Source organism: Zootoca vivipara, chromosome 14, assembly GCF_963506605.1.
Source record: "Zootoca vivipara chromosome 14, rZooViv1.1, whole genome shotgun sequence".
NCBI lineage: Eukaryota > Metazoa > Chordata > Lepidosauria > Squamata > Lacertidae > Zootoca > Zootoca vivipara.
In genome coordinates this window covers 9,197,627-9,257,505 of record NC_083289.1, presented here as the reverse complement: position 1 = coordinate 9,257,505, position 59,879 = coordinate 9,197,627, and the positions used below count along the sequence as shown (strand labels likewise).

At 45.4% G+C, this 59,879-nt stretch overlaps 1 protein-coding gene across 2 annotated transcripts; it reads right to left on the bottom strand.

The window, feature by feature from the left end:
- Window positions 1–1,136: 1,136 nt before the first annotated feature.
- Window positions 1,137–44,144, bottom strand: CD276 (CD276 molecule). 2 transcript variants are annotated; one of them, XM_060282997.1, is made up of 9 exons: window positions 43,987–44,144; window positions 30,381–30,486; window positions 29,481–29,606; window positions 23,460–23,810; window positions 20,486–20,785; window positions 9,605–9,745; window positions 8,610–8,648; window positions 5,450–5,485; window positions 1,137–4,297 (listed from the first exon to the last, which is right to left on the bottom strand). In XM_060282997.1, exons 3-9 carry the CDS (start codon window positions 29,527–29,529, stop codon window positions 4,275–4,277), a joined length of 939 nt encoding a protein of 312 aa, XP_060138980.1. In that variant the 5' UTR covers window positions 29,530–29,606; window positions 30,381–30,486; window positions 43,987–44,144; the 3' UTR covers window positions 1,137–4,274. The 2 variants fall into 2 exon arrangements, with proteins under 2 accessions (XP_060138980.1, XP_034987330.1); XM_035131439.2 differs by lacking the exon at window positions 30,381–30,486.
- Window positions 44,145–59,879: the final 15,735 nt, after the last annotated feature.

Genomic DNA, 59,879 nt, shown 5'->3' with positions numbered 1-59,879 from the left:
CTTTTAAATGCAGCCTTGTTCTTAGTTTGCACTGGGAGTTGCTGTAAATAAAACCAACTTTGCAGGCAGCCTCTTTGACCCCCCCCCTCTCTCACACCTCTTCTCTCTGCACCTTCAGAGTCCACCTATGAGCACCAGTGCCTTTGCCTCGCCCGGGATGAGGTCAAGGGGATCCTGGAGGGCGTTCAGTAGGAGCTGCGGCAGGCAGTCAACCACCGCCAGCTGCAAGGCTATCAACAGCGCCTGAAAGTCCAATCCCCATGCAAGAGCAGCCACCCACTGGCCAGGGAGTTCCAGGTAGGGCCTCCTCTTCGCCCTCCCCTCCAATCCCTGGCCTTGTCCTGCTCTCCTCCTCTTTGAAATGCTGCCTTTTTCTGCCCCTCTGTGCAGCACCTTGACCTCACGGAGCACCAGATAATTCAGGAGGGGCGTCTGCAGCTGCGGGTCAGCGATAAGAAGACTGTGGGTAAGTGGAAGAAACAACCTCTCCTGCCAAGACACACCCACGTGGCACAGGCTGTGTGGGCTAGTTTGTTTAGAACCAGATCTTGTTTGGAGGTTCTAGCAGGGGGGCGCAGCTATCGTATACCCTTGACCGAAGAACGGTACACTCCTTGTTTCTGACTATCAGTCGAATAAAGTATATTGGATGTATTGTGTTGAAACTGCATCACCACCCATGGTTACAAATCTTCCTGTTATGAGATCACTTGCTGAAACGACAACAGCCTCCTTACTGTACCTGCCTCTGATGGTAAGGATTACACCTGCCTTTGGATCATGCACTCGTTGAGGTGAAGAGGATGGGCAAGAACCCCACAGAAATATTTGGACAGGAAAATAATTGAACCCCCCCCCAACCTTTTCAGATACAGTGGTACCTCGGGTTATGAACTTAATTCGTTCCAGGGGTCCATTCTTAACCTGAAACTGTTCTTAACCTGAGACACCACTTTAGCTAATGGGGCCTCCCGCTGCCGCCACACCACCGCCACACGATTTCTGTTCTCATCCTGAGGTAAAGTTCACAACCTGAGGTACTACTTCCAGGCTAGCGGAGTTTGTAACCCGAAGTGTTTGTAACCCGAGGTACCACTGTATCTCACACCTCTATCATTCACAGAGGAGACATTCCCCCCAAAGAACCAAATGTTTATTAGATCTCTCCAAAGGCACTAAGGAATCCAAATCCTAACATTTTAAATAGCTAATTAATTTAAAAAGTTAAAATGTACTTTTTTATTTATTTAAAAACACAGCAAGTTTCTAAGCCCTTTTGAATGAGAGAGAATCCTCGGAAAATATTAGACTTAGAAAGCAAGAAGTGTGATAATTTGGCATCTAGCCGACCACAGTTCAACAGAGACTGCACACCCTCCCTGCCTCAGCCCTTATCCCAAACTTTCTAATACCTACTCTACTTCTGAAGTGTTCAGTGTCTCCCAGCTGTACTCCTCAACTTCTTTGGTCAGCGGTAAGCAACATGGTGCCTTCTAGGTGTTGCCGTGCTACAACTCCCATCATTCTTGAGCGCACTGGCTGGGGCCGATGGGAACTGTAGTCCCAAACACTTGGAAAGCACCATGGCAGCTACCCTGGTTTTGGGGGTTGGGATAAAAAGGAGCAAGGCAACCCTGCCCTCCCCATTAAACCAGATCTCTGCAGATTTGCAAATAACATGCTAAATAATGTAGACTATGTTGGGTGGAAATCTCATCAGAAATGCAAGAAAACCAAGTTTACTCTTTGGTTCATCTTATGGGGTGGAGGGAGCCATCTGACCAGCAGATTACCCCTCACTAGTACCAGGACTAGCCATCCATTTTCAGTCCAGTATTTTTATATATTAAAAAAAACACCAAAGAGACAGAACTGAATGCTCTCTTTTTGCCTCTCTTGGGGAAAAAACAAAAAACAAAATTAACTCCAGTGAACCAGGTGGTTAACTGGGAGGAAAGCACAAGGCAAAATAAGGCTACCCTGGTGCATACAAAACACCATACCCTGTTGTGTTGCAATGCTCAAACCAAAAGCAGAATCTTAAAACATGGCTCCAAAAGTCTTCCATTGTCAACAGTGACTGGAAATTGTGTCTCTCTCAAAAGAGGAGGAAGCAGCAGCCCAACTGCTGGGCCAAAGCAGTTGATCTGCCATATAGTTTTCCCCCTTGTTTGCATCTAATATTAAGAGATCCCTGCAAATTCCACTCGCCCCCCACAGTTGTGGATTTGCTCCCAGACATGGCAAACAGCAGCTGGAGGTTGCGGTGGGCTCTCAAATCATATGAGCATCTTCAGGAACCTTACAATATGCTGTTTTGCCCCAGGCACAGGAAACATCAACGGAACAGAAGCACGCTCAATTCTGAAACATTCCCGTTCCGCAGAATAAAGGCTTTGGGTTTGAGTTGGGAGATGTAAAGGGGAGAAGATTTCTGAAATGCTATGCGGACTTGGCTGAGAGTAAGCCCCATTCAGCTAGTGGGGCCATCGTTTGAGTAAAGGCACCGCCAGCGCCAGATTCCTATTTCAGCTCAGGAAAGAGGCTACCCATTTTGCCTGTGGTTGTTTTCCAGCTGTGGAAGGAAGGGCGAGAGGGAGAAGAGACCAATACCTGAAGGCAAGCTTCACAAAGATAATACTAGAAACTTGAGGCCATCATTCAGCTAATATTGGAAAATTCAGGACAGGCAAAAGGAGGGGCTTCGACACAGCACACTATGGAATTTGTTCCCGTGAAACAGAGGGATGGCCACCAACTTGGAAGGCTTTAAGAGACAATTGGATAAATTCCATGGAGAAGCCTCTCAAGGGCTACTGGCCTGTGATAGCTATGCTTCTACCTGCAGTGCCACAAGGACTTAGCCTCTGAGAAACAACTGCTGTGGGGGGAGAGAGTTCTGTGATTGCCCTTTGGTTGGCCCTGAGGTGGGCCTATGGCTTCATCCAGCAGGACTTAGTGCTGAATCTTATCCCCTTCTTCCAAGAGACCTCAAACAGCAATTCACTTTACATGGTTTTTCTTTTCAAAAAAAGATAATGCCTTCTCGTGCATCTCTTAGTTATGCTCAGTCAGGAAAATAGGAGGCTCTCCCACACTGAGTCAGATTATTGGTCCACCTGGCCCAGCACTGCTGATTCCAAACAGGATCCAAATCTCTCCAGGATCTACAGTAGAGATCTTCCCTAGCAGTGCTTCCTGACAACACTCTTCCAGGTGGAGCCATCAAGGATTGCGGCTGTGACTTTCTGTTTGCCAAGCATGTCCATTACACCCCTGAGTTACACCCCTGAGTTAGGTTAAAAAGCAGGGTTAGGGAACCTCAGGCCTGGGAACTGAATGTGGCCCTGCGGCCATTTTTATTTGGCCCCCCAGGACTCTCCACATTACACCCCTAGTGTCCCTGCTTCGCATCTAACTGGTGTGCTTTTGCCTGGCTGAAGTGTGCCCTGGAATTCTCTGACATTGCCTCTCCCTTCCCTGGATGAAGGCCAAGGAGGTGCACGTGAAGCTAGCCTACAAAGTTAAATTTTACATTCATTGCCCTTCCCACTTTTGCTCCTAGCAGGGCCATGTGGGCCTTGAAAGAATGGAACGCAGCCCTCAGGTTGAAAGGGGCTCCCTGCCCGTTATATAGATACTGATGTAGTCAGTGGTCATTTCCCAGCCTCCAGCAAACATAAGAGAGAGCACAACGCAACCCCTGTCGTGCTGATCTAAAATTGGACAGGTGGCATGCCTACAAGCAAATCCAACTGAAAACTGACCCTCAAAACAGCTTTGAGTGCCATGATCTCCTCTGTTAAGAGTGGCAAGTTGATCTGTGAGTTCTCCCCTTTTCTTTACAGTACGCGTGGTTTGTCCAAATTACTCTCATTCAAGCAGGAAGTCGTTCCTTTTCCCTTTTGTATCAGTTGACAGGATCATTGGTGGTTGAACTCTTGGAGCATCCCAGTAAGGCTATGGAATGGGATCTCGGAGCATCCCAGTCCTGGGAGCTTGGCAGTGGGAGGACGTCATCAGTAAGCGACGATCCGCTTCTAATGGGATGAAGAGAGTCTCATGGGGACAGGGTTCAGGGTTGTATCTTTGTGGAGAGGGGGGGGGGAGAAGGCAATTGGTCGTGGCCAAAATCGGCAAACTGCAGCAGGCGCCAGGTGAAAGGTCTCTGTGCATCTGTCACATTTTTGGTGGTCCATCGATGGAGAGCCAGGATCAGAGCTTGCCAATGTGAGCCTCGTGGTAGCACAACTGCACCTCCCTTCCAATTCTGCTCAGTCAATTTCTTCTCCAATGTCTGGAAAGAAAAGGAGGGGATGAAATGAAACCATGCCAAAAATGGGTGAGTAACCAAACTGAAAAAAGAAGGGAGATGTATGCATTATCTCCTGCAGGCCCGTTAAAAGGTGAAGCAGTTATGGGGGCATGTTCAGAAGCCCATCGCTGATGCGTTATGTAGTGATAAGGGAGAGGAAAACATTTGGACTAGGCAATGTCAGGTCGACGGGGGGCTAGAATGACCCCCCCAGGCATAAGACAGGAACATTTCCAGCCTGTCTCTCCCATCAGCCTGCAGCTCCAGGGAGTTCTGAACCACCTTCCCTGACAATTTATAGTGACTCATGCCTTGGAGACCTTGAGCACACATTCAGAGTCCAGCAGAGATAAACGCAGTCAGAGCTAGGCTGAGGTTGTGAGCACTAAACTACTTTATTAAGCATAAGGCAGAACAAAAGAAAACATGTCTCCTCTCTCTGGTCTTCCTCGGAGAGAAGTCAGAAGTGAAAACAAAAACAAACGGAAACAGAGTACAGTAAACATCCGCTCCGGTGATTCCAACACTTTGTGCTGGAATGCATAACACAGACATGGGATGAACCAATCCCACATATCTGCACAGTGAGAGGAATAGAAACCCAGAGAGATCAGGGGAGGAAGGAGGAAGGTTCCACCCAACTCTAATGCTGCATTTGCAGGTTTCAGGCAGCCCCCCCCCCCCGGCAAATCACACACACACAAAGTCGGTTCTGCAACAGGGCTCCACCGTGTGGACACTTTCTCTCTTTTTATCCAAAATATGTTCTCACTCTTGAGTTGGCTTTGCAATGACAACTGAAGCCAATTCATAGAATCATAGAATCATAGAGTTGGAAGAGACCACAAGGGCTGTCCAGTCCAACCCCATGCCAAGCAGGAAACACCATCAAAGCATTCGAATTCAGACGCAGGGCAATGCCTCCTGCCCTCGCTCTGGCATCAAGTGAGGGCAATCACCACCGCCATCAGAGAAGGAGGTCAACGATTTGGGGGTTATTAGCTCTGCCAAGGTGCACGTATCGTGCTTGACCTGTGGCAGTGACAATCTGCACATTGACTGCAAAGTGCTGCTTTTCACTTCAAAGCAGCTCAACACACGGGTAGCAACCACTGAGAGCAGACTTTCCTTTACCTTCTTTGTTTTCCGTGTTCTTCAGAGGCTGCAAAGCTGTCAGGGGAAAGAGAAAGAGAGAGCACAGCACATGAGATTATTAGGCCCTAGGGCGTAACGCTGAGCAAATGTACTGAACAGAGTAGCATGAATCGTGGAGAATATGACTTTCGGTCTACAACTCTTGTGGAGCCCAAACGTGTGTGTCTTACCCCACTCCAGAGAGACAGCAGAATCGCTCCATCCCCAGACCCAACTCAGAAAGGCTGCTTTATAGAGCTGGAAAAGGTTCAGAAAAGTGCAGGATAGAGGGGCACAAAACTATCCGTGGGGTGGAGAAAGTGGAAAGGGGTCTCCAGACACCTCGCAGGCCAGTGCAGTCTTCCGCTAGGCTGCACCGGTTTGGTCTGCATGGCATTGAAAGATGCAGATGACATCATGCGACATCACATACACATCACATACACAGATGACATCATGTGACATCGCACACACGCCGGCCCCCTCCCCCAATCTTGGGGGCAACGCAGCGCCTGTGGTTCGAGGCAATGAATTACGCGGTGCACAGGAGTAGAAGGAGAAGCTAAGGTTTCAAAATGGAATCCAGTAGGAACATACAAAGCTGCCTCCCACTAGGGCAGACTGTGTGCCCCTTTGGCCCACTGCTTCCTACTCTGGCTGGCAGCAGCTCCCAGGCAGAAGTCTTTCCCACCGCTTGCTACCTTCGAACTGCAGAATTTACCTGTGTGCTCCACCACAGAGCTATAGAGCCTCAATTTGCATCCTTGTGCTCCGCTGCCTAATGGGGGTGTGAAGAACGACGAGAGTACTTCTCAAAAGGAGGGCGACAATTCTGCAAACCTCACTGCCTGCTTCCCTCCCCCCCTCCGAATACCGCAGTCACACAGGTAGACGACGACGCCTGAAGCCTCCGCACTCTCAAGGAAAGATTAGAAACCCGGCAACCTATGTGCAATGTGTCTATTGCTGTGCTCAGAAGCAGATAAAGGGAATCACCAGGCTTATAATTAATCCATTTGATTATAGCCGAGTGCAGCTATCACACTTTATTAAAATGATAATCCAGTTTATCAGAGGCCTGCGTGGCTGAGAGCTTGCTGCAGCACATCAGGGAATTCTCTGCTCCAAGTCAATATTGGTGGGTGGGAGGGACATAAGAAACTGACTTGGACAGAGTCAGAACCCTGGTCCATCTAGCTCAGTATCTGCTGGCAGAAGCTCTCCAGGGTTCAGACACAGTTCCCCCCCCCCACTCAAGCTTATTTATTGTGCATTTATAGGACTTCTAAGTTTTCCTTCACAAGGGTGGGCTACAATCATATAAAGAGACCCTATTAAAATCTGTTAAATAACGTCAGAAGAATAGAGTGCATCCTAATATAGGCCCCATCTGCACCACATATTTGAAGCAGTACCTCTAAGCAGTCCTGGTTCCCCCCACAAAGACTCCTGGGAACTGTAGTTTGCAAAAGGTGTTGAGAGTTGTTACGCAACCCCTATTCCCAGAGCTACAATCCTCAGAATTCCCTGGGAACAGGGATTGATGGTTACACTTCTGGGAGTTGTAGTTCTGTGGGGGGAATAGGGGTGTCTTAAAAACTGGTCGTACTCTTGACAAGCCGGTTCCCATGATTCTTTGGGAGAACACACAGCTCTTTAAAGTGGCACGATGCTGCTTTAAATGTATTGTGCAGATGAGTTCGTAAGGCAAAATAAGGAGGTGTACTTGGAGATGTTGGGGATTGAACCTGGGACCTCCTGCATGCAAAGCCTGAGCTCTACCACTGAGCCACAGCCCTTCCTCGTGGCACCCAAGTTAGGCATGCATCCATGGTGGTGATGCTCTCAAAGCACTCCATGTTGGAAGAAAGATGTATGTGTCGAACCATTCTGGCTACATATGCAACAGCACCCCTAGCCTAAACACTGAAGTTAGAAGGAAAAATATTGATGTATAGATGGTACTTAACACCAGTTAAACTAGCTAAAATGTATAGAACGAGTAGTAAAGTTTGCTGGAAATGTAAAGATAATGATTTTTATCATATGTGGTGGACATGCGGAAAAGTAAAAAGATTTTGGGAAATGATATATAATGAGCTCAAAAAAAATTTTTAGGTATACTTTTCCTTAAAAACCAGAAGCTTTTCTATTGGGACTGATGGGAGATGAAATAGCAAAAAGAGACCAGAGACTATTTATGTATGCTACAACTGCGGCTAGGACTTTATTAGCTCAAAAATGGAAATCACAGGAGATACCGACGATTGAGAAGTGGCAGGCGAAAATGATAGACTATGCAGAATTAGCAACGTTGACTTGCGGGATCCGTGACCAGGGAGATTCAAAGTATCAAAGAGAATGGAGTAAATTCATTGACTATATCGAGAAGAACTGTAGAAGTTTAAAGACACTTGCAGGACTAAAATAAATCCTATGAAATGATGTACAATGTGGGTAAAAGGGAACTGCGAGATAAGATTGAACAATAAAGCCGAATGGCGGGAGGGAGGGAAGTCATAGCTCGGCAGAGCGATGTGTAAGAGGAGGAGATAAGAGGTTTTGTATTCCTTTTGTTTCTGTGTTGTTTGTTTATTTGGAAAATTGAATAAAAATATTTTTGGGGGGGAAAAGAAGTTAGAAGGAAAAATATGGTGCTGCTCCAGCTTCAAATTGAACAGAACTCCTAGCCTGAACAGCGGGAATAATATTGACCCAATCTAGTACTACAGTGGTACCTTGGTTCTCAAACTTAATCCCTTCCGGAAGTCCATTCCAAAACCAAAGCATTCCAAAACCAAGGCGCGCTTTCCCATAGAAAGTAATGCAAAATGGATTAATCCGTTCCATACTTTTCACTCAAAACAGAGCAAATTCGGCTTCCGAAAAATGTTCGCAAACCAGAACACTTACTTCTGGGTTTGCAGTGTTTGGGTTCCAAGTTGTTTGAGTACCAAGGCGTTTGAGAAGCAAGATACCACTTTATTATTTTTTAGACTTTTCAGCCCAGAACATACAATCAGAAACAGGCTGCTCCCCCCCCCCCATGCACAGTTTCACACTGGCCAGGATGCATAAATTGGCAAGCTACAGTTGTTAGCACATGACCCACCCAGAGTTCTTGCCCTGGGGCTTCAGAAAGATACGAAATCCGACTAACCTGTCTTGGATCCTTCTCCTTCATCCTGTTCCTCTCTTGCTGGAGGGAACAAAATGCAAAAAGGAAGGTTAAAAAATAAAAACCAAACACTGCCATCCAGTGGTTAAATATCCCCATTATCAGGCCAGGTGGAGCTGTGTAGTACTGGGCTCACTGATACTACGGTATTAAGATACAGATCAAGGAGGGAGAACATATGGTCTTCCTGCTGTTGTGGGACTCCAACTCCCATCAGCCCCTGCCAATGATCAGGGTAATGGCAGGGCTTTTTTTCCCAGCCGGAACTTGCCAGAACACAGTTCTGGCACCTCTCAGGTGGGCATCATTGCCATTATAAGAGAACAAGGGAAGCGTTCATTGTTAGTTCCAGCACCAATTCCCCCCCCCCCCAAAAAAAATAGCACTGGAGTTGTAGTCTAGTAACACCAGGCAGGAGAAAGCTGGTCCACACTACAGAAACATTGAGAGGTTGTTTTTTTTTAATAAGCAAACAAGCCACTTTTAGCAACAAGAATTAGCAGCGATGGTACAACTCAGAAACTAACACAACAGAGCCTTTCCAAACTCCTTTCTCGCTGTACTAAAAACTTGCTTTAAATTGCCACTTTCCTCCTCAATTTCATCCCCTGCTCGCTCTTATTAAACATCTGCCACTTTTAAAAACCACCATTTCCCCCTCTCGGTGTCCTTCCATCCCTGCTATACTCAAACCTCTGCTGTTGTTTAAAACATCCTCTTCTTTTCTCCTTTCAGCATCTTTCCCAACTTGCTCTACTCAGACTTCTGCATCTTCCATTCCTCCGCTGTCTCATAAAGGATGTGGCACCCTCAAATATCCCATAGTACTTTACTCGAACCTCTGCCATTGTTTTAAACCAAAATTTCAGTGTCTCTTCCTTCTTGGTCCCATGCCACGCTGTCACTTGTGCTCCCCTCCCCTGCCCTGACTTCATGCAAACAAGACATTCTTTCACTTTGATTATATGTATGTATACCAGCTCTCTCTCTCTCTTCTTTGCAGCTCTGGCGAATTTTCTTCTGGCACACATATGCCAGGGCAACCAGGAGGATGACAAGGCAGATGGCCAATCCTACTGTCACCCAGAGAGCCACAGCAGGAAACAGGTGGTGTTGACCTGGAAAGGAGAAAACAGGGTAAAGAAGATGGTAAAGTCTCTGTCAATGCCATTGATGGGAAGTGTCTCTGAAGGGAACCAGGTAAATCCACTGGGGTACCACAAGGTCATCTGCACACATACCAGATCTCACTTTATACAAGGAGATCCTAACAGGCGTCCCATTTAAGATGTATGGAAATATTCCATTATTGCATCCATCAAAACTTATTTACACTGTTGAATTTATCTTAATGCTGCCAACGTTTTCAAGTGTACACAACTAAGTTAGAGCCGCAAGTTGTGCATCAGTTTAAGCTGCCATTCTTCTTTGGTTGGGACCTTGCTCGTTTTCCACTTTGGGGCTAACAAAACATGGGCCGCTGTGGTGGCATACACAAATAACCCTTTTTGACACTTGGGAATTTCCATCTGAATTATCCCCAACAAAAAGGACTCTGTTGTTGTTGTTTTGAAAAGTGCTTTTAAACATTTTTTTTCAATTCATTATAAATTATTTCCTAATACTCTTGCGGCCTTTTACAGTGCACCACATATGAAAGAACATTCCCTCAATCTCATTGCATCTCCAGCAACTTATCTGATTCTGTCTTAAACATCTTAGCAAGCCTACTCGGAGTTAAATACCACCTGTAAATCATTTTCAAGTAGTTCTCCTTCAAGGAATAACATGCTGTAAACTTCAGATCGCTTTTCCAGAGTTTTTCCAAGATATTAAAATCTATACAGTGGTACCTCGGGTTAAGAACTTAATTCGTTCCAGAGGTCCATTCTTAACCTGAAACTGTTCTTAACCTGAGGTACCACTTTAGCTAATGGGGCCTCCCGCTGCCGCCGTAGCACAATTTCTGTTCTCATCCTGAAGCAAAGTTCTTAACCCAAGGTACTATTTCTGGGTTAGCGGAGTCTGTAACCTGAAGCATCTGTAACCCAAGATACCACTGTATTAACTGCTTTGCTGCTTTCAAAGGGAAGCTCCAGTATGCAGCTGATATGCTGATTTGATATCCCCAGATTTGGGCTCCGTCCAATGCTCATGACAGAAAGTCCTGCCTATTTTTCCACAGCTCTCCAATATCACCATCAAAACCACGTATGCACTAAGTTGCATGCTAAATAGGCAGCAGGACAAGAACGGCTGCTTCCTTAATTACAGCTTTTAAGAAAATGTACTTGACAATGTTCTGCATTGGCCTACAAGGTAATGATCGCCACCAATCTGCTTCACCAGAAACTGTGAGCTCCTTTGTGGAAAACCTAGCAAGACGGGCAGCATATCAATAAATTATTGTCATTCTGTTGGGATGTCCCCCTGTTTTTTTATATATATATAATAATAATAATTTTTATTCAATTTTTCCACATTAACAAATAAAACAAACAAAACAACATTTTTAACACAATTCATCTTAAATTCACCCATCTCAATTTGCTTCTCGCGGTTTTCTTATTTACTCCTGTCTCGCAGTTTACCATTGTCCTTACTTCAGTCAATTCGTAGGATTTATTTCAGTCCTGCGAGTGTTTTTAAACTTCTACAGTTTTTCTCCATATAGTCCACAAATTTACTCCAGTCTTTTCGGAACTTTGTCTCTCCCTGGTTTCGGATCCTGTATGTCAGTTTTGCTGATTCAGCATAGTCTATCAGTTTCATCTGCCACTCATCAATCGTTGGTATTTCCTGGTTTTTCCATTTTTGGGCCAACAAAGTCCTAGCCGCGGTTGTCGCATACATAAACAGTATTTGATCTTCTTTCGCAATCTCTCCTCCCATAATTCCTAACAAGAATGCCTCTGGTTTTTTGGGAAAGGTATATTTAAAAATCTTTTTCAGTTCATTATATATCATTTCCCAAAATCTTTTAACTCTATCGCATGTCCACCACATATGATAAAATTCACCATCTTTTTCTTTGCATTTCCAGCAAATTTTACTACTCATTCTATACATCTTAGCCAGTTTTACTGGTGTTAAATACCATCTATACATCATCTTCAGAACATTCTCTTTCAAAGCAGTACATGCTGTAAACTTCAGTGTTTGATTCCACAATTTCAACCACGCGTCATATTCAATATTGTGCCCAACATCTTTTGCGGGATGTCCCCCTGTTTTCTGCCACCCTCATTTTCAAACACAGCCATCGCCTGAGAAGCCCACAAATCCTGCCAGGTATTTCAACTTAGCAAGATGAAACTACCGTACTTTTCCGTCTATAAGACGCTGCCATGTTTGTGGGGATTCAAATTTAATAAACTGGGGGGAGAGGGCACAGAGTTGTTCAGCTTTTTTTGTGGAATATCACCCAGCGTCAATAAGTCCGCCTCCCGTCTGTCCCATCATTGGCAGAAGCTGCCAATCGCCCGCCCAACTGCAGGAGTGTCAGCCAATCAACACCACCCATTGACGCAGCAACCAATAACACGCACAACAGCTGCTGACAGCCTTGGCAGCAACCAATCAAACGTCCAGCCTACGCACTACCCATGTATAGGACGATCCCCCATTTTTAGCATGATTTTTAAAGAAAAAAAACGTAAGTCTTATACACTGAAAAGTACAGTATATTGAAACTAACTGAGCAAGTTGAAGACTATAGAAGTCACTGTCCGGCCTGATAATTCTGGTGTCACTCTGGTGTAGGTCAGGGTAGCAAGCATTTGGAGGATTGGGGGAAGAGGATATTGCAGCCCTATAGCTGCCAAGCCTCCCGTATTCCCTGGGAAACCCCCGTTTTTCCAGCCGTTTCCCGCTGGCAGCCCGGATTTAAAAAAAACCCGTAAATCCCCCAGATTCTTACCAGCCCGGGGAGGCTCCTTCTGTGCATGTCTGGAGTCTCTGGACATGTGCAGAAGCAATTTCTGGCGCTGCTGCCATTTTGGAAATGGGCAGTGCATGCGTAGAAGCAACTTCTGGTGTTGCTCTGCCCAGTTCCAAAATGGCCGCAGCACGACTTCCGGCACTGCGGCCATTTTGGAAATGGGCAGAGCATGTGTAGAAGCAACTTCTGGTGCTGCTGTGCCCAGTTCCAAAATGGCCGCAGCGCAACTTCCGGTGCCGTGCTGCTGCCGATCCCGGATTTTTCAATCTGTGAGTTGGCGCCTATGTGCAGCCCTGGTTCTATTTTTCTCACTTTGCCAATTCATCCCCAGGTAGTGGGGTGGCGGGCGCTGTCCAGCCTGCAATCACCCCACATTTAACAATGATATTTGCACCAGGTCCTGGGACCTGGGAAACATTCTTGCCCAACCATCAACATTCACCATGGGCTCTCTCACCCAGCCTAACCCACCTTACAGGGTTGTTGAGAGGGGTGGGTGGGAAAGAACTATAACTCACCTTGAGGTTCTTGGGAGAAAGGTGGGGGTAGAATCATAGAATCGTAGAGTTGGAAGGGACCCCAAGGGTCATCTAGTCCAACCCCCTGCAACGCAGGAAACTCAGCTAAAGCATCCATGACAGGTGGCCATCCAACCTCTGCTTAAAAACCTCCAGGGAAGGAGAGTCCACAGTCTCCCGAAGGAGACCATTCCGCTGTCAAACAGCTCTTACCGCCAGAAAGTTCTTCCTGGTGTTTAGTCAGAATCTCCTTTCTCGTAACTTAAAGCCATTGGTTTGAGTCCTACCCTCCAGAGCAGGAGAAATCAAGCAAATTCAAATGGCGCAAATGGAAGAGAGAAGCTTTGCACACAGATGGCGATGTCCAGAATTTTGAAGAATGTGCTTCTTAAGTTTCATTAAAGGGCTGCTGGGGTGGGAGAAGCACAATCAGCTGGAGAAGTGGAGAATAAAGGGACACCGCCCTGCAAAACTGGAGTCAGTCGTGTACTTTTGCACAATTGCAGGAGCCAAAATCCCCCGCCCAATAATAAGAGCTGACGGAATGACAACGGTCCGCTCAGATTGTGGGAGTCAGGGGCCAAGCGATGTGAGCGGGTGCTTCCAATCGCTGCCTTTCTACGGGGCCAGCGGATACACCAGGGGAGGCGAGGAAACAGCAGGTTGAAATTACCCCATAAAACACTTCATTAACCTTTAAATAATTATGCTAATAAATTCAAATAGATGCTGATTGTCACACTTTGCTAGGGAAGGGAGTCTCGGCTAAAGGCACTTTAAAACAGGACCAATCTCCTGCAAAGACAGCAATTCCGTGTATGCCAAGAAGAGGGCGAGGGAAAAAGGATTGGAACTGTGCAAACTCATATGCATCCATATTTCCACCGAGTGCAGCCGTCCTGTTTTGGGTCCTCCAGACTCTCCCCAGGCTATACCGCTCCAGCCCTGCTTTGCATCCTCCTGGAATGTTCTTGCCTGGCTGGAACATGTCCTGGAACTATGATGTTGCCTCTTGCTTGTCAGGATGGGGAGAGACAGAGAGCAGTGCACAAGTAGAAGCCAGCCTGTTTTAGAGATGTTGAATTTAGATGCATGTCTCTGCCCACTTTTGCCTCTCACACCACTGGCACACTCAGAAGGAAGCGTGGCCTTCATGATAAAAAAATAAAAGGTTTGCCACCTCTCTCCTATTCAAAAGTGCAGATTAGCCCTACCCACTGGTGTCCACAAATAAGGGGTGGGTGCTAGGGAGAAGGCTAGTGAACACATCTGGTGTTCAGGGCATGGCTACTCATTGATCTTGCACCAAGCATTGGTCTTGCACCAAGGTATACCTTTCAAATAGGGCTGAAGATTTCTGGTGTCCATCGATAGATACAAGGGCAAAATACAATCCATCCATCTCACGTGCACATATATTGTTCTGAGAGTATCCTGGTGTTTTGGTGTGTTTGCCAAGGTATATTTGGCACTTTTGTAAAATAAAATTAAAGGCAAAAAAGAAGAAGGAAATGCCTTTAAACATGTGCAGAGTGCTATTCCTTTTTCACCAGCAGCCCTTAGGGCAGGCCGTGGTTCAGATATGAGGGTTTTCAGCCCAACCATCTCCTGGTTCAGATATTTAGAAGGCAGCTAAACTAAAAACCACAGTAAAACTATTTTTTTAAAAAAACAACAACACAGAGATTAAACAAATCTGTGATGCTGCTAAATTTATGTAAAATGTATTCCCATCGCAGAATTGGAGTTTTCAGGTTGCAGAATGTGAGAGGTGCAGAATTTCATATAGAGCTCCAGCACAAATGCAAACAGACGCATACACATACACACACAATTGCACCTTTGCGATGCAGGGCTACCATAAGCATCTCTTCAACAGGCATGGCTGCCATACTGTTTAGGCTGCACCCAAGGTGTTTTGCCAGGTGTAGCGAGGCCCAGCCATTCTCCATCGCCATTCAAGTGGCACCATGCATTTAGCCAAAAGGTTTATGTTCCTTGAGGGACCCTCCTTCACAAGCCAGCAATTGCTGTGCCAAGGATAATTAAACACTAATTAATGTTACCTGCAAGTGAACAAGGTTACAAAGAGCTTCAGGGTGTCTATAAAAGTTGAGGTGGCGTGACGACAACTGGAAGCCACATGGAAGAACCAGGGAAAAGTCATGTGAACAGGATTTCACAGGGAGATCGAACTTCCGTCAAAGATCTAAGGCTGCAATCCTATATATTAATTGAGTAAATCCCACCGATCCATGTTTCCTATTGCAAAAACTGCAATCCTAAACATATTTACCCGGAAAACTGTAAGACCTACTTCCCCAACCAGACCCTCCAGATGTTTTTGACTCCAACTCCCATGTATGGCCAACAGTCAAGGAAGGTGGGAGTTGTCGTCAAAAGTTGGGGGAAGGCTGTTCTAAGCAAACATAGGCAGGACTGAACTGCCATATTGATCCAAACCTGAAACCCAATAAGGTTTAGCACAGGGCAATATTATAAAGGAAACCCTTTTTAGAAGAGAAGACAAGCACAGGGATGTTTGGCCTCTGGAAAGCTTTATAACATCCGTCTAAAATCCAAGATGCTCTATACTAAGCAGTCGGCTGTGATCTGAGCCAAGGAGTTGATCTGAGCCCACCAGAGGTTGTGAAATCTCCTTCCTTTGAGGTTTTAAAACAGAGGCTGGATGGTGATCCGTCGTGGATGCTTTGGCTGAGATTCCTGCATTGTAGGGGGCTGGACGACCCTCAGGGGTCCAAAGCTACAATTCTATGATTCTATCACTTATAGAAGGCAGTAGTATGGGAAACAGCCTTACTAGAAAAACTAACCCACAAGCTGAAACTGACACGGGGACAAATACGGTAGAAGAGGACGCCTTCACCCCGGTATGGTTCCCCTTTATCACACACGCAGCCCAGCAAGATAATGACAAAAATTTACCACCAGCATGCAAATCAGTATGGCTAACCTAACCCAAAAATACCCGCCCACCCCACTCACACATGAAAACAAAGACCATCATAGCCAATCACAAATGAACAACTACATCCTGTAGGGTCTGCTTAAAGTATTCCTTTCTCATCTTGGTTTTAATGTATTTATGTGGCGGTTGGGGGGGGGTGTCGTTTGGTTGGTTGGAAGTCACTTTGGGTTGCCCTGGACAAAATAGCAAATTCAATTTGCAACTACCCGGTAGCAAATACAATTTGCGACTAGCAAATTCAATTGATGATGATGATGATGCACAATTCAAAGTCCTGCCCATCAGTCCTTCTAACAGCAATCGCCATAGCTGCCAAGTCTCCCGTTTCCCCCGGGAAATCCCCGTTTTTCCAGCTGTTCCTAGCTGGAAAATGGATTTTTTTTGTTTTTTCCCGGTTTATTCTGGCGCGGCGGCCATTTTGGAACTGGGAAAAGCAGCATCAAAAGTTACTTCTGAGCATGCTCCACTCAGTTCCAAAATGGTGGCAGCGCTACTTCCGGTCTGCTATTTCTGGCCCGGTCCCTTATTTCTCTGACAGCAACTTGGCAGGTATGGCAATCACCAGGAGTGAGTGCCAACAGGGCTGTAGTCAAAACAAGACTGATAATTTGTAAACCAAGAAATCTTTTATATATCTATATAGATATATATAAACTCAAGACTGGTAAGAAATAGTCTGGTGGAAGGGGTGGTGGTTTATCAACATCCTTGAGGCAATTCAGAGGTTGGCAGAACCACAAAAAACAGGGTGGGGACAAGGGTTAAGGAGAGGGCCTTCTCAGTGGTCATGCTCAGTTTCTGAAATTCTGCTCCCTCCCACCAGCTCTCAAAGCAGGGCCAGCTCTATCATTAGACAAAGTGAGGCAGCTGCCTTAGGTCCAGTGTTCTGGCTGGACTAAAGGCAACGAGCAGTGGGCACACACATTAGTTCCTTGTCCACCAGTGGTGAGAAATCCATGGTCCTTCAGATGGTTGGGCTGGGCGATATCTGGTTTTCAGCATCAATATACCAGCAGCTAAATAATAATAATAATTTATTTATACCCCGCCCATCTGGCTGGGTTTCCCCAGCCACTCTGAGCAGCTTCCAACAGAAAAATGAAATAAAAAACTTTATTAAACATTAAAAGCCTCCCTAAACAGGGCTGCCTTCAGATGTCTTCTAAAAATCTGGTAGCTGTTTTTCTCTTTGACATCTGATGGGAGGGCGTTCCACAGGGCGGGCGCCACTACCGAGAAGGCCCTCTGCATACTGAGATATGCTAAAATGTTGTGACATCTGCGATGTATCTTAGCTGCTTCTCCCACCGCACCTTAGGGGAAGAAGAAGCAGCCAAGATACATCGCCCAGCCCTGCTGAGCAAGCCCCCATACCTCCCTGGCTCGCACCTCTGCCTGCCTCCCTGCGCCTTTGCCATCTGCAGGCAATTTGAGTTGGGAATACATCACAGCTCCCCAGCCACCACGATGCACTGCCAGCTCAAAAATGTCTGAAACTGGTATCATGACATGAACACCATACCAGTTTCAGACAATTTACCAGCATATCGCCCAGGTCTACAGATGGATTCCGACTTCTGTCTGCCCAAGCCAGCAAAGCCAAGGGTTAGGGACGAGAAGAATGGAAAGTCCACTTCTTCCATATGTGTCAAGAGTATGGGCAGGAGTCAGGCTCTGGGGCCTGTAGTGCTTTGCAGGACTGGGGCCTGCCTCAGCTTGTGCTGGAGAGGCAAGGAGTGGTCACTCAGGTGAGGCCACTTGATACCTCACTGCACCTGGTGGCAGGAGCTGGGAGGGATAAAAGCTCAGCATTTCCCTTCAGCTCTTTGCCACAGCAACGCTATCCTTGCCTGGTTGCCTGTGGCCTCTCGCTTCTTGGACCCTTGCCTTGCCGACGCCTTGATCCTTGACCCTTGGACCCTTGCCTTGCTGACACCTTGATCCTCGACCCTTGGACCTTTGCCTTGCCGATGCCTTGCTCCTTGACTCCCAGACCTTCGCCTCTGCCTTGCTCCTTGACCCTGCGACTGCCTGCTGCTGGACCCTCAGCCCTGCCCCTGTTCCTGCTTCTACATCACCATCTTGCCTCTGGTCCTGACGTCCTCAGTCAGGGCTTCAACCGCCCGCCGACCGGACCGTGACAATATGCATCTGGATGACAGTGTTTGGTCCAGTACTACGAGGTACTTTTCTCCTCTCCACTTTCTCCCACCCTCAAGCCATCCCTTTCACTGCAAAGGTTCTAGGAGCCTCCCTCCCCACTAAGGCTGGCTGGAACAAACAGCACCGAAAACTCTTACACAGAATCAAGACATTAATGGCCAGAGAAGCAGCCCTGCCGAAGGAGCGTCCTGTACAATAAACAGCGCTTAATAAAGTGTCCCTGCCGCCGTTATTTATGAGTTGTTTCGGCGTCTGCCTCTCCCATGCTCTTATTCCTGGAGCTTGTCACTAGGCAGTAGCAGCAGCATCCCAGAGCCCTGCAAGAGCCATTAAACATCCGCTCCCGAGTGCCTGCCGACAGCCAGCCAGGATATTTCGAGCACCGAGTTAACCGCAGCCCAAAAAATGCAGATCAACAAGGGCTTGGATCAGGCAACAGGGACCTGTTCAGAAATTCTGTCCTGGATCATGGGAGGGAACACACACAAAAAAAACCTTTAAAAAATCCCTCCCGTGCCCACGTACAAGGAAGGGAGTCAGGGAGAGAGGTCACTTCTTCAGCTTTCAAATCCAAGTCAGGGTGAAAGTTGGGGTGGGGGAACTTTTTCAGTCCAGGGGCCACACTATCTTCTAGATAACCTTCCAGGGGCCACAAGCAGGCAGTGGATAGGGGCAGAGACAGAACTATGCAGAGCAATAGTGTCCAGAGGAGGGCAACCAAAATGGTCAAAGGCCTGGAAACAATGCCTTATGAGGAACGGCTTAGGGAGCTGGGTATGTTTAGCCTGGAGAAGAGAAGGTTAAGGGGTGATATGATAGGCATGTTCAAATATATGAAAGGATGTCATATGGAGGAGGGAGAAAGGTTGTTTTCTGCTGCTCCAGAGAAGCGGACATGGAGCAATGGATTCAAACTACAAGAAAGAAGATTCCACCTAAACATTAGGAAGAACTTCCTGACAGTAAGAGCTGTTCGGCAGTGGAATTTGCTACCAAGGAGTGTGGTGGAGTCTCCTTCTTTGGAGGTCTTTAAGCAGAGGCTTGACAGGCATATGTCAAGAATGCTTTGGTGGTGTTTCCTGCTTGGCAGGGGGTTGGACTGGATGACCCTTGTGGTCTCTTCCAACTCTATGATTCTATGATTCTAATTGCTATAAATTTTATGTTTGGAGATTTGGCTAGTTTCTCTACAAACACCTGTCTATCCAAACAGGGCGCTAGACTACATGGACCACTAACTAACGAAACATTAGGAAGAACTTTCTGACAATAAGAGCTGTCCAACAGTGGAACTGACTCCCTCGGAAGCTAGTGGGCTGTCCTTCATTGAAGCTTTTGAAGCTCATTCATTGGAGGTTTCTAAAGCCCCAACAAAAGAAGAATGGGTTTTAAAGTGAAAGATAATAGGCTCTGCAGAGATGGCGAAGCTGAGGGCAAAAATAAGAGATCAGAAAGATGAGAACTTTGATGGAGGTTCTTTTCAGAGTATGTGAGGGGGAAAACTATACTCAAATGTAATCACAAGCAGGATTTGAATAATAGGAAGGAGAACGAATAAATGACTGTGACATAAGTTATAATACAATAAATGGCAGCTGTGGCAGCAGATAAAGGAAAACAACAGGAACATCACGGCTCTAAGGATGGGAAGTCAAAATGTAAAAATAATATTACCAGTATATTGAAAGTGAATTGAAGAAGATTGGAAAACATTTATTGAATATATGGGAAATAATTGTGTCCAGCTGAAAACGCTGGCAGCATTAAGATCAATTCAACAGTGTAAGTAAGTTTTGGTGGATATAATGATGGAATACTGAATGGTATAGTTTTTTTGTAAAATATGCAGGGATTTATGATATGTAAAAAGAACCATGGAAAGAGAAGAAGGGAAGTCACAGATATTTTAAGGGTGTAAAATGTGTATTTTAAATTGTGTACATGTATTTTAAATTTAAATTTAAAAAAAGAGAAGACTATACACGCAAACACACACACAGAAAACCTTCACTGGAAGTTTTTAAGCAGAGGTTGGAAGGCCACCTGTCAGGAATTCCTGAGCTGGGATTCCTGCATTGCAGAGGGTCGGCAAGAGGCCCCCCTTCCAACTTTAGAATTCGACGTTCTTTGCTCCCCTTTCCCCACCCGGTCTTGATCCTATGGCCGTCCTGAGCAACAGCCAGACCTTTCTCACACCGCCGTATTCTTCCCTCCCTGCTCCCACCCCACCCGGGCTGCCAGAGCTGACCTGTGATGGTGACGGAGGCGTGGGTCTCCTGCCGCAGCAAAGGGTTCCTCACTAAGCAACTGTAGGTGCTGTCGGGCTCCAGCACCACCCGCAGGATGCTCTGCACGTCGAAGAGGCCTTCCTCGTTGGCCACCTGGGAGGTGGTGATGTTCTCCGTTAGGTTGTTGCCACGGCCATCTTGCCACAGGACCGTCGCCTCAGGGTAGCCGGAAAAGGTGTGGCACATCAAAGTGACCGGGTCTCCTGGCTTCAGGTTCTTCTTGTTGGGCTCCAGGTTCAAGTTGGGCTTAGAGTAGAAAGCTGGAAGATGAGGAGGAGGAGGAGGAGGTGGAATGCTGCTCAGCCCGCAAATTTAGTAAGTACATCCCTTATCATATATTAACAAAGGTAACATAAAAAAAAACCTCACATTATACTAAATGCATTATATTGCTTGCAAAAAATGCATATACAGTGGTACCTCTACTTACGAATTTAATGCGTTCCGAACACACATTTGTAAGTCGAAAAAAATTGTAAGTTGAATCCCATAGGAATGCATTGGGAGAAAAAATTCGTAAGTAGAAGCAACCCTATCTAAAAATTTGTAAGTAGAAAATATCCTATCTAAACCGCATCCAAGATGGCGGACGGAGCTCCGTTCGTAAGTAGAAACATTCGTAAGTAGAGTTATTCGTAAGTAGAGGTACCACTGTATTAGCAAAGAAATTTAACTGGAATGCTAAGGAATCTTTATGATCTTTTTTCTGTTTAAAGAATTGCAAATTGATGAAGAAATGTAAGGGACTAAATGCAAGATGGGGAAGGGGGACCAAGACTCAGCCTTTAGCAATGGTTCTCAAAGTGCATGGTGTACCTGTCGGGATGCTGTCAGCGGCTCCTGGCTGACTGCCCAGGAAAGGATAAGGACAAGGGAAAGTTTCTTACCGTCCTTTTTTATTTCAATCTTTACAGAGAGAGGCTATAGAACCCAGCCTCTTGGATAATGTTGTTGTCCTGAGTGAATTTCCACCCTTGTCTCTCCCACTTCCTCATTCATCACTTCTACAGGTGCTGCTACATGCCCTCTGTCTTTGAGCTCTTTGCTCTCCTACTTTTAAGGCTCGCCGGGTTCTGGGAGATAGAGGGTCTGGAATGCTTTCTAATGATGTTTCAGCTGGGTGTTGTTCCGTCTCTCCCATGATTTCCCAGCTTTCCCCCTCATCTGCCTCTGAGCTGTGTCCTCCCCCAAACCCCTGTTGGAAATCTATCCTGTCTTCCGCTTTCTCCTCCCTGGAAGGGTCAGGATGGGGAGGTGGTCTCCACCATTCCTCCTCTGCCCAGTCCCTGACAATATCCCTGTAATCACAGTTACAGGTAGGTAGCCGTGTTGGTCTGAGTCGAAGCAAAATAAAAAAATTCCTTCAGTAGCACCTTAAAGACCAACTAAGTTTATATTTTGGTATGAGCTTTCGTGTGCATGCACACTTCTTCAGATACACCATATCTGAAGAAGTGTGCATGCACACGAAAGCTCATACCAAAATATAAACTTAGTTGGTCTTTAAGGTGCTCCTGTAATCACAAATTGCTTCAAAATGTGGAGCATTGAATTTAAGAGTAGAAAGATGACCCAGTGAGCTTCATGGCTGAGTGGAGATTTCAACCCTGATCTCCCAGATCCTGGTTGAATGCTCTAACGAGTAGAGGCTGGTCTGTTTGGGCAAATGGGGCACTGCCCCACCAGAACTGCCTTCCTTTTGACTTACAATCAGTCCAGGGGGTGTGGCAGGAGAGGGTGGCAAGTGTGGCAGAAAGATTCCAGGACAATCAACAATTAAACATTTCAGTGTGGTTTAGCATAATAATAATAATAGTAATAATTTATTATTTTTACCCCGCCCATCTGGCTGGGTTTCCTCAGCCACTCTGGGCAGCTCCCAACAGAGTATTAAAAACATGATCTAACATCAAACATTAAAAACTTCCCTAAACAAGGCTGCCTTCAGATGACATCTAAAAGTCAGATAGTTGTTTATTTCCTTGACATCTGATGGGAGGGCATTCCACAGGGCGGGTACCACTACCAAGACGGCCCTCTGCCTGGTTCCCTGTAACCTCACTTCTCAAAGTGAAGGAACTGCCAGAAGGCCCTCGGTGCTGGACCTCAGTGTCCAGGCTGAACGATGGGGGTGGAGACGCTCCTTCAGGTATACTGGGCATAGTACAGTATAGTATCAAAATATTATTATTTTTTATTTGCAGAATATGGTAAAGGTAAATGGGCCCCTGACCATCAGGTCCAGTCATGTCTGACTCTGGGGTTGCGGCGCTCATCTCGCTCTATAGGCCGAGGGAGCTGGCGTTTGTCCGCAGACAGCTTCCGGGTCATGTGGCCAGCATGACAAAGCTGCTTCTGGCGAACCAGAGCAGCGCACAGAAACACTGTTTACCTTCCCGCTGGAGTGGCCCCTATTTATCTACTTGCACTTTGATGTGCTTTCGAACTGCTAGGTGGGCAGGAGCTGGGACCGAGCAACGGGAGCTCACCCCGTTGCAGGGATTCGAACCGCCGACCTTCTGATCAGCAAGCCCTAGGCTCTGTGGTTTAACCCACAGCACCACCTGGGTCGGGTATAAATAATAAATTATTATTATTATTATTATTATTATTATTATTATTATTATTATTATTATGTAGCTGCATGGTTTTAAACTTTCTAGATGTCCTGTGATCATATTATAAAGTAGTTGTGTTCTGTGTTACAAATCGAGCACTGCTAGGGGCTGTTCCTGCTTGTTTTACAATGCATTTCTTATTGATGAAAATGTTGGTGCGCCATGAGCAAATTTTTATTCTGAAAGGGTGTCCCTGGGGGGGAAAGCTTGAGAACCCTTGGCCTATGGACTCCCTGAGGGAGGGAGGCCAATGAAGAAGGGACTTTCCCCAGGAGCCGCCACGGCCCCTGGGGAGCCCTGGTGCCCTCCCTCTCACCTGCCACCTGCAGTGTGACGGCCGCGCTGCTGTAGCCCTGGACTTTGACGAAGCACGTGAAGCTTCCCTCGTCCGCAATCCGGACGCGGCGCAGCAGCAGAGAGACATTTCCCCTGGGCAGCTGGTCGTAGAAGAGAGCCGTGCGGTTGGTGTAGCTCCTGCCTTGGTTGGCCAGTTGGTCCTTGCCTTCCACAAAGCTGTGCACCAGCCTTTTGGTGTCCGTCAGCTGCCAGATGAGGCTGAGCTCGTCCAGGCTGAAATTGGCGTCCGGGGAGAAGGAGCAGCACAAAGTCGCGTCGCGGCCAAAGAGGGTGACCACGGGGTCGTCGGGGACCACGATTTCTACAGCTCCTGGTTGCGAGGAGGCAAGTGGGGAGAGAAGGCACACAGCAGTGAGATTTCGGCAGCAAAAGGGAAGGTCACACAAACACCAAGCCCTGGAACAAGCCTCATGCTCTCGCTCCTCTCTTGGCTGAATGGCCTGTATTAGCTGCGTCCTGGTTTGTGCAAACCAGAGTTTGCTGTTGGGTGCCAACCGCAGCTTGCACTCACTCAGCAAGCCAAAGTTGTACCCGAAGGAGCATCCTCACCCCCATCGTTCTGCTGAGGTCCAGCTCCGAGGGCCTTCTGGTGATTCCCTCCCTGTGAGAAGTGAGGTTATAGGGAACCAGGCAGAGGGCCTTCTTGGTGGTGGTGCCCGCACTGTGGAACACCCATCAGATGTCAAGGAAATAAGCAACTATCTGACTTTTAGAAGACATCTGAAGGCAACCCTGTTTAGGAAAGTTTTCAATCTTTGATGTTTTATCGTGTTTTTAATATTCTGTTGTGAGCCGCCCAGAGTGGCTGGGGAAATAAATAAATAAATTATTATTATTATTATTATTATTATTATTATTATTATTATTATTATTCTCGCTTGGCAGGGTGAGGGGCAAAGGAGAGCAAAAGAGCCCAATCGTGCTCCTTCTGGGGTAGTTTGTCCATCTTTGGTCCCCACCCGGCACTCAGCTCTTGCCTGTGGCTTCCAGAAGCTGTCAGCATGAGAAAGCGGCCACACCCAGGAAACGGCTTCAACTGGATGGCAAAACCAGGTAAGGGTGGCCGATGGGTCTCCAGCCCTTGGTGAGATAAGGACTTCTCCTGAATGCGAAGACAGGCTCGAGAGTGCAGGCACCCCCAAACTCGGCCCTAGCTAACAGGACCAGTGGTCAGGGATGAAGGGAAGTGTAGTCCCAAAACATCTGGAGGGCCGAGTTTTGGGGATGCCTGCTCTAGTGGATTAAGCGGACAAGATCAATAGCGGGTCCAATGATCAAGAAGGCAGTTTCTGCACATGCTGTAGAGGGATGTGAGGGGCAGCATACCTGCCAAGTTGCTGTCAGAGAAATAAGGGACCGGGCCGGAAATAGCAGACCGGAAGTAGCGCTGCCGCCATTTTGGAACTGGGCGGAACATGCTCAGAAGTGACTTTTGATGCTGCTTTGCCCAGTTCCAAAATGGCCGCTGTGCCAGAAGTAGCACTGCAGCCATTTTGGAACTGGGCAGAGCAGCATCAAAAGTCGCTTCTGAGCATGTTCTGCCCAGTTCCAAAATGGCCGCCGTGCCAGAATAAACTGGGGAAAAACAAAAGAAATCCGTTTTTTCAACTAGGAACAGCTGGAAAAACGGGGATTTCCCGGGGAAAACGGGAGACTTGGCAGCTATGAGGGGCAGACAGGGATCATGAACCTGGAAAGGTACTCCATCTAGGAGAAGGAAAACTCTGGTCCTAAACCTCCGCTGCTTGGTGAGATATCTTCAGGAGAAGAAAAGGGTAAGGACTAAAACCTACACAAATCCATAGGGGAGTCCCTAAAACAGTCGGATGGTGCCGCGTGCGCCTCCTTCCAGCAATTTCTGCAGCCAAGCTGTTGCCAAATGCATTGCTCTGCATTCCTTTGGACCACACCAGTAAGCCCATCATCTGGGCTGCCTAAGACCTGCTTGCATTGATACTGAGCAAACGGTATGACCCTTTTGGCTCCAGAAGACAGCACTAGGACCAAAAGGAGCCAGGAGCCATGGCGGAGCACTGCTGCCCCCTGCTGTCCAGCAGGAGGTGTTGCAACTTATTCCTGATCATTATTTTTTTAAAAAAAAAAAATGAACCAGCATGGGGACTAGACACTGACAATAGCATTAATTGCAGGTGCAAAGCCCACAGCCATCTTCCATCAATCAAGTACGGGTGACAGCAACAAGCAAAGGCTCGAGGTTGCTTTTGCAGGATGTATCTGCCCTCTTTTCTGTACCAGATGGACAGTATCAAACAAAAACTAACAAAGAGTTCTGCAAGGCCTGCCCAAGCCTACCATCCCGTTTCCCACATGGGGCAAACAGAGTCCTCTAAAAATCCCACCTTGATCTCTATGCACACTCACACAGGGAAACTGGTATTCATTGGTACACTGCCTTTGAACACAGAGTCTCTATTCAGCCATTGTTGTTAAAATCCATACACTGACCTAGAATCCTAGAATTGCAGACTTGAGAATCATCTAGTCCAACCCCCTGCAATGCAGGAACAGGCAGCTGTCCCATATGGGGATCGAACCTGCAATCTTGGCATTATCAGCACCATTCTCTAACCAACGGAGCTATCCTCTGGGAATTCATCTAATTGTGCCACCTGAGTAAGAGCACTGCAGCAGAGGCTAGGAGGAACCTTTTTCAGGACAAGGGACACATTTCTTTCTGGGCAACCTTTTGGGGGCCACATGCTGGGGTGGGCAGGGCCGGAGGCAAAAGTGGGTATACAAAGGATGTATACTATAGCTGTCAACCAGGATTGCCTAGACAATGGGCGATGGTTTTAATTTCTATAGCAAAGGTGTCAATGGACCTTAAATTACAACTTATAGAACAAAAAAAAACAATTTTTAGAATTTATTGGACTCCACTACATTGGTATAGAACAGGACTGTCTAGGACAGCATTTTATTGGCGATGTAATAAGGATAATGCTTCTTTAAAACAGGTTTTTACAACGACCTGCACTTACTAAGTCTTGGGAGAACGTAGTGGATTATATAAATATGACTGTGCGAAAAAGCTAAAATTTTCAGAGGATATTCTTATTTTGAGCTATATACCCACAATATGGTATTTGACAACTGGACAACGTAAATGGATTCTCTGTGCCCTTACCACGGCCAAAAGACCAATATTGCTGCATTGGAAATAATGCACCTTGTGATAATTAATTCCATAGTTCAATCATGCACTGTTGTGACCCAGAGCAGAGGCATGTTCTCCAGCAAAACTGTGGTAAGTTCAGAAGCAACGGCCTATGCAAATACACCCAAATACAGAAATATTTCTCAAAGAAACAGTGATTGTTTAATCTGAAATCATGGGGAACCTTTTCCGTTCCCCTGGTGAGCAGGGTTGAGAGTAAGGAAGCACAGGCGTCTGACTACCCACAGTGCTTATTACTAAACAGGCTTGTTATTGTTTCTAAGCAATTCAGAGTTTGACTTCCCCTGAAACCGCCTTATTATGTAGCGGGGAGAGAGGGTGACGAAGTTCCTCCATTTGCACACTAGATGTCACCCTTGCTCTGATTTTATGAATCCAGTCGCTGCAAAAGGAACCTGAGTGGTGCATTGTCTATCTGTGCTGGGCGTCATGAATGAAAATCACGGGCTGAACATCATTGCAGAGTACGACTACTCGTGTGTGTGTGTGTGTGTGTGTGTGTGTGTGTATCCCGGACAGATCCCAAATTTACACAAAAACCCAGTCATACAGTTAACTGAACATCAGAAGCTGCCTTCTGCAGACTCAGACCACTGGTCCACCTAGTTCAGTGGTGCCTGCACTGACTGGCAGCATCTCCCCAGCCCTACCTGGAGATGCCAGGGATTGGACCTGGGGCGTTCTGCATGCAAAGCAGATGCTCTACCCTTGAGTGTCAGGGGTCAGAACGGAGACTCAGGAGACTGGAAGCCAGATTTTTATTCAAGACCAGGGTTCCCCAAACTTAGGCCCGGGGGCCGGATGCGGCCCAATCAGCTTCCAAATCCGGCCCGCGGACAGTCCCGGAATCAGCATGTTTTTACATGAGTAGAATGTGTCTTTTTATTTAAAATGCATCTCTGGGTTATTTGTGGGGCATAGGAATTCGTTCATCCCCCCCCCAAAAAAATATATATATAGTCCGGCCCACAAGGTCTGAGGGACAGTGGACTGGCCCCCTGCTGAAAAAGTTTGCTGATGCCTGTTCAAGACAATAGCACACAAGCAGAGAGCATGCAGGGGACGTTGCCAAGACTAGCTCTCGGCCCCTCCTAAGGTAAAGGTAAAGGGGCCCCTGACCATTAGGTCCAGTCGTGTCCGACTCTGAGGTTGCGGCGCTCATCTCGCTCTATAGGCCGAGGGAGCCGGCATTTGTTTGCAGACAGCTTCTAGGTCATGTGGCCAGCATGACAAAGCTGCTTCTGGTGAACCAGAGCAGCGCACGGAAACGCCGTTTACCTTCCCGCTGGAGCAGTTCCTATTTATCTACTTGCACTTGATGTGCTTTCGAACTGCCAGGTGGGCAGGAGCTGGGACCGAGCAACGGGAGCTCACCCCGTTGCAGGGATTCGAACCGCCGACCTTCTGATCAGCAAGCCCTAGACTCTGTGATTTAACCCACAGCGCCACCTGGGTCCCCTCAGACCCTCCTGCTTCCGCGTAAATCTCCGCCTCCAGGTGTCTCCCAAGCCAGCGTAAACTCCAGAGAGGAGGGCTCCCCCTTGGGCTTTCTGAGCTTTCTATTCAGCTCCATGCAAAACCCTGTGTAATATTCCTTTCCAACCTGGGAAGGGAGGAGAGGGAGGGATCATGGGCTGTTGCTGAGTGGTTAGACCATCTCCTCTGCATGCAGAAGGCTGCAAGCCACACTTAGTACCTTTGCCTAGAGTTCCTCAGTCCTGAGTTAATGTAGGAAGCTATTTTGCACTGAATCAGGCTTATGAGCCACCGAACCCAGTACAGTGGTACCTCGGCTCTCAAACTTAATCCCTTCCGGAAGTCCATTCCAAAACCAAAGTGTTCCAAAACCAAGGCGCGCTTTCCCACAGAAAGTAATGCAAAATGGATTAATCCATTCCAGACTTTTAAAAACAACCCCTAAAACAGCAATTTAACATGGATTTTACTATCTAATGAGATCACTGATCCATAAAAAAGCAATAAAAAGCAATATCAATGTACTGCACTATAAAATAAATAGGAGAGTATAGCAGATGATAAAAATAACAATAATAAAAATCTTACCTGCACTGATGATGGTCATTGTTTGGATGGGGGGCTTTTATCCATTTCCGCAGTCACACACTCAATCAATCAGTAGCTGAACTAGGTTCCGCACAGTCACAAAAACGCAAAATAAATAGCAAAAACAAAAGCGCCAAACTTGATCTGTTCCGGAAGTCCGTTTGACTTCCGAAATGTTCAAAAACCAAGGCGATTGGTGCAGGTGCCCCGGAAACAATAGCCAACAGCCACATCAGACATTCGGCTTCCGAAAAACGTTCGAAAACTGGAACACTTACTTCCAGGTTTTCGGCGTTTGAGAACCAAGGTGCCACTGTATTGTTTACTCTGACTGGCAGCCAAACTCCGGCCCTCCAGGTGTTTTGAGACTACAATTCCCATCATCCCTGACCACTGGTCCTGTTAGCCAGGGGTGATGGGAATTGTAGTCCCAAAACATCTGGAGGGGCAGAGTTTGCCTATGCCTGCCTATGCCAGGGTCTCAGTTAAGAGACTCTCTCATCCCTGGCCACCAATGGGCCAGCAGACAAACCTAAGGCTAAAGAGAGCAGGGCATGGTCAGACAACCTCAATTTCCCCTCTTTTCCAGCCTGTAAAATCCTGGTAACATTTTGAAATATGTGTGAAGGTCTGGGTCTCACTCCCGAAAATCAGAGGCCCCTGAATCCAGGTCAGAATCTTACAGAGGCACAACCCACAAGCACCCCTACCCCTTACCAGCCAGAGCTGACAGCAGAAGACCAGCGATCCACAACCGGAAGCACATCTTTCTTGCAATGTTTGTTCCCCTACGGACCAGAGCGCTGGGATGCAATTTTAGTGAGAGAAAATCTTCACACCTTCCTAGGAGAAAAAAAAGGGGGGGGGAGCATGAATGCCGACTCCATCTCTGGATTAGTAAATGCGGGAAGAATGAACCAGATACATTGGACCACATTTTCTTTTCCTGTAATTACGGTATTAATGCGAGAAGACGATTGCTGGATGCTCTGCAGGTGGATGCATCGATCGCAGCAATGCCAACTATTCAGGGGTTATTGTCAGATAATAATGATGGAGTTACTTTAGTGGTGGCTGAGTTTTTGTGCTCGGTTTACGCAGTGAGATTGGGCCACTGTGGAGAGAACCAGGGGAGGCTAATTGAAAATTGATATATTGTTCTAAAATATTAATTCAATTAATATGTATTTTATTTCATGAAGTTTATAATGCGAATGTTTTATTCATAATTTTGTTCTGAAGCTTCTGAACTTGTCATGCCTAATAAAGGTTATTGATTTGATTTGATTAGTCAGCTCCCTTTGATAACCCTCAGGGACTTCTAGAGAAGATAGGGCAAACCTGTCGCTCTGTGATGCAGCTGGACTCCAACTCCCCAGGGTCCCAGCCAGCAGGTCCAATGGTCAGGGATGAGAGGAGTTGTAGTCCAACAGCATATGGAAGGTCACAGCGTCACCACTCCTGAAATAATCACACATCCTGCCTCTACTTATCCCTCTGCGGTCCCCTGGTGCTTCCGGATTTTAGATTGGAATCTCTTTGGGGCAGGGAGCTTCTCTCCGTAAAGCAGGGCTGGGAAACCGGCGGGCCTCCAGACGCTGTCAGGCGCTAACTCACATCAGCTACAGCCAGCAGGGATAATGGTCAGGAAGGGGTGGCGGAAGATGTGGTCCTGTGGCATCCGAAGAGACACAGCCCCATTGGTGGTGCCAAGCCAGCATTTCTGTACAAAACAAGGACACTGAAACAAAGCAAAGTCTCTATCTGCAAGACCCATTGGCTGTGTCGGAGACTGCCAAAAGACCAGTAAGGTACACATTATTGTTACTAATGGAATTAGGTAAAGGTAAAGGGACCCCTGACCATTAGGTCCAGTCGTGACCGACTCTGGGGTTGCGCGCTCATCTCGCATTATTGGCCGAGGGAGCCGGCGTACAGCTTCCAGGTCATGTGGCCAGCATGACAAAGCCGCTTCTGGCAAACCAGAGCAGCACATGGAAACGCTGTTTACCTTCCCACTGTAAGGTAAAGGTAAAGGGACCCCTGACCATTAGGTCCAGTCGTGACCGACTCTGGGGTTGCGCGCTCATCTCGCATTATTGGCTGAGGGAGCCGGCATTTAGCTTCCAGGTCATGTGGCCAGCATGACAGAGCCGCTTCTGGTTTGCCACTTCTGGTTTGCCACTGCCTTCCCACTGTAGCGGTTCCTATTTATCTACTTGCATTTTGACGTGCTTTCGAACTGCTAGGTTGGCAGGAGCTGGGACCGAGCAACGGGAGCTCACCCCATCACAGGGATTCGAACCGCCGACCTTCTGATCAGCAAGCCCTAGGCTCAGTGGTTTAACCACAGCACCACCTGGGTCCCTACTAATGGAATTACTATCCTGCTAAATGCCAAAATAGGCTTTTAAATGGTTTACGGAGTATACCAATGCAGGGCCGTCTCGCCCATTGACTCTAGTGGCGCGGGGTACTCAGGGGCGCCCCAGCAAGTGGGGGAGCTGCGCGGCAGCCTCCCTTTTCCCTCCGCCAGCCGCGCCGCTCAGGGGAGAGCAGGGAGGTAAGCGAGCAGAGCAGGGGCTCGGGGACCCTGTTCCGCTCTGCAGTGCCAGGGCCATCCCTCCCCCCCGGCGCTGCGTTTCATTGGTAGAGGCGACGCCACGTGGCAGCAGCTCTACCAATGAAACGCAGAGCCAGGGTCATCCCTGCTGGCAGGAAGGCTCGGATGCCTTCCCACAGTCTGGGGCTCTCTCCGCTGGCTCCATGGCGCCCATGGCCTCCGCTGCCGGTGAGAGGGCTCCGACCGGACTGCAGGAGTGGGGCTCTCCCTGCTGGCTCCCGGGGGGGGGGGAGCCATGAGGGGAAAGGGCTGTCCTTTCCCCTCTCTTAAAACTACGGAGTGGTCAGGATGCCGGGCCTCTCCGCAGGCCGTGCTCTCCCCTTCCCGGCCCTGCGGCTCTCGGCTCAGCCGAGGCGGAGCCCCGAGGCCTTCCGCCGCGGGGGAGATGGCGAGCGCCTCCAGGGAAGCCTCCCAGCGCCTCCTGGGAAGGTAAGAGCTTTCCTTTTTTTTAATGGAAGGGAAGAGTTGGAGGTCGAGATTTATGTATTTTTAAGTCTGGGGGTGGGGGGCGCCCGAGGGATCCCTGCACCAGGGCGCCCGATGAGCTTAAGACGGCCCTGTACCAATGATAGAATCATAGAACTGCAGAGTTGGAAGGGACCCCAGGGGTCATCTAGTCCAACCCCCTGCAAAGCAGGAGTCCCAACTAAGGAGTCCCTGACAGATGGCCATCCAACCTTCCGAAGGAGAGGCCACCACATTCTGATATGGTCTCCTAAGACCCCTAGATCTAAATAAAATACATTTTCCCCTTCCCTGCATTATAACCCTGCCTACATTTTGAAGACAGACTACTTTCTTTGGTGTGCATGCTTTCTTCATTCAATTTCAGAATTTGTAAGCAGGCGTGCTATTTCCTAAAGTTCCGAAATAAATGGAAAGAATGATTCATTCTCTTGACCATGTTCCCACTTACATCTTGTGTTTGCATTATGTTGTTAAGTTATAAGGAATTGTTTACAACAGGCATGTCCAAAGTCCATTTTGGGGGCCTAATGCGGACTCCCCACCCCCCGTGGCAGTATATGTCCTGCTTGCAAAATTGTATATAAAAAAAAACACTCAACAATTTTGGGGATAAATCCTTTAAAAAAGCTCAACAACTTCAATTCCTAAAAAAAAAAAAGCTCAACAACTTTGGGGTAAAATTGTAGAACTTTGGTCAGCCCTCACACATGTTCACTTCATCAAATCTGGCCCTCTTTGAAAGTTTTGGCACCCCTGGTTTACAATGCTTGAGAATTCAACTCCATCGTTTTTTTGGGGGGGAAACTGTTAACTTGGGCTTTTAAAAGCCCCAAAGTCGTTCTTTCCCCCCACCTCTTTGTTCTACTAAAACAGTGCTTTAAATACCTGGCCATTATTTAGCAGACCTTGATGGGTCTAATACCCAGTTGTGGCTGCAAATGCTTTTTGAAAACAGCTGCAGGCATCCTATTCCTTGGGGCTCCGGAGACAGAAAAGGATGGAAGGGGCTACCAGCTCAGGAAGTAGCTGCAGCTGGGCTGCTCTTCCTCCCATTTGCTGTGGAGGTTTTTTCAGGGGGGGCGGGGCGGAGAGGATATTGTGGCTGCGGAGGAAGCATCCAAACAGCGAGGAGATTCATTTGTCTCACAATAAGTTATGTGCCAGGCTTCCGCTTGCTGCAACTCAGCTGGGTATGTTGTTCCCCCAGTTCTGTGCAATTTGCAAAGGACGCTCAGTGTGCCTGACCAAAGGGCCTGCTTTAAAGTGCATTTTATTATCCGTTTATTTGTCGCATTTATAGCCCACCTTTTTCTCTCCAAGGTGCTCAAGGTGTCGTACCTGGTTCCCCCCCCCTTCCTCATGTAATCCCCACAACAAACCTGTGAGGTGGGTTAGGCGGAGAGGCAGTGACTGGCCCAAGGTCACCCAGTGAGCTTCATAACTGGGTGGGGATTTGAACCCTGGTCTCCCAGGTCCCAGTCTGACACTTTAATAACCATTATATCACACTGGTTCTATGGATGTTTGCGTTTTACAGTGGTACTTCTGGTTAAGAACTTACCGTTTATTCCGGTGTATAAGACGACTGGGCGTATAAGACGACCCCCAACTTTTCCAGTTAAAATATAGAGTTTGGGATATACTCGCCGTATAAGAAATACGACCCGGCGTATAAGATGACCCCCGACTTTTTGAGAAGATTCTCTGGGGTTAAAAGTTAGTCTTAAACGCAGGAATATACAGTAATTCGTTCCAGAGGTCCATTCTTAACCTGAGGTACCACTTTAGCTAATGGGGCCTCCCACTGCCGCCGCGCCGCCGGAGCACAATTTCTGTTCTCACCCTGAAGGAAAGTTCTTAACCCGAGGTACTATTTCTTGGTTAGTTGAGTTTGTAACCTGAAGCATTTGTAACCCAAGGTACCACTGTAATGCTTTTTTGTAACACACTAATCAAATTTATGGATGGCACCAAACTAGGAGGGGTAGTTACTGCCTCAGGAAACAGAATCTGGATTCAAGACCACCTTAACAGAATGGAGAACTGGGCCCAAACTAACAAAACAAATTTCAGTTGGGACAAAGGAAAAATCAGATGCAGAAATATAGGACGAGGAAATCCTAGCTTGACAGTAGCTCATGTGAAAAGATTCTAGGGGTCTAATCAACAGAAGTCTAGTATCCAGATCAAGGGAATTACATAGTACCCATCTATTCCATCTTGGTCAGACTACACCTGGAGTCCTGTGTCCAGTTCTGGGTGCCACAATCCAAGAATGTTATTGACAAGCCGGAACAGTTACATTGGAGGATGGCCAGGATTATCAAGGGTCTGGAAACCAAGTCTTATGAGAAATTGGGTGAGGAAGTGGGGTATGTTTACCCTGGAAAAAAAGAAGATTAAGAGGAGATCTGATAGCCAAATATCTAAAGGGCTGTCACATGGAAAAGCAAGCTTGTTTTCTCCTACTCTAAGAGGCTAGGACCTGAAGTAGGCTAGAAAGGAGATTCTGGCTAAACATCAGCGAGAACTTTTCTGACAGCAAGAGCTGTTGGACAGTGGAACGGTCTTCCTTGGGAGGTTGTAGACTCTCCTTCCTTGAGGTTTATAAACTGAGATTGTATGGCCATGTGTCAGGGACTCTTTAGTTGTGATTCCTCTTGGGGTCATTCCAACTCTAGAACTATGTGATTCTGTGACTCAACCACAGAGCAGTTTGTGGGCCAGCAGCCACACCAATGCTATCATCATACAGGATGACGGTTTCTTTTCCCCCCTGTAATGCCTCAGGGCACTCCCATATCTGAAAACACACAGTTAAGCACGTGCCCAGGAGCATGTGAATGCCCTTTCAAATCCTGTACAAAAGACACAGTCAACTGCAGTGACTCCATATTATAGCAGTTTGGTATTATTATTATTATTATTATTATTATTATTATTATTATTATTATTATTTGAATTTATATACTGCCCTATACCCAGAGGTCTCAGGGTAGTTCACAGAACAAAATCAAAATATAAAACCACAAAATATATAATCAATATAAAGACAACACCCCCTCCCCCAAAGACCCCACATTTTAAAAGGGCATCAAATTTAGCTGCTTTAGCCCTGAGCTACAACAAACAATAAAAATCGTAAACAGAATACATACAGTAACAGAAATCTTAAAACATTTTCCCCCTCTTTTTAGATGTATTTCCAATACAGAAAATCCCAAATTTATTCTCTGGGTTGATCCAGATGGCAAATCAAGAGTAAGGCTTTCATTAAACAGCTATGCCAGAAATTGTGGAAGCTGTTGTCTCAATTAGCATACTTGTTGTCATTCAACCAATAAATCATTAATTTACTTTCAAATACAGTGGTACCTCGGTTTATGAACACAATTGGTTCCGGAAGTCTGTTCATAAACTGAAGCGTTCATAAACTGAAGCGAACTTTTCCATTGAAAGTAATGGAAAGTGGATTAATCCGTTCCAGAGTACTTAAACTGAAGCGTTCATAAACTGAAGCGAACTTTCCCATTGAAAGTAATGGAAAGTGGATTAATCCGTTCCAGACGGGTCCGCAGAGTACTTAAACTGAAGCGTTCATAAACTGAAGCATGGGTGTAATTGGTTCCGGAAGTCTGTTCATAAACTGAAGCGTTCATAAACCGAAGCGAACTTTCCCATTGAAAGTAATGGAAAATGAATTAATCCGTTCCAGATGGGTCCACGGTGTTCATAAACCGAAAATTCATAAACCGAGGTGTTCATAAACCGAGGTTCCACTGTACAAAGCAGTAATCAGGGCTATGCAAACATGCACATTAACAGGACATAAAAAAGAAGAAGTAATGCATCAGACAAAATTTTCATCTTAAGCAGACCCAGAGGTATGCAACGTTAAATTACAATGTACAGGGTGAGTCTTTTAGAAGAGGCCCCGTGGAAAATGTGTACTGTGTATCCACGGGGCCTCTTTTAAAGGATTTACCCTGTGTATTCTGACTCCAAAGGAGTCTCCTTCTTTGGAGGTCTTTAAGCAGAGGCTTGACAGGCATATGTCAAGAATGCTTTGATGGTGTTTCCTGCTTGGCAGGGGGTTGGACTGGATGGCCCTTGTGGTCTCTTCCAACTCTATGATTCTATTATCTTCCCCTCAAGAAATGTAGATGGTATTATGTCAAAACCTAAGGAAGGTGGTCAATGTTGCTTTCAGCCCAAGAGCCCATATTGCTAACTTTCATACAGTCAACTGGAAACAGAATTAACACAGCAGATCCTCATAAAACTTACCGCAATATAGCTACAATGTCCATGACTGCTCACCTCCATGCCAAGATCCACCATGGTGTTGACTTTGAGGCAAATTCCATTCAAAGGTCTCCTACACCATTAATTATAAGCTTCCTCTTTGAGATTATTCTGCCATGAAATATCCTCTACACTATTAATTAGAAACTTCCTCCATGAGTTTATTCTGTCACTAACTGTATCCTCTTCAGAGCAGCAATGGTATTACCAATTAATTGCCTTTTAATTGGGCAGTTCTTATTCCCCTTGGAAGGGGGACTTTAATTACTGATTTCCTCTGATTTGTATCTACGTAAACATTTCTCTGTGTGCGTTTTGAATAAACAGGAAAGCGGGGCAAATGCAAATGAAACGGGCCATTAAAGCCTCCACCCCAGAGAATAGGAAGTGACTTATTATTGCATAAGAAATGTGAAATATAAATGTGCTAAATAACCAAAGAGTGACCAAACAGGTTCAATTCCCAAAGTGGTTTAACAATCAGTCCCTCTTTACAAGCAACTCTGGAATTATAGATTTCTGAGGAAGGTCTCCTAACCACTCTCAGCACCCTTTACAAACTACAGCTCCCACGATTCTTTGGGGAAAGCCATGGCTCTTTGGGGAAAGCCATGGGGAAAGCCATGTTTTCAAGCACAATTCAAAGTGTTGGTGCTGATGTTTAAAGTCCTGTATACCTGAAGGAGTGTCTCCACTCCCATTTTTCAGCCCGGACACTGAAATCCAGCTCCGAGGGCCTTCTGGCAGTTCCCTTACTGTGAGAAGCGAAGTTACAGGGAACCAGGCAGAGGGCCTTCTCGGTAGTGGCACCCACCTTGTGGAACACCCTCCCATCAGATGTCAAGGACATAAACAACTATACAACCGAAGACATCTGAAAGCAGCCCTGTGCAGTGGTACCTTGGTTCTCGAACTCAATCCATTCTGGAAGTCCTTTCAACTTCTAAAACGTTTGAAAACCAAGGCGCGGCTTCTGATTGGCCCCGGAAAAAATGCCGACATTTGGCTTCCGAAAAATATTCGCAAACCGGAACACTTACTTCCAGGTTTGTGGCATTCGGGAGCCAATTTATTCGTCAACTAAGCCGTTTGGGAACCAAGGTATAGGGAAGCTTTTAATGTTTGATGTTTTGTTTTGTTTTGTTCCTTTATATTTTGTTGGAAGCCGCCCAGGGTGGCTGGGGTAGCCCAGTCAGGTGGGCAGGGTATATATAAAAAGAATGGCGGTGGAGGAGTTTAGTTGGTTTGGGGGGAGCTTGTCGGCAAAATCCTCAGCTGGTAAGTCAAAAACTTGGTCTAGGTGTCCCCGTCTGGGAAGATCCCTTAGACATTCTACAAAACGCAGACAACTATCAAAGACTTGCCTAATTCTAGCTACTGCCCTTTCCCCACAGATTCCTGGCACTCTAATTATGATTCTCATTGTGGCGGGTGTATTTATTTTCATATAAACCCTGGAAGTATCTATTTATAAAAGCTTGTCTGTGTTTATATTTTAAGCCATATGATGTTGCAGCCTCTTCCTCCAAGAGTTCTCCTGGTTTTGCCTTTCCTCGCCAACACACCACTGTAATTGTCAAGTCCGAAATGCTTGAGGGTTACTGGATGAAGTCATCTCCATGCCCCCAACACACTAGATATCTTAACTCTGCAGACAACACAACCAGATGGCTAAGGAAAGGGCAGCAAGCTCTCCCAGAACTGGTCCATAAAGCAGAGGGGTGTGAGGAATTCAATTCAACTGTATAAAATTACAACACGGCATATTACCTAACTCAAAGAGCTGGTCTTAAGTTTTTTTTGGGGGGGGGGGGGGTTAAAGGAGGAAGAAGTTATTGCTGGAGGCTTCTACTGAAAGCCACAAGGAGAGATCAAATTTGTGCGGGTGTGCTTCAGATCCTCCGGGGAAATAAATAGGGATGCAACCTATTGGAAAAGTAACGTATTGATTTTGCCTTGAAAATGTGAGAAAATGACAGGGCACAGAAGTGGCTGAAGGAGAAGGCAATTGCTGGGCTATTGAGGGGCATTAGCCCAAGGACCCAAATGATACCTACCCTGGTTGTGAGTTTGTTACTGGGCTTTGCTAAATTGAATAGAGCCCTAAATTGAGATTGGCTGGACTCTAGTTCCCATCCGTCCCAGGCTGCATGGCTAATGGTCAGAGATGGTAGCTCAACAAAGTCTGGAGAGCCACAAGTTCCCCACCTCTAAAGAACAAGTGATCTCTTTGAAGCTATCCTCCCAAGTGTCCCTTCTCAAAAAGAGGGAGAACTCCCTACCAAGCCTGCTATATTTTTGTCATTGCCCACCCAGCCGTGTTCTGCTAAGCAGAAGAAAGTGCCTTCAAACTTCTGGCCACTGAAAGTTCTGTTTCTTTCAGCAGACAGGGAGATGGAGGCAAGAAAGAAACGAGGAAGGAAGCTGCAGCAGCAGCACTACTCAAATCAAAGTAAAGTCCAGTGTGCTGCTACAATCCTGTTGCAGACACAGGCCTACTTGGGAGTAGCAGAAGACGGGTTTTGCATGCAAAAGGTTCCAGGATCAATGCCTCACATCTCCAGCCACAGATGGGGAAAACTCTAGAGAGCCTGAAACTCTATACAGCCACTGGAGGGAATACATTTGCAGTATGGGGCTATGTTGCCTTCTGGGCAAACTTCCAGGGTTCAGTGGCAGGCATGGCGAAAGGTGAAAGTGCATGGAGTAACAGATTAAACCTCTGTACAGTTCTACATACACCTCTGTCCTTCATCCAGACAAGAAAAGAGGCATCTGTCATGGATGCTTTAGCTGAGATTCCTGTATTGCAGGGGGTTTGACTAGATGACCCTAGGGGGTCCCTTCCAACTCTACAACTCTATAGTTCTATGATTCTATTATCACCAGGGCGGATAAAAATCAATTATTATTTTTATTTTTTAAAAATCAGATTTTTTAAAAAATTTAAATCGGATTTTAAAAATTAAATGCTTTTGGAGGAATTTTTTTTCTAAAGATAGTTTTCTATTTAAGTTACGTTACAGTCCAAAGGCTATTCATCAGAAAATAAGTTTTTCCTGTTTGCTGAAACTCAGTCTACGTTGTTTTTTAAGGAAATTGTTATTCAGGAAATGATTATTTTTCTCCTTCCAATAAAGTACAGCAGAAAAGTTGTGCTAATATAAACAGTTAACTTATTAAACCTCACAATAATGCCATTATCTGTCAATGTATTTCTAATAGTATAACCAAATCAGTAATTTTTGATGTAACTATAAAAACTACTCTGAAAAATTATTATTCCTAAAATGAAACCTTCATCTGGTTGTAAATATTAAGATTATACCAGCAAGAGTGTCTTTCTTACTGACTAGTGATTTAAATCATTATTTAAATTTATTTGATTTAAATCAAATCCACCCTGATTATCAGAGTTTAGAGTTCATAGATACATTCCAGCCAGCCCCCCCCCCCCACACACACAAACAGAACCTCTTGGGGTGCAACATTTCTCAGAGTGAAATGTGTATTCTAGGAAGAAGGGGTGTAGCCCAAATCAGAGGTCCAGATAGAGAAGATTGCAGGTGTGTGGGGGGGGGTGAATTTGGTCCTGATGTTCTTAAGCCCTGGTGTGAAGGGAGGGGAGGCGAGACTGTTTCCAGAGCACCCACAATTTAATGTTGACTTGCCCTGAGCATCAGTCATCCTGGAACACCACTACTCTGGCTGGAAGCCCAGGGCCACAATTAAAACTTCCCAGCACTGTTGCAACCATCTACATCTTCCAGGCAACACTACACACTCGAGGCTCGATTCTCCAAAACAGTAAAGCAATATGATGCTTCTATCAGTAATTGAATGGGGGGAGGGTGTTCATCGCTGTAACCAAGTAAAGAGCTGGTTGGTCTCCTCTGTAGGCTGGACTGGGGTGGTTGCAAACCAGCTCTTGTGCTTCCCAACAGTACAGCCTCTTGCATTAGTCACCAACAGAGTACTTACATCCATTGGGTGACATCAGAAACATCCCCCAAAGTGGTACCCAGTTCTTCAGATCTGTCATCTGCAGCATTGTCAACACCACGCTCATCAACACACTTGCTAGCCCAGGGTTCCCCCTTTGGTTACCTTCAGATGTTTCCAACTGCAAATCCCATCACCCTTGACCAGTGATCTTGTTGACCGGGTCTGCTGGAAGCCCAACAACACTTGGGACGTAACCAGAATGGGGAAGACTGACCTAGCCACTATGCAACACTCGCTCTGTTTCAGATGTGGGAACCACATTTATTCCTCTTCGACAGTGTTTCACGTCCATCTTTGGGTAGACGTCTCTTCAAATTCTCTCTGGCATTCTCTGTTGTTTGCTTGATGCAAAGGAAGCACAAGATGTCAAGGAAATAAACAACTGACTTTTAGAAGACATCTGAAGGCAGCCCTGTTTAGGGAAGTTTTTAATGTTTTATGTTTTATTGTGCTTTTAATTCTGTTGGGAGCCACCCAGAGTGGCTGGGGAAGCCCAACCAGATGGGCAGGGTATATTATTATTATTATTATTATTATTATTATTATTATTATTATTATTCATCACCCATTGCACAGGTGGTCACTCCCTTGGCCTTTTAAAATTGTAGGGTTTCCAAACTAGCATTTAATCCTAATGTACTTAGTTTGTTATCCTATATATACCGTATGCCATGCTGTTCAGCTCTGTATTGGTTAGCAACATCTTTTCCGTGTTTTGGCCAAAGCAAGTATTTCACAACACCTGGACTTTCTTCTTGGAGTTGAGGAAATGGATTTAACCTCGAACTGCATGTGAAGCAGGTGCTCAAACACTGAGCTCAAAACCTTTCCCTACACCTAAAATGGTAGCTGCCATCATGGCCATAGCAGGAAGAAAAAATGGGAAGCACACTCAACCAAGTAGGCTAGGGGGCCAATTCCATTGGGGCTTCTCTTCTCCCTGAACTGTTCCATCCAAGCTGGCTTTTTATAAGTACTGCCAGGTAATAATTGCCACTGGAGTTTGTTCATTTTCCTCTTCCCTCTCCATCCCTTTTTTCTTTTGTGTCGTGTCTTTTAGATTGCCAACCTATGGGCAGAAAAAGCTTGTATGTTACTCATCTTCTGCAAGCCACACTGGGAGCCTTTTCAGCTGAAGAGTGGGGTGGTAATGCTCTATATATACGTTAAAATAAATAACTGAAATCAGCAGAAATTACTGAGACATAATTATGTATATGGCTGCAGCTTTAATTTGCATGCTCTGTCAGGGTTGCAAAAATAAGTGCACACAGTTTAGGGGCGTGTGTGGCTGTTGGGATTAATGTCAAAAAGGTTTTAAAGCAGTGGTTTCCGAACTGTGGTCCATGAGCCACCAGCAGCCTGTGAGCTTCCTTCATCTGGTCCGCAGCATTTCTGTGGATTTGTGATTGAATATGCATGCTGATGTTTAATTGTATTCTTATAACTTCTTTTGTTTCCTGTACAGTACAGTCATACCTCGGTTTAAGTACACTTCGGTTTGAGTACTTTCGGTTTAAGTACTCCGCGGACCCGTCTGGAACGGATTACTCCACTTTCCGTTACTTTCAATGGGAGAGTTCGCTTCAGGTTAAGTACGCTTCAGGGTAAGTACAGACTTCTAGGATCAATTGTGTACTTAAACGGAGGTACCACTGTACTGTATTTTTATTGTACTGTGATCCAAATTATGTGGGATTCAAAATAAAAGAAGCAAACATAATACAATTAGAAACATAATACAATTAGAAAATCCCACATCATCAAGCAGAGCACTTTACAATTGCTACAACAGGCAGAAAAACCATTAAGCAGTTTTCAAGTGGCAACTGGAAAAATAAAAGCTTGGGAACCACTGATGAGCAGTTGTTTAGTCATCCCCAAGAAGTGATAACATACTTGTTTCAGATCCTCAAACTGGGGATGGGGAAGAACAGCAGGCACGCCCAACTTTCAAGAGACTGTGATCTACTCCCACTATTTTTTTTATAAAAAAAACTGGCAGTGATCTACTCATTGGGTTGACAAGAGTTGTTGAGCTTTTTGGGGGGAAGCTTCATCAAAGTTGTTGAGCGATCAACCGGGGGGGATCAACCAGGGACACCCTGCAATCAACCAGTAGGTCGCGATCGACCGGTTGGACATCCCTGTCATACAGAAACAAACGATGCCCGTTTCAAAAGTCCAGAGCGCTACAGCAATGTTCCCCAAACTTGCGGTAGCTACGTACAGCTTTTGAAGGTTTAGTCTTACCTGCATGTGCCTTCTCAAGCAAAGATAATTTGGGGGTAGTTTTAATAATATTATTTTATCTAGACTAGGGCAAATACTCTGTACCATTAAAAACCCTTTTGTATACCCTTGGGGGCAGCCGTACCACAATTTAGGAAACACTTGGACTATATTACTGCAGAGTCCCCACCCCACAAAAAAAATATATTCAGGTTACACAAATAAAATTGATGTGGAGCTCTTGTCCAACAAACCTTCTTCCATATATATATATATATATATATATATTCAGACTTTCTGTGATAAGGGAAGTGACAAGATGGGGGGGGTGTTCTGGGAAGCATGAGATTACTATTGCATGATAGAATGTCGTCTAACTTCCCCACAAACAAAAATGAACAGTCAGCAAATACCTCGTCCGGAAGGACTTATAGTTCAAACACAAAACCACAAAACCATATTTTGACCAACACTGCCACCATTTCTTTTCAGTCAATCTCTGTGTGCCACAGATCCATTTGATTTTGTTAATTTAATAATTGATCAGAGCAGCAATGTTGGCAGAGAGGTAGATCTTTCTTGTTTGAAAGCGCCACTCACCCACTTGCAAAGGGAGGGGTGGCTGAGCAAATACAGCTATAAACACACACACACCGTGCCTTGCAGGGCAATGCTGTGCTACTTTACTCAGAAGTACCGGTAGACCTGACTGCATCCTACAGGGTTGACTTAAGCAGGCATAGAAGTGCCCTCTGTATTGGCCATTCTCAACTGTTGGTCAGAAGATACAAAAAAAGTTGAGGCAGAACAGTCCTGTATTATCAAGGCAGAAGCAGCAAAATAAAGCTGTTTGTTTAAAACATTGATCGATCCTGCCTCAGATTTTCCCCCTTTTAAAAGAGGTATCCTAAGCAGCTGGCAAATGGCATATATGAAGTAAACTGGCTGGCATCCAATCTAAGTCCTGCCTAAAGTAGACCTATTGAAATCAAGGAACCTAATTTTACCAGGTTCCTTCACTTCAATAGGTATGCTCTCTGGGTCTAGGTAACATTGTACACACACCCTCCCTCCCTCTGAGCCAATTCCTAGCGACCAATGTGCCTTTGCCCCCCCCCCAAATAAAATATTTGAGGGGGGCCTCCCGCCCAAGTTAATGGGCATTGGCATTCCAATGGGAGTGTGCGTCTTGTAATCGATTACAGTATGTGGGGCAGGGCTTATCTTCTCTCCCCCACCCCAATATTTTATTCAAGTTGGCACCCCTGTGGGTAACATTGGAGAGAGAGAGAGAGAGTTGTGGATAGATAGATAGATAGATAGATAGATAGATAGATAGATAGATAGATAGATAGATAGATAGATAGATAGATAGTGCGCGAGTCCAAGGGAAGACGCCCAGTAAAAACGAAAAGTTTTGCAGCAGCACCAGGAATCCATGATCTTTTTGGCAGCGCTTTTGGAGGAAGGGAAGAGGGGCCGAAAGAAGGAAAGAAAGGCGGTTTGTCTGCCTCTTTTCGCCTGGGTGTCGCTCCCTCTCTCTCCCCCCTCCCACCCCCCATTCAGACCAACAGCCAAGCAGGCACTTACTCGGCCAGAGTCCGTCCTTCCCGGGAGCGACTCCGCTTTCGGACAAAGCCGCGCGCACTGTTCCTCCGGCTCGTCCTCCGCCCTCCGCTCTGCAGCGCCCGAGGCGCAGGGCGGGTCTCGCCGCCGGCCCGGGACTGTCTTCCCCGCTCGCTCGCCTGCCCGCCCCGCCCCAGCCGCCCCCAGCTCCCTCCGGCGGGCAGAGGTCGGTGCGCGGCTCCCGGCCAGGGGAAGGAGGAGGAGGAGACCGCGGGAGCGAGCCTGGGGAGCGAGAGGCGGGGAGAGGAGCGCGAGCCCCCCTGGCTTCCGGGTTGATTCGGGGCCGGAGCGCCATGTGGCTGCTGCTGCCGTGCAAATGGAATCAAGGAATCCGATAATGGGAAGGGGTTCCGGGTGGTCATCTCGTCCAACCGGCTGCAAGGCTGGAAGATGCCACGAAGTGTTCAATGCAAAGCTAAACAAGCTATAGCTTAGGGCCCCACTCTCTTAAAGGGTAAAGGGACCCCTGACCATTAGGTCCAGTCGTGACCGACTCTGGGGTTGCGCGTTCATCTCGCATTATTGGCCGAGGGAGCCGGCGTATAGCTTCCAGGTCATGTGGCCAGCATGACAAAGCCGCTTCTGGCAAACCAGAGCAGCACATGGAAACGCCGTTTACCTTCCCGCTGTAGCGGTTCCTATTTATCTACTTGCATTTTGACGTGCTTTCGAACTGCTAGGTTGGCAGGAGCTGGGACCAAGCAACGGGAGCTCACCCCGTCACAGGGATTCGAACCGCCGACCTTCTGATCAGCAAGCCCTAGGCTCAGTGGTTTAACCACAGTGCCACCTGGGCACCCCACTCTCTTGGGGACCCCCAAAAAAAATTTAAAGGGGAAGAAAAACCTGGATGTGCATTTCCAAAATATAAGATAAAAAATAAAATAGAACCTACATACAGCAACAGTGTTTTGTGTTGTGTAGGCTGCTATGATGTAAGTCATGGGCCCTGCCTGCTAGCCTGCTTCCTAAAATATCACTGGTTTGCTCATTTCTATATATAGGGTGCCTACCTTCTGCATGTGCGAATGGCTTTGAATACCTACTAGGTCCATCAATTACCATATATATTCAACACAAAAAACAGCGACAATTTTTTGTTGACAAAGGACAGCTGGACATATAAAGGGCCCCATTACCTTCAGTAGCTTAGGGGCCTCATCAACCCTAAATCTGGCCCTGGTAGTGCCCCATGATAGGACAACTGGAATGTTGTCTTCTTCTTTTTTTGTATGTAATTTTTATTAAGTTTTCTGTTTTACACTTTAAAGTAGGCTACTGTGCTCATTCTTACTTTCTTAAGATATCCATGACTTCCCTTCTTCTCTTTTATTGGTTCATTTTACATACCATAAATCCCTGCATATTTTATAGAAACTATACTACTGTATACCATTCAGTATTCCATTATTACATCCATCAAAACTTATTTACACTGTTGAATTTTTCTTAATGCTGCCAGCGTTTTCAGCTGCACACAGTTACGGTATTTCCCAAATATTCAATAAACGTTTTCCAATCTTCTCTAAACATTTCTTTTTCTTGTTCTCTTATTTTGTATGTAAAGTCTGCAAGCTGCGCATATTCTGTCAACTTAAGTTGCCATTCGTTGGCTGGGACCTGGCTCATTTTCCAATTTTGAGCTAACAAAACACGGGCCACAGTATAGTGACATACATAAATAACCTTTTTTGACACCTGCAGATTTCAGTCTGAATTATCCCCAACAGAAAGTACTCTGGTTTTTTAGGGAAAGTAAGGAATTATGGAGGCAGGGGGAGCCCTGGATTCCCCTTTTCCAGAGGAGTTAGCCGTTGGAACCAAGGAAATCAGTCAAGCCATTGAATTTTGGTGATTATTTGTGATGTTTCCACAGTTTTCTGTATTGGATTGTCAGAGGAAACAGTATGATACATGGTATCTGCTTAATGCTACAATTTTATAGACTGGTTTTGGGGGGAATCATTTAACTGCCCCCCCCCCCAACTAACTCCCATCCTAAGCGGACAATTCCTATTATTTTATGAGTTACAGAATCATAGAACTGTAGAGTTGGAAGGAGTCACCAGGGTCATCTAGTCCAACCCCCTGCAATGCAGGAATCTTTTTGCCAATGTGGGGCTTGAACCCACAACCCTGAGATTAAGAGTCTCATGCTCTACCACCCGAACTATTTCCAGGAATTTGTTTTATCAAATTGATCGTTTGCAATTTATTTTATGTTGCACCCCACCCTATGCTGAACCTATCAGGAGCAAATGTACAAACCATTTCCCAAAATGTATAGTAGATAATAAACCTCTGTTTCTCAAGCTCACTAACCAGCAATATGGAGAGAATGACAAGGGTCTGCACTGCAGAGCTGTTGTAATTCATGATCTGTCAAAATTGGCCCTTCCCTGATTTGCAATAGAAAGACAATCACAGTGGACTATATGTGTGGCATTGCCTTAGTATTTCCAGGAGTAGAACTGAATGTGCTGCACAAGTTAATAAAATAAAATAAAATAATTATTTTGCGATGATCTGATTTGAAACACCCTATTCATGCCTTTGATTTGATAGGGTTTGAAACACCCTATTCATGCCTTTGATTATTATTTTTTCCCCGGTTGGGAAGGGAGGACAGGGAGGTTGCTGAAAAAAATCTGTCTCCTAGAAACAGCTGCAGGCAGTAACCAGGAAGCATGGTCTGCAGACAAAGAAGCTGTTAGCCTGCTATTGCCTCCTGCTGACGAGTGAGTAAGGAAGGCCTTTTTTCTGAAATGATCTCACAAGGATTCCTCCCTGCAGAGGCTCCCATTGGCTGGACTGTGGTTCCCTTCTTTGCCAGTTGACCCATGCAGAATCAAGATAGGCCCCGTTATCGCCATCTACCGCACAGATAGCTCTTTGCTGTACTGAAATCTGTGGCTTGCTATTCAGACACAACATTTCTCAAAGCTCACCAAAAAGGCCAGTCTACTGTAATGCTGGGGTGGGAAAGGGTTCCGTGCAGAAGGCCCCAGATTGCGGCTCCCCATTGGTGGAACTCTCTCCCCAGTGAGGTTCACCTGGCACCATCGCTGACACCTTTTCAATGCTAGGTTTGTTTGCTTTTTAGTGGATTACAGAGATGGGGGGTTTGCTGCTAGTTGTGCAGCCAAAGCATTTTCTTTGGAGACCTTTTTGTGTCATAAGCGACTAACATGTTGTAATAATAACAAATAATAATAATAATAATAATAATAATTTAAAGTCTGCCATTTACTCAAATATTATGGCCCTTGAGAGCAGAAATATAACTTGAATTTCAACAAGGAAGATTCCACACAGATTTATAAAAGCGAAAGCTGAACAGACGTGGCTGAAGGAATAAAAATAAATATAAATAATTTTAATAATATAAATATAAATAAAGGGGGTAAAAGATTTTGAAAATTAGTTTGAATATTTTTGGGTTAAAGGGTAGAGAATATTGGGTAATTAAGGTAAAGAGAAGTATGAAGGGTTAATGGTTAAAAAGTAGTTATAATCTAGAAGAAAGAATGTAATTTTAGAGTTGGAAACTGCAATAATTAGTGAATTATAAAGAACTCAAGGAAGGGGAATGAGGAAGTCCGAAATGTTTAGATCTGAAACTGAAAAATATAATTATGTCTTTTTATTATTTTTATGGGTTTCTTCTTTTCATTTTTTCTTCACCCTTTTATATAAATAGATTAAGAATTATCTATAAATAAGAGAGCTAAGATGTATCTTTTTGATGTTTAGTTAAGATTCTGGAAATGCTATGAGTTAACTATAAAAGAATAGTAAGGAAGATAAGTGAAGAACAATGAAGAAACAAGACGTGATGATATTGTTCTAGATCTCTGTATTTTCTTTTTCTTAAAGTTTTTGTCTTTTCTCTTTTTTAAATTTTTTTCTTTTTTTCTTTTTCTCTCTTTTTATGTAAAATCCAATAAAAAAGTATTTAAATAAATAAATAAAAGACAGAAGGATTAACACTGTAGTGGTTTACTGAAGAACTATGAAATGCAATGGGATATTGCTTGATCAGAACTTTGCGAACTTCAAAGCATGGGAACCCACCCAAAAAGATACAGTATATAATTTGGCATCTGTATTTGGCTTTTTTGTGATTTGTTGTGATTTGGAATGTTTTAATTTGGTTTTAATTAGTTTAAAATGGAAAACTTAATAAAAAAATTTTTTTTAAAAAAGTCTGCCACTTACTCATGGACTTGACTCTTTATCCTTAAACCTACCAATCTGTACCGCAACCCTTCCTTCCACACCATATCCTATGCATTTGTTTGCGCCATCTACAAGAACTGCCACATTGACCCAATTACATAGGGCTTTCTGTGCATCACTTTCCGAATGCTCAATATTATTCAGCGTGTTCCGCCTTTTCCTCTAGTCTAGCCATTTTCAGTTTTATGACTCATGCTGCTCTCAATGAGCCACTGACCCTCTGTTAAGCATCCTCTCCACAATTTCCCCTGCAAGAGATGTTAAAAGCAATGAATCAGAAGGAGAGCAGACTTTCCCAGCCATCCCTGTTGGGGCGATTCTATTGAGTGCCTCCCGCCCATTGGCAAGTCTCCTGACCACCAAGAAGTGTTATATAAACCAAGGGAAATGCTTTAGGAATCCAGTGGGCAAATGTTGTAGCTTTCCAATTCCCATACAGTAAAGTCTATAGTAGGCTCCCATCACATGGGCTCCAAAGCAGGCCTAACATCTTTGAATAGCTGCTGGAACCCCAGGAGGGTCACTTATGCAAAAAGGAACGACAAAAGAAGACGCACATTTCTATAGAAAAGGCATTTGCTGATTTTTATACATACAGTAATACCTCGGGTTACGAACGCGATCCGTTCCGGATCGCAGTTCGTAACCCGAATAGTTCGCAAACCGAGCGCGATGGGCGCCGCCATTTTGCGCATGCGCAAATTGCGCGATCGCGCGCGCGCGGCGAAAACACTTCCGGGTTTGCGCAGTTCGTAACCCGAACTGTTCGCAAACCGAGGTGGTCGTAACCCGAGATACGACTTTAGATGCAAGTTTAGGAACAACGGCCCACATCGAATGCGGTGCTAAGTATCTGTCCCATCAGCACAATAATTTTTGCTTGTGCAATGGGACCTTCCTGCACTCTCCGCCTCTCTTCATGACCCCTCAACATGTTCTGGGTTTTCCCCCAACCTTCCAGAGTATATCTGGAGATGGTGCTGGGCATTGTTATAAGAATTTTAAGTATATACTTATTGATTTTTTTTATAAAAACAAAACATATAAAGAAACAATCTATCACATCATATTCAAATTACATCATATTCAAATTACAAAAACAAAACTAGAACATACAGATACAACACTCATTCTTATGCTCCATATCTTTGTCGACTTCCTCCTTCCCCTCCTTTCTACGTTTCTATATATCTCTTACTTAGCACTTTCTAAATCTTAATAACATTCTATTTCTTAATTATCTGTTCCAAATATTACTCTTAATCCCTTTTCTATCAATAATTTCCAAAACCTCATGATATGATTTTAGTCTTAAGAGTTAAATAACATCTTATCATATAGCTAAATCTTAACACATGATACAATAATCTAACTTACTTCTGCAACCTCCTTATACAGTACTTCCAAATCCTTTATTAAATATTACTAATCTTACAATTCTTTTTTAAATAAACTTTAAATTTCCTCCAGTCTTCTTTCACTGTTTCTTCTCCCTGGTCTCGGAGTCTCCCAGTCAGTTCAGACAGTTCCATGAATTCTATCAGCTTCATCTGCCAATTGTCCACCGTAGGTATATCTTCGGATTTCCAATTCCTCGCTAATACAATTCTAGCTGCTGTTGTGGCATACAGAAAAAAAAGTAACATCTTTCTTAGGTAATTCTTTTCTTGTAATACCAAGTAAAAAAGCTTCTGGATTCTTAATAAACGTGTTTTTAAACACTTTCTTCAACTCATTATAAATCTTATCCCAGAAGCTCTTTACTTGGGGACAAGTCCACCACATATGGTAAAAGGTTCCTTCCACTTTCTTACATTTCCAGGACTTATTATCTTGTTTATGATAGATCTTAGCTAACTTTAGTGGTGTAAGATACCATCTATACATCACCATCTTCATCATGTTCTCTTTTAGCCCATTACAGGCTAAGGAAATCAGTGCACCTGAGGTGCCTAAGGCTGTTACAGGTTAGCAGCGCAATTTTGTACAGTTCTACTAAACCAGGCATCCCCAAACTGCGGCCCTCCAGATGTTTTGGCCTACAACTCCCATGATCCCTAGCCAACAGGACCAGTGGTCAGGAAAGATGGGAATTGTAGTCCAAAACATCTGGAGGGCCGAAGTTTGGGGGTGCCTGCACTAAACAATAAGCCTGGAGCTTATTCTCAAGTAAGTAAGTGGATACCGGATTACACCCTTAATTGCTCATTCATTTTAATACCTGACTACAGAATGGAAAATTGTAGCAAATGTGGTGGTGTGTATTATTAATCTGGGATAATTCTCAGTTTGGACCAATTCTGACACATGGTACATGAACACTGGTAAAAAAGAAAATGCACAAAACATTGTGGAACCCTACTGTTGTAACATCAGTTTTGCTTTTTGCAGTGTTTAATGAATGACCTGGCTTCCATTTCATAATTAACCAAACTTCTGCACCATCACCTCTTTATTTGTATGCTGCCTTTCCACAATACATAATGCTCAAAGCGGTTTACAATCATGAGACCAATACACCACAAAAATCAACAATACACCACAAAATCAACAGTTGCAATAATAATGTTGTTATAACAGCCATCATAAAACAGCCACATAAAGTAAATACAACAGCATATAAAAATGTAGCAACATTACATTTCCTAGCAGCAGCAAAAAAAATTAACAAGGGGAGCTGAACAGAGTTTCGCCTTGGCCCTGGATCCTGCTGCTGTGTCTGCTACAAATTATCCAAAGGCTCAAGTTAGTCTAGATCTCAGCTTCCCCAAAGAACCACCGCCCTGTTGGCATCACCCTTGAAGCAGCAGAAGTTCCTCCCATGATGTTACTCACAGTCCCTTTCCTGCAGCAGATTCTTACAAGGCTTCCAGCATCAGGCGATGGGTTTGCTGAAAGAGTTACTTAACAGCATCCTGTTATCTCAGTGGCCAACCAGGAACCTTTGGGAAATGGGCAAGCGAGACCTGAGTGCAACAGGACCCAGGACTTTGCATACCAGCAGTTCGAAAGCATGTCAAAGTGCAAGTAGATAAATAGGGACCGCTACAGCGGGAAGGTAAATGGCGTTTCCGTGCGCTGCTCTAGTTCACCAGAAGCGGCTTTGTCATGCTGGCCACATGACCTGGAAGCTATAAGCCGGCTCCCTCAGCCAATAGAGCGAGATGAGCGCCGCAACCCCAGAGTCGGTCACGACTGGACCTAATGGTCAGGGGTCCCTTTACCTTTACCTTTACCTATACCAGGGGGAGGTGACTATTCTGGCTCGCAGAGAGGAACTGACTTTGCTCTTTCCCAGTACTTTTAGTTTAATGCATTTGGCTTAGCGCATCTTCTGAACCCAGACTTCTTGTGCTTGAAGTCCCTTCCTTCTTAGCCATCATCTGTAGCCAAGAATAAACCTTGTGGGTTATAAGGACCTGGGGAGGAGGAAAGTGGCTGTGGTCTTCTCTCCCAAGATCCTGTGCATTTGTGCTAAACCATGGTTTTGGCTGAGAGTTGTGAAGGAACACGTGTGCTTATATATCAGGAATCTGTGTCTGGGAAAACAACACAGATGAACTAAAGGGAACGAACAGCCCACGTTCCATTTCCAGAACTGAATTTATAAACTTATTGACATTAAAAGAGCAAAAAAGGAAAAGGATGGAGGAAACCTTCCTAGTACCCTAAACGCAGTGGTGTAGTAACGGGGGGACGGGGAGGGCGCGCCACCCCAGGCAGCAGGCTGGGCGGTGGGCAGCAGGCTGGACAGGGCTGACCACTTCTGACGGCCACCGCCGCACGATGCAGCCGCCGACATGGAGGAGAAGCCCCGATGCAAGCGAGACTGCCTCACTCTGCGGCTTGCTCGTGGGGTTTGCCGCGGCGCATGCCTCCTGTGCGTGCATGCGTCGTGGTGCGCGACAGATACCCTGCCCCCTGGCGGGGTGCCTTCGGGTTTGCCACCCCACACAGCCAGGCGGCTAGCTATGACGCTGCCTAAATGGCCTTGGTCCAGTATACCTGAAGGAGCGTCTCCACCCCATCATTCTGCCCAAACACTGAGGTCCAGCGCTGAGGGCCTTCTGGTGGTTCCCTCACTGCAAGAAGCAAAGCTACAGGGAACCAGGCAGAGGGCCTTCTCGGTAGTACGCTCACCCTGTGGAATGCCCTCTCATCAGATGTCAAAGAGATAAACAACTACCTGACATTTAGAAAACATCTGAAGGCAGCCCTGTTTAGGGAAGTTTTTAACGTGTGACATTTTAATGTATTTTAACCTTTGTTGGAAGCCGCCCAGAGTGTCTGGGGAAACCCAGCCAGATGGGTGGGGTACAAATAATAAATTATTATTAATTATTATTATTATAGTACCAAGCCATTTGTGGCAGCCATATAACTATGGTTGCTGCCACATCCTTAAAAAAACTGCCTGTGGCTGAGACTATGAATCCATGAGGACGAAATGTGCTCTTTTTGTAGCATCTTGGATCTGAGTCATTCGCTGCCGACTGATTTCTGAGCGGAGGAGCAGGGAATAGAGGAAGCCCTGCAGACAAGTTGAAGCTCATTTGTAAGCAGAACACGTGGTGCCCTGATTCAGCAGTAGCCACAGCCAGCCCAGAATCTCAGCTGGGTGGAGATGTTGAAGAGGCAGGAGGATGCAGTGCCTTGTTCTCGCATGCCTCCTGTCTAATTTCAGATCCTACAAGGAACAATTTATTCAGATCCCATAAGGATACTGACAGCAAATTTCTTCTCTGTGCTTTCAGTACACAAAATAAATTATGTTGTGGCTCAGAATTATGTGGCGAACTGTACTACCACTGATCTGCAAAAATTAGAACTGTGAATACAATCATGATTTAGTAGGGTGCGGACAGAATTCTGAACATCTGAGATAGAATCGCAGTTTAGAAGTGGTGTGGGATGAGAAGTTTGGAGATATTAATCTATAGGAGTTGAATTTGGGACGGTAGAATATGGGAAATTTGAATGTGCATGGATTACACCTTTGCTGCACTTTGGAAACTCTGTAATAAATCTAGTGAAGCCTTGAAATGCCCAAGAATTTGCCAATCAGAACTTTAAAGGAAAAGGGCACGGAACAGATCTTTGTTATTTTGACAGCAGATAGTCTGGGGGAAGTCTGGATTCAGAGACCACCTGGGGGCAGGACCTTTTGAGGGGCCCTGGGAACATCACACCCACACCAGCTTTAAGTGGTCAGCCACTGAATGGGTGCTGGAGGATACAACTTAGAATCTCAGGATGGTATTCAATGTTAGTCCTACTCACAGCAGACCCATTGACTAACTAAGCCACAAGTATAACTTGTATAACTTTTGTTGTTTAGTCATTTAGTCATGTCCAACTCTTCATGACCCCATGGACCAGAGCATGCTAGGCACTCCTGTCTTCCACTGCCTCCCGTAGTTTGGTCAAACTCATGTTTGAGAACACTGTCCAACCATCTCATCCTCCGTCGTTCCCTTCTCCTTGTGCCCTCAAACTTTCCCAACATCAGGGTCTTTTCCAGGAAGTCTTTTCTTCTCATGAGGTGGCCAAAGTATTGGAGCCTCAGCTTCAGGACCTGTCCTTCCAGTGAGCACCCAGGGCTGATTTCCTGAAGAATGGATAGGTTTGATCTTCTTGCAGTCCATGGGACTCTCAAGAGTCTCCTCCAGCAACAGAATTCAAAAGCATCAATTCTTCGGCAATCAGCCTTCTTTATGGTCCAGCTCTCACTTCCATACATCACTACAGTGGTACCTCTGGTTAAGAACTTAATTCGTTCCGGAGGTCCATTCTTAACCTGAAACTGTTCTTAACCTGAGACACCACTTTAGCTAATGGGGGCTCCTGCTGCCGCTGCGCTCCCGGAGAATTTCTGTTCTCATTCTGAAGCAAAGTTCTTAACCCGAGGTACTATTTCTTGGTTAGCGGAGTCTGTAACCTGAAGCGTTTGTAACCCGAGGTACCACTGTACTGGGATAACCATAGCTTTAACTTAGCTGGCTACAACTCAAAGTACTGACCAGCTAGCAACAGCCGCCTCTCAAAAAGGATGCTGCTGCTTGATAGTATTCATTTCACTGTAATTAAAAACGTTTAGCAAAAGTATTGGCATTTCTGGTTGGCTGGTTCCATCACAGATCAATGTACAGTTAGGACGCAGGGAAAGGCAATCAACTGTGTGGTTCAGAAGCTGCTCAGTGACATAGATAGTCCCATGAGCTGCAATTGCTGCACTGCCCACCCCTTCTGCTGCGTGTGTGTGAGGCCCCTCTTCCTGGTTGTGAATTGCATGACCCCTATGCATGCATGCCTGCTTTGCATTAGCCCCCTGAATACCATGAATTGCATTTCCCCTCTGCATCCATGAGTTTGTGAACATGTATGCATATTAAATAGTCAAATAATTGCTTTGTTTTGAGCTGAAGTGTGAAAAACAGGCCTTTTGGGCGAGAGGAAGAAAGGAAGCAGCAGCCAGGCCAATCTGTTTACCAAAATGTCACACTAAGGAGAATCCAAGCAGCAAATGTCTCATTCATTGGCTCCCCTCTCCCCTTTAACAGCTTCTTGACATACAAAAAAACCAGGAGGTCAAGAATCCTGTGGCGTGGAGGTGCAGTGATGAGGAAGAATATCTGTTGAACTTCTGCCTGTCGCAAACTGCTGATATGGGAAAATAGGAAGCTGTCTTAGGTTGATTCAAATCATTTGTCCCTCTAGCTCAGAACTGTCTGTTAACAATTCTCCAGGGTTTCCTGCAGGAGTCATTCCATACCTGGAAATGCTGGGGATCAAAGCTGAGAGCTTCTTTATTCAAAGCATGTGCTCTACCCTGAGACAAGGGTTTGCCCAAAAAGATGTAGGAACCCTGCTGAAACAATGTGGCAACCTTATTGAGAAGCTCTTAGGACTTCCCGGGACCCTTCTTTAATATCTAATCACAAGTAGCTTCCATTCAGTAACGTGCCTTTCCAATACTGACTGAAAACTCCTTGGTTGCAAATTCAGCTCCTTTCTTTGCTTTTTGTGGCTGAGGATTAGGGCTAAATTACCTCTTGTTTTCAATAATAATAATAATAATAATAATAATAAGAGAGAGAGAGAGAAATAGCAAGAAACCAGTAATTTAACAGCTCCCTGGGGAACAGACGGTAACAAAATATGGGGCAATCAGGGGGCAATTCAGGTCTTATTGCACAGCAACAAACAATCTGAATGTGCAAACAAAAATGCTATCAGTTTTGAAGGAATAGTTCACTTAAAAGCCCTCATAGCATCTTGCCTTTCCACACTGGACAGGATGTTTTATAGCAGAAAAAGGCTTCCTAAAAATCAGAATGCGGGTGGTGTGGGTGTGTGTAGAGAGAACAATGTGGGAGAATAACACATTAAACACGGGGATACAATGATTTAAGAAAGGCTCTGTATGAATTCCCTATAACTGTAAGTGAATCAAAGACAGCAATGGTGAATTCAGGAAAAAGGGTCCAGGCTAGGGTAGTTTGGAGAGAAAATGTTCTTAGACTCAACAAATGATTTTATATCATCTTAGATGGGCTATATGCAGTGTTTTTTTTTTGGGGGGGATACTCAAGGGTACACAGTACTGGCATCTTTCCTCACTCCCCCCAAAATGTTTAGTGTGGCACTCCCTGTAACAACTTCATGGTGAATACTTGCAACTCTCCCCCCCCCCCTAAAAAAGCACTGGCTACATGCATCATTGAGGTGCAATACTTCCATCTGGAATGGTTTTCCTTCCCCAGTGGAATGAGTCTCCAGATATGGCCCCATTTTATCTTCTCACATTTCCCATTCCTGATGTTTTGAAAAATATTATTTTACTCCTATGTCCTTCTCACAACTTCAGTCCTATTCTATCATGTATTCAAGTAAGCCTCTATGCGCCACCTACTGTTGCATCCTGAAAGTGTCAAAAGTGAGCCTGTGAGGTGGAATTCTGTTTGCACACTAATGTATTTTGCCCCACTCTGTGAAATGAGTTCCAAACCCTTTGAAGCCCATCCAGTAAAGGCCACCAGCTGAACAATATACCTGCTATAACAGGTCTCTGTCACTTAAAAACAAAGAAAGTGGAAAGTGTTAGGTTTTCTTCAGTGAACCTGTTACTCTGCTTGCGTGCAAACTGATCTGCTCCATAAATCAATTAAACTAAAACACAAGTATAATTAAAATAAAAAAAATTCCTTCAGTAGCACCTTAAAGACCAACTAAGTTTTTATTTTGGTATGAGCTTTCGTGTGCATGCACACTTCTTCAGATACAATGAAATAGGAGTCCCCAGGCACTTATGTAGAGAAGGGGTGGGGAGGGGATGGGGATGCACACAAAAGCTCATACCAAAATAAAAACTTAGTTGGTCTTTAAGGTGCTACTGAAGGAATTTTTTTTATTTTACTTCGACCCAGACCAACACGGCTACCTACCTGTAACAAGTATAATTAATTAACCTAAATCGCAATCCAGAACATACATACTTAGAAATAAGACCCACTGGTGTCAATCAGATTTACTCTTAGTAAGTGCATTGAACTGCAGTCTAAGAGTTGTATCCAAGTAAATTTTGCTCAGACCCACTGAAATTTAGAGATCTAATCTATTAATTTCAAGCAGGGAGGCACCTGGCTATGTTATAGTATTTGTGAGCTCTTCCCCATAGGATCGTTTGTGCTGCACTGCCTGCGGGTCTGCTCCTGCAAAACACATGGAGATCTTTTCAGGCAATCTCCTAGCAGGAGCTTACTTTCAGTGCTGTTAAATATCTAGAAATGAGAGCAATTCCTGTTAAGCAGCCAACAGCAGGAAGATGCAGAAGTGGCTGTGAAGAGTTGTACATCCACGTTCTTACAAGATACATTATGAAGTGTCCAAATATATTTTCCCTGCCTGGAACATGAATGAGAAACACCATTGTTTGGTTGTTGTTTTTCCCTACATGGTTTCTGCAGACATTTGGAGAACTGGTGAGGATTAACTGACAAGAGAAAAAATATTGAGAAAAGAAAGGAATCTAGAGACATAGAGACAGACCATTCAGGACAACCATCCTCAGTCTAAGTAATTTGGGCCATCTCAGCATCTTCACAAAACATTCATTGCTGGTTATAGGCACAGGTGGGTGGGATGTTTCAGGGAACAGATTCTGGAGAAACAATGAGAGTCAGCAAATGGTAAGAAATCGATCTTTTCTTATTTGGAACTCCCTGCATATTGAGATCTGCCAGGCGCTTTCACTGTACTCTTTTTGGTACCTGCTTAACATATTTTTCTTCAGGCAAGCCTTTACAAGGCACATGGAAGTTACATGTTATTTCTTTATGCAAGAGTTGATTTTAATAATCTTCTAAATAGCTTTAATACCTGATATTTAACTGTTTTTTTTAACTGCTCACTGTTTTTAATCATTTCCTCAACCCTTTCAGAGCTGTAATTCACTTTTAACCAAAACATGCATTTTTTAATGGGACCCATTTCTTAATCTTTTACCACGTATGTGCATGGAGGTAAAGCTCCCGCTGCGACCCAGCTTGGATCGGGCTGTGACCCACAAGCTGGTCCTGACCCACCCATTGAAGGCCAGTCTTCTTGAGGGGCTTCCAAACTACCGTGTTTCTCCTAAAATAAGACACTGTCTTACCGTATATTTATTTTTCCTCAAAAAACACACGGTGGCTTACTTTCAGGGGATGTCTTATTTTTATTACGTGTCCAGCCTAGCCTCTTCCTTGGTGTCGTCCAAAACCGCGCCTATCACTACGTCTTATTTTTGGGGTATGGCTTATATTGCGCAAATGCGTAGAAATCCTGCTACAGTATAGCTTATTTTATGGGTATGTCTTATTTTCAAAGAGAAACAGGGTATTGCTATTTTTTAGTGGAATTCAGTCACATTCCTGCAAATTGTGCAAGACCCCTCAAACAAATCAAGTTGAGTGCTCAATAAACAGGTCTGCTGTTTCTGAGAACTTGAAGGGGACAAGCTGCACTCTAGAGATTTAGACACAGAACTTAAATTGAGTTCTTTAAGCATCCTAGGGTGGCAGCTGGGTTAATGTTAAGATTTTAAGATTCCCAGGTCCCTTTTTTTGCAATTAACCAAAATTTCACAAAATAATGAGCAAACTTAATATTTTGATTTTTTTGCCTCAGCCAGGGGCAGGGGGCAGGAATCTTATTTTTAGAGAATGTTATTTAGCATGGATGCAGTCACTGAACTGTAGCAGAGGTTGATGGGCAGCCTTGCAGGCCATCGGGTCTAACCTTCAGCAGCAAAGCAGAACCAACTGTATGCAACCTGTCCTCATTCTGTTGACTGGAGAGTCTGCTGATCCAGTTTCAGCTGTTCAACCAGCTTAAAATATACCACCCTGCTCTTAAGGATCATGTGTGCAGCATGAGGCACTCCTTGATATGGAAATTGTACTGGATACCCAGGTCGTGATTTAGACTGTTTTTCAGCAGCTTTTGTTGGTGCTCCAGTTGCATCCTATCCTACAGAAACCAGACCAAACCCCTCTGGTCATCCATGTCCCAAGTGCGTCTAGGCCATGGTTGGCAAACTAAGGCTCGGGGGCCGGATCTGGCCCAATCGCCTTCTAAATCCGACCTGCGAACGGTTTGGGAATCAGTGTGTTTTTACATCAGAAGAATGTGTCCTTTTATTTAAAATGCATCTCTGGGTTATTTGTGGGGCCTGCCTGGTGTTTTAACATGAGTAGAATGTGTGCTTTTATTTAAAATGCATCTCTGGGTTATTTGTTCATTCCCCCCCCCCAAAAAAATAGTCCGGCCCCCCACAAGGTCTGAGGGACAGTGGACAGGCCCCCTGCTGAAAAAGTTTCCTGACCCCTGGTCTAGATGGGATTACTGCATCATGCTTTATATGAGGCCACTTTTGAAAAATGTTTTAACATTCTAGGTTTCCCCCAAGATGCTTATTTTCTATTTACAGTTTACTTATTCGGTAGTAGAGATCATTCAGTCCTATGAGTCTCTCTCCACCCAGCCTACCTTTCCCCCTGCTGGACCAGACCAAGAACCAACACTGAGTGTAGTCTCCACAATTGCACACACATTCTTATTTGATGCACAATGATATTTATTTATTTAGCAAAGCTTTTCTTGAACAAGTCCTCACCTGCAGCTTGATGTGGCCAAGCTCGGACTCAGGGTTCCTGCTCACCCCAGTCAGGACCAGTCCTACCATTAGGCAGAGTGTGGCAATGGCTCGGATGTTGGCAATGACAAGGAGTCAGCACGATGTTGTGAAGACAGTGCCCCCCAAGCTAACCCTTTGCTCTCAGGTGCAAAATGCTGTCCGAAGAAAGAGTGAACTGCCGATTCAGGTAGCTTCTATGCATGAAATTGGGGTGGGTGGGGGGAAGAGAGACAGACAGACAGACCAGAATCTTACCCTTTGCCTCAAGCCTCTGTCAGATGCAGCTTCGCCCCACAAATCCAGAAGCCAATTCGGTTTGTTGGAGCCCAGATCCCTTCCCAACCGACCCCTCTCCCCAATAATTATATAAGCCATTTAAAACACACAGACGTCTGCTTACAGGGCGGTGCACCGCAAAGTGCAGGGCAGGGCAGCACCTCCG

What these genes read in the sequence shown, in the direction of transcription:
- CD276 (XM_060282997.1), bottom strand. Translation starts at nt 29,529, where the DNA reads ATGTGCTTCCGGTTGTGGATCGCTGGTCTTCTGCTGTCAGCTCTGGCT. An exon ending in TCTGCTGTCAGCTCTGGCTG is followed by an intron (nt 23,811 to 29,480) that starts GTAAGGGGTAGG and finishes CCTCGCAACCAG; the next exon opens with GAGCTGTAGAAATCGTGGTC. An exon ending in GAACACGGAAAACAAAGAAG is followed by an intron (nt 4,298 to 5,449) that starts GTAAAGGAAAGT and finishes TTTTCTTTCCAG; the next exon opens with ACATTGGAGAAGAAATTGAC.